The sequence below is a fragment of the Dipodomys ordii genome, unplaced genomic scaffold (genome assembly GCF_000151885.1).
Source record: "Dipodomys ordii isolate 6190 unplaced genomic scaffold, Dord_2.0 Scaffold202, whole genome shotgun sequence".
Lineage (NCBI taxonomy): Eukaryota > Metazoa > Chordata > Mammalia > Rodentia > Heteromyidae > Dipodomys > Dipodomys ordii.
Window position 1 is genome coordinate 19,065 of NW_012267418.1, and position 69,175 is coordinate 88,239.

Genomic DNA, 69,175 nt, shown 5'->3' on the forward strand with positions numbered 1-69,175 from the left:
CCCATCTCCAGTGTCCTCTGGAGCTTGCTACCCACGCTCAGTGCTCGCTCATGGAATTCAATGTTGATTCTTGGCAGTTCATTTTCCCTACTCAGCCAGCACAAGCGCTCCTGCAGGGATGGGCTGTGCCTCCCTCATTAGTGCGCACATTGGCACATTGCGCACACCCACACCGGAGCCTAGCACAGAGCCGACCACTGGGTACGTTAACTACCCATCAATGAGTTAGTTCCATGGCTACAGCTTTTGCCCACCAGCTGGAACAAAATAGAGTCTGCTCTTGCCCAGTACCCACTTCCTCATCATCTAGAAAGAACAATAAAACTCATGATCCCTGTGAATCTGTCTGTATTTGACACAAAGCCTATCTGACCATTCGCCTCTGTGTTTTCAGGACCTAAAGAGGATTCTAGTGCATTCCTTCATGTTCAAACTCTGAGTTTGTTTCTCACTCCTAAGCGAGCCGGAAAATGTCTAATCTACTAAGATGACGTTAACCCTTTTCACATCAAATGAAATTCTCAGGCAGGTAATCTTCCTGTCACAAGCTGACTGCCTTGATGTCACTTGGAAGTGAGAGGGATACTCAGCTTTCTTTCATTTTCCATCCTCCTTAGCAAAATCCTAAACCAGTCGGATTCAGGTTTGATGGGAGCTGTTCTTACAGTTTATGCTTCCTTGTCCCTTGGGGGGCTTACACGTGTCTATTTTAAACAAATTCCCCCTTTTTTCTCTCCTTTTTTTTTTCTTACAAAGAACAACTGCAAATCTGTGAGGAGAGCTTTTCTTTGGGATGGAATTCAGTTCTGACAGTCAAACTTTCAGGAGATGAGGCCCTGGTGAATAATGATTAAATGAATTATCTCTCTGTGATGGATCTTACCTGAGAGCGGGGAGGCACTTGCAAAGTCGTGCAGTGAATTGGGGGCAGTTTCCCTATCATTTGGTTGCTGTTTCAAGAAAAAAATCTTATTCTAAGATGTGGGGAAAACAAAGGGATGGATGTTGCCCACGGAGGGAAGAGTGAACTCCCAGGTCCCGGCTGCAGAATGCCTGGGACAGCTCTCTCTTGTTTCAGATCTAGGTAGAAGCAAAGCCATCCCACCTGCATCCTGTCCTATGCAGACAGGGCCATGTCTCTGCTTCCCTTCTGTCATCCCTGAGAATTTGGATCTCTCCTACACAAGCTTAGTTGAATATGACATATGAACACCTACAGGATCTGGGATAGAGGTACTACTAGTTTATGGTGGCAGACTAGGTGTTACTCAGCCTGATGCCTGAGAAGGGTAGGGACCTGGGCACCCCAGGGAACTGGAGCTGTAAATGTTGTCCCCACCTCCACCCCCAGTTCCCCTAGCAGTAGGCCTGACCAGCAAACAATTCCCATTCAATCCCTGGATGAGGTTACCTCCTTCACCAGCCTTCTACATCTCCTCAGATCTCAGTCAGCCACTCAGCCTGGACCACACAGGAGACAGGATCCTCCCCCTTTCCTTGTCACTGGCTCTGTGTGACTGCCACCCACCACCCTTGTCAACAGCAGAGGCTGCATGGGGCCTGCTGTTTCCATTTGCAGCTGCTGGCAGTGCCCCAGATCCTAAAACCATCAGCCCAGCAGATATGGAGAAGTGAACGAGTGAAGTTTTCTGATGCAATGAAAAGAGAAAAAGGTTGGACAGCTAGAGCCTTTTACCAGAATCTTCCCTAGATTAGGCTGACATTTGAAGCAATCTTGGCTCACAGCCACGTGGAGTAAAACCTCTACCAAGACTTCTTTCCTTCTTAAACATGAAAGTGCAAACTTTTCTCGACCATGGGCTTCCTTAATCATTTATGAAAACGTGTCAGCTGTCACTGCCTTCTTGTTCTAGCGCCTGGTGCCCTAGATCAGGGAGGCGGGGAGCTGCCTGTCCCAAAAGGGGTTGAAGAGAAAGGAGAGGCACTGGTTTATGAGAAGCCAACCTTTGCTTATAATTAATGCGTCACTTCCAGAGCCATCTGCTTTGTCTTCAAACACATCCATCATCTCCATAAGAATATAGATACATAGATTTAAAAATCAATTGAAAAAAGACTGGGTAAAGCTGGGCACCAGTGGCTCATGCCTATAATCCTAGCTACTCAGGAAGCTGAGCTCTGAGGATCAAGGTTCGAAGCCAGCCCAGGCAGAAATGTCTACAAAACTCTTATCTCCAGTTAACCAGCAAAAAGTTGAAATTGGAGATGTGGTTCAAGTGTCAGCCTTGAGCCAAAAAGCCAAGCAGGAGCATGAGGCCCCGAGTTCAAACCCCAGTACCAACACACATATAAAAGGAAAAAAAAAAAAGCTGTTTCAAATCAATTCACAGAAAGAACAGGGGGGGGGGGAGGAAACTCCCCAGACTTTCAGCCCATAGACCTTTTACATACCCTCTGTCCCTGGAAGAAAAGTTATGTCCTTTCTCTTGAAGTTTTTTATAGCATCCACTGTCATGATAAGCCCCCATAAATAGAAAAGGAACCCAGAAGCAAGTTGGGGACTGAGACATTTCTAGGAGTATTTTAACCACTCGGAGAAATATTGACCAGGAAGTCAGCAGGGATGCTATTGTAAAACTGGGCTGAGTCCTCAGGTTTGTGCACACTATCAATAGTCTGTGAGGCTGAACCAAAAAGGAATACATTTTATCGGATTGTGTGGGGTGCAGTCTGTCTATTTGCATTGAGTGGACTCCACAGGAAATCGGAGATGCAGGAATGTTAATTCCAGCAGCAGATGTAACACACAAACAAGCAGCAATCCCAAATTGGAAATTAATGCTGGTGGACCCTCTCTGTACCTGCGTTTTTCTCTCTGTTTGCTTGAGGTCCAAATCCTGGGGTTCTAGGGGTGCAGTTTCCACTGTGTATCACTTCCCAACAAATCATTTATAAGTTCCTAAAAAAGAAAAAAACGAAAAGACCCTGAGCCATGGAAGGAAAAGAATAAAAATATCCCACAGGTCACCAAAGCCTGTGTCCCCTGGAGCCCAGTTATTGCCCAAAATATATCTCTCAGTGCTTTGTTTGACCTAGTTTTAAATGTCATCCTCACCATCATCAACTCTTGTTTTTGCTCATGAGTGGCTTGCACACTTCCAGGTCTAGGAAAGACATCAAGGGCTTTAAGCACACAGCTTAGCATGGACTCTCCTTCCTCCCCCTACCCTTCTCCACTTGCTGAGATCTTTGCCTTTCCTTGGCCTTTGCTTGACATGAGCATGCACATTTAATCCTTACAATGTTCTGAGCAAGCCAACCTTTTGAAACCTCTCATTTTTCATTTTTATACCTTCAGCTTTGGCACTCCCAGAAATCCCTGGGTTATTTTGGCTCCTCTGAACTCTGCCCTCCTCTAACCACTGTCCTCCACCTCTCTGACAGAACCATCTGGAAAACAAGGCATTGTCTAAACTGTCTCCCTCCCCACCCCCTGATGCCCCAGGAACTGCTTTCCTTCTTTGCTGGTACCCCCATCCACCATCCCAACCCTTTGTCCCTGGTGCCTTGGTGACATACATTCTGAAGCTCACCGGGCATTTACTGCTCATAATTCTAACCTCCTGATGTCTCCTTGTATAGGCTTTTACACCCCTCCCCCAATTTAGTATCATCCTCAAATTCAATTAACATACTGTTGCCTCCTCGTTCCAGGCCATTAATGAAGATGCTACAGCAGTACCTGGCAAACCATATTTCAAGGTCATGAGGAGAGGAACACTGAACTGCTAATCTATCTACCTGATGTGGGGGAAGAGGCCATCAAGTGCCCACATGTGGTTTGAGCCATTTCCTCTGAGTTTTGTGAACTTCCCGTTCCCAAGCTTGAGTTGGGTTTTTACGCCTCCCCTCCCTCCACTTCAGAAACTGTAGATGGGTGGCAGTTCCCATTTGGAAAATGAAGAACATAGATTATGCCTTCCTTTTATTTTCATCCAGTTTCTTGCAGGGGAAACAGTCACTAATTGAGCATTTGTACAGACAGCCCATGTACCTGGTAAAGACAAAGTAGCCATTATTAGGCTTGTTATCCAGACTTCTCTCCATTTCAAAGGCAGAAACCATGACGGTAGAAAATATCTAGGCAATGAGGCCCAAGGCTTTTGGTAAAGGCAGGGGAGGCTGAAGTCATATCCCCCTGTGAGCCAGTTTCTAGATGGCTGAGCCATGAGATGTCAGCCCTGCAGGGTAGGAGGGCAGGCTGCTTCACCCCACCAGCTGTGCTGCTAGCACAGTGTCCTAGAAAGCAACCCAGGCCCCCACTGACCTACAAGCCTTGCCTTCTTCACAATGATGAGCTCCTCATGAACCCCAGCTTTCCTGCCTTCTGCACCAAATTGCTGGTATCATATTGTAATGCTGTAGATTACTTGGATCAAAAATACTGAATCACCTGGCACTGGTGACTCTTGCCTGTAACTCTAGCTCCTCAGGAGGCTGAGATCTGAGGATCCAGGTTCGAAACTAACCCCAGGCAGGAAAGTCCATTAGACTGTTATCTCTAATCAACCACACAAAAGCAGGAGGATCAAGTGATAGAATGCTAGATTTGAGCAAAACAAAACAACACTAAAGGGGAGCATCCAGAAGATTGACACTGTTTTATCAATTTTTTCCAGTTTGTCCCTGCTCCCCTATCCTTCACTGCAGGCCTGTCTCCAGCTCCTATTCATTTCTTACAGTATCTGGAAGGCATCGCTAGATGGGCCCAGTAGAGGCAAAGCCCTGATATAAGAGATCTCAAAGACAGTCCCAGCCCTGGGCTCCATGGACAGGCTTGGCTGACTAAATTTTTTTGTTTGCTTAGTATTAGGTTTAACTCTGGTCCTTACTCGAGCCACCCACCCAGCCCTTTTTACTTCAACTTATTTTTCAGATAGGGTCTTGCAATTTTCCCTAGGGCCAACCTCAGACAGAGATCTTCCTCTGCCTCTGCTAGAATTATAAACATGCACCACCACACCACACCCCTTTGATTACTTTCTTTTCTGAGAGGATTTATGGGGGAGATGGAACAGAAGGTATCCCTCTAATGCAGTGCTCTGGCAGACAGTCTGAGAACCCATCATGGGAAGAGTTGGCCTGGAGATACTCAGCAACATCATATATTGAAGAAACAAGAAAGAAAAGACCGGGCTGGGAAGGTGGCTCACTGGTAGAGCGCTTGCCTTGCATGCATGAGGCCCTGGGTTCGATTCCTCAGCACCACATAAGCAAAAGGAAAAAAGCCAGAAGTGGTGCTGTGGCTCAAGTGGTATAGTGCTAGCCTTGAGCTGAGGGACAGCGCCCAGGCCCAGAGTTCAGGCCCCATGACCGGAACCCCCCCCAAAAAAAAGAAAGAAAGAAAGGACCATCATTAAAATGATTGTTGGAGCAGCACTGAATTTGAAAGTGTTCTGCAAAGGGCAGGGCTGGCTTTCCCCAAGTCCTGTCTGTCGCTCACAGAAGAGACCTTATAGGACAGGCCTGGCAGCTCTGGCATTGCTGCCCTGCCCATGGTTTCCACGTGCCTTAAGAATCCAGGCTCCCCACCCACAGCCCCCAAAGGTGTGACTAAAGGTTAATGGGTCCCAAGGAGGAAGGGAAGTATATAAGGGCCAGGGGAGGACAATCAGACAGCATCCTCTTGGCCCGCTCAGACCAGAGGCTCACAGCTCATGTAAGTAGTTGCCTGAAGGGCAGGGGACAGATGGACTGCTCAGCGTGTACCCTAAGGCAGTGCAGGATTCCAGCTGAAACTAGCCCTGTCCAGAGCCCTCTGGGGACGCCAGCCATCCCTGCCACTCTGCTCCTTCCACCCCCCAGCTGGGCCACAGACCAGGAGCCCTGAGAAGATTCCTGGGGGATGGGGGGCGGTAATTATGTGTGTGCATGAGAGGCAGGAGAGAAGCAGGTGGGTGCTATTCCGGGGAGAGCAGGGGCTGTTTGGAGGTGATCAGCACATCTCCAGCAGGCCAGGAGCCCCACTTGGCATGGTGGCTGAGTTTCAGAGTCATGCATAAACTGGTCATAAGGGAAGGGAGGTCCTTGCCCCCAAACCTGGCACCTCTGCTGGAGTGGGAGGGCACAAGGGCCCTCATCCGGAGCTGGGCACTCGAGTCCCCGGTGGTAGAGCCAGCACCTCATTGTGCTAAGCTCCCACTCCTAGCTTCGCCAGAACACAGCGAATGCAGTGACATGCCGACTGCCAGTTGGATCAAGAAAATGAGCAGCAATTGGATTTTGCCTTTTTTATTTAAAGTTTTTATTGATTCTTATGGAGCGAATTAAACTCGAACATTGGAAAGGAAAGGGATCTAAGCCATCTCTGTGAAGGAAATGGGACGCCATAAATGTGACACATTTGTCACCGCTAGGAGGGAGAACAGGGCTCAGGGACTTTATAGGGGAAGAGAAAAGCAGGAAGAGGGAGAAACAGGATGGGGCCTGTGTACTCTCCCCCTGCACAGTTCGCACTCCTGGGGCTCTGTTCTCACTCCAGTCTCCTCTGGGTGACCTTTGAGTGTCTGGTGGCCCTTTCAGTCACCTGAGCGTTGCATGTAGTTGGAATGAAGACTGGCTGTACCCAATCTCATGTTCTGGATCCTGGAATTTGAGCAAACTGGAGAAAGTAAGCAGAAGGAGGGAAGGAAGAGAGGGAGGGAAGAGAGAGAGAGAAAAGCAGAGCAAGAAGTGTAGGGAGTCCAGCTTGGATGCTGAGTTTTCCATGTCTGAGGGGACAGGTGTCGGCGGGGAGGCAGGATGCAAGTCAGACCCTCTCCAAAAGTAATCTAAGGTGGAAAGACAAGCTTGGAGGCCAGCCTATCCAGAGCAGGCCCTCTTTACCCGTGGAATCCAAGCTGGATTCACCCCCTCACCCACCACACCATGGCTAACCTGCCTTGGGCTCCCTTCCCTACTCCGGAGGCTACATCCCTGCCCTCAGCAGTGCATTGAGTACAGAGAGGTGGTACTCAGGTTGTATTCAATTTAGTCTCATCCCATGACACCTCATCCCTTCTCTGTGGGCAGAGGAACTCCTCCCTCCCCCTCCCCAGATCCCTGCAGCCATCATATGTTCCCTGCTCCTATCCTCCTGCCCTTCCACACATGCCCACTTCCTGACATAGGAGAGACCCGCCAGGACTCACAATGTCCTCGGGTGTCACCGAGTCCTGGAGCCTGCAGGAGAAGGCCCCGGCCCTGTTATTTCTGGATGGTAGCCAACCAATAGCTGAACACATTGGAGCTGGGAAGGTGCTCATCCAGTAGGGTGGGAGCCCTACTTTTGACTCTTGGATGCAAGGTTTTTACCACCTGGCTCTTCTCCCCCCACCCCAACCCTCCCCCCCCCAAACGATTCTCAGCCTTTTCCTCTTCAGATCAGAGGGCTGGGCTCCAGAGAGAGGGGGTGAGTGTTTGTGAGTCTATTCTTTTTGTCATCCAAACCAGCAACACCAGGAAAAGGAGAAGGGCTACCTGGCTTCTGCTGATAATCTAGGAGTTCTTTCTCTGGGCAGTGAAGTCTCTCCTGCTTCCTGAGGGGCCTTGCTAGTACCAGAAGACCTTACATAACAAAGAGCAGGGCCATCAAGCAGAATGACTCTTGTATGTTGTGGTAGAGGCTGGGTACCCTTTACCAAGAGCTTGGTCAGCTGCCACTGCTCTGGGACAGACCAAGTGTTGGAAGCTCGTCAGAAAACCCTGATATAGCTGGGCACCGGCTTACGCCTGTAATCCTAGCTACTCAGGAGGTTGAGATCTGAGGATTGCAGGTCAAAGCCAGCCCGGGCAGGAAAGTCATTGAGACTCTTTTTTTTTGGGTGGGGGGTCGGTCGTGGGGCTTGAACTCTGAGCTTGGGCACTGTCCTGCGCTCTTCAGCTCAAGGTGAGCACTCTACCGTTTGAGCCACAGCGCCACTTCCGGCTTTCTAGTGGTTTATTGGAGATAAGAGTTTCATGGACTTTCCTGCTTGGGCTGGCTTTGAACCACGATCCTCAGATTTCAGCCTCCTGAGTAGCTAGGATTACATGCGTGAGCTACCAGCGCCCAGCAGTCATTGAGACTCTTATTTTCAATAAGCCACTGGAAAACCAGAAGTGGCGCTGTGGCTCAAGCGGTAGAGCACTAGTCTTGAGCATTAAAGCTAAGGAACAATGCCAAGGCATTGATTTCAAGCCCCAGAACTGGCACAAAAAGAAAACGCTGTTTCAAATCCCCAGTGCACAGAAGCCAAGCCTTTGCTCACTCGGGATCACAAGCTGCAGGTAGGGCATGGATGGACCACATCGTGGGGCCCACCTTCCATGTAGGAATCTGTCACAGTGTCTTAAACTTGGTGACAGGAGCCCCTGGTTATTCTCCAGTTCCAGGATGGTGTCCTGCAAGGCCATGGCCATTCTGCTAGTGGTGCACACAGCCACCATGCTGGCTTCTCAAACGGAAGCCTTTGTTCCCATCTTCACCTACAGCGAACTCCAGAAAATGCAGGTAAGAAACCCTGCTGCCTACCTGGCTACATGGCTGCTACCTGGCCTGAAGATGGCTGGTCTCTTCGAAGCACAAGCTGTGTGTGTGTGTGTGTGTGTGTGTGTGTGTGTGTGTGTGTGTGTGTGTACTAGGGCTTAAACTCAGGGCTTGGGCACCATCCCTTAGCTTTTTTACTCAAGATTGACCCTTTACTACTTGAGCCACACCTCTGCCTCTGGCTTTCTGTTGCACTTTCCCTTCCTGGCTGGTTTTGAACCAGGATCCTCAGATCTCAGCTCCCGAATAGCTAGAATTACAGGCGTGAGCCACCGCCACTGGCACCCAGCTAGAAGCCTTTCTTTGGTAGACTCCTGTGTGATGACCGTGCCAGGGCCACCTGTAGGAAAGTGCCCAGAAAGTGCCAGCTGTCCACCCTATCCCTGCCAGCATCACCAAGAGATGTCAGTGGCTCACAGGAGTGACATCTTTTCCCACCCTGCTCATCTTTCTGGGGAAGTTTTCAATCAATAAGCTGATAAATATTTACTGGGCTTCTCTGTGGTGCCAAGCTCCTGTCTTTAAGGAGCTGACTAGAAGCTCCAGCACCAACATATGAAAAATTAACTAATAATCGAAGACAAAAGAGAGATGTCACAAGGCAGGACATGATTAATTGTCCCATAAGGGATGCTAGTGCTAAGTGATGGGGTTCAGAAGAGGGAGAAATCCCTGTGGCTGCCAGGGAGGGTGAGGTAAGAGCCAGAGCAGAGCCTTCCCAGCTAAGGATGGGCATGAGCCACCGTCCAGAGGTGGGAGCAAAGCCTGCTATCCACGTGGGGGTAGCATACCCTTCCGCGTGGACCCTAGAGAAAACAAGGCCGCCCCAAATGGGACTGAGGTAGCAGAAACTAAGGAAAACTGCCTTTTAGCTGAGTGCCAGTGGCTCATGCCTGTAATCCTAGCTACTCAGGAGGCTGATATTGGAGAATCACGATTTGAGGCCAACCCAGGCAGGAAAGTCCATGAGACTCTGAGACTCCTATCTCCAATTAATCACCAAAAGGCCAAAAGTGGAGCTGTGGCTCAACTGGCAAGGGCCAGACTTGAGCAATAAAGCTAAAAGACAGCCCCCAGAGGCGGAATTCAAGCCCCAGTACCAGCACAAAAGAAAAAAAAATGGTTTCTCAATATCTTAGACTTCTGAGGATTCTGTTGGCTGTGCAGACATTTGGGCCCCTTTAAGCAAGGAGAGGAAGATAGGGAACTTCTATATCCCACCCAGCCTGAGACTCCACAGGAACCGGCACGTGAGTTCCCGGTCCTGTGCCTCTGTGGCACAGCTGGTCCTTGTCTCCACTTAGTATAGGACAGATCTCCATGCTCCCTGCTGAGTGCAGAAAGTCCTCCAGGACACATGCACATGTATGTGCACACACACACACACGGGCAGGCACACACCTGCACGCACACACGTACCTTCCTCCCACTGATTGTTCTAAATTCACATCATCACACCTCAAGGGAGTCCCACAGCAGGATTCTAGGCCTGCCATTAGAGACACCAACACAGCAGGGTACGCCTGAGCGCAGGGCTGACAAGCCAGTGTGCAGCATGCCAGGTAAGATTTGGAGCCGGACAAAAAGGGTCAAACTCAGATTGAGCACAAGCCAGCAAAAGACAACCCAAAGACACGTTGCATTAATCTGCGCTGTGGTTTTCTTCCCGGTAATTGCCAGGAGCCAGGATTTTTATGAAGAAGCTCCAAGCTCCTTCCTCCATAACTCATCTCCCTGTCTCTCCTCTTATAAATCACCTCCCAGGGACTCTGAGTTGCAGGCCACCCCGTGGTGCCCTCTCGGGTGGGGCTGTCTCACGTTATCTTTTTTTATAGGCTCTCTGCTAAGAGAGCTACATTTTCACACTTAATATGCATGAAGGACAGCCATTATTCTCAGCGTTTTAACTTAATTAACAGTAACAATCTGGGTGCAAATTTTTAAGCACAAATAAATGAGCTCTTCTTCATAATGGTCTGTTGAAGGGTGACTCCAAGATCATCCTCAAGCCACTGGGCACCTGAGACTCTCTTGTTGCAGTGGGGGGTTGGGAGAGATACCTGGGGAAGAGAGATTTCTTGATTCTGGGGAGCCAGGGAGCACCCAGGCAGTTTGAGACAGGAGAGGACTCTGAGCTGACTGAAGAAGGCAGTGTGTGTGTGTGTGTGTGTGTGTGTGTGTGTGTGTGTGTGTGTATGCGCGCGCGCTCGCATGCGCATGCACATGAGCACACATGCCAGTACTGAGGCTTGAACTCAGGGCCTGTGTGCTGTCCCTGAGCTTTTGTGCTTGAGGCTAGCACTCTACCACTTGAGCCTCAGCTCCACTTCCTACTAGGTGGTCAATTAGAACGAAGAGTCTCATGGACTTTCCTGTCTGAGCTGGGTTAGAACTGTGATCCTCAGATCTCAGCCTCCTGAATAGCCAGGATTACAGCCACTGATGCCTGGCTAGGTGCCAGTTTTGTGCAACACAGTGCTCTGATCCTAGGAAAGGGAACGGAGCAAAGGGCAAAAGAAATCCCTGAACCTCCAGCAAAGGTCTGAGGAAGAAGAGGCCAGTGAGGAAGAAGAAAACTTCACAATCCAGGTGAGTTGGGGTGATGGAAAGAACCTTAGCATGGACATGGTTCCCTAACCTGAGGAGAAGGGAGGGCATAGAATGTTCCAGAATAGAGCAGTGAGCAAGGCATACAGCAAGAGGGCCATCCTGGGAGGGGATGGACTCCAGCAATGAAAGCAAACACTTGTTTTAAGCACCAAAGAAGTGAAGAAGGTAGAGTGACTAGAGTGGTCTGGGCACTGCTTGTCCAGGGAAGCCAGGGAAAGGCTTCCTGGAGGAGGCAGCACCTGAACGGAGTGAAGCCTAGGAGCCTCCAGGCATTGCTGCTGTTCCCCAGAGAACAGCTAAAGCAAAAATACCTGCCCAGGAGCCCCAGGAACAGGCCTGGTAGGGATGCTGAGAGAGGACTAGAGGCCGGCAGGGCCTGGTGTGCCAGGCTTGATGTCTGGGAGGACACAGAAGCTTCAAAGCCAGTGAGTCACCTGATGTGACTTGGAAAGATCTAGGGCAGCACAAACAGAGGCAGGAGATAGTCAGGAAGCAGCTGTGAGGGCCAAGGCACTAGGGTCTCCCTCTCCTGGGCAGGAACCCTGCATGGCTATGGCTCTCAGCACTGAGTTAGGATGTACAGATTGCCTACCGGGAGAGAGCTTGGATCCTGGGCTGCTTCTAGCTTCACCAACTCCTTCGCTCCTGCAGTGAATGACCCAGTCTCTATAGGTGTGAGGTACTGGGGACAGAGTAGGGAACAAAACAGACAAAAATCCAGATACACACACACTAAGGAGAGGCAGAAACAAGATACAGGAAGGACCTGGAACAAACAAGGAAAATGATCAAACCCTACAGCATGGCAAATAGGGATGGGTGTCATGGAGGAAAATTAAGCAAGGCAAGATGAGGCAGGTTTGATCTAAAATAGGGGAAACATCACACGTTTCATGAATAGATGGCATTAAGAGCAAAGACCTGAAGAGAGCAAGGGAGTAAATCATAGCAGTTTCTGGGAAGAGAAGTCCAGGCAGAAGTAATAGCCCATGCAAAGTCCCTGAGGCAGCCTCCCAATGGTCTTCTTAATTCTACCTTTAACCTTTCAGTCCGTTCTTGACCTGGCAACACCTATCCTCTGGAGAGGCTGGAGAGAGACTAGAGGTGTCTATGGGGGTGGGGGAAGGGAGACAGACACAGAGACAGAGAGGCATTTAGCCTAGAGTGATCATAGTTGAGGCAGGGCAAAGTGATTGGATTTTGAAAATAGTTTGGAGATAAACACCCGCAGGATTTTCTAGAAGAATGGATATAGTATGTGAAGAAAGAAAAATATAAAAATCTGACTTCAAAGCTTATGGCCAGAGCATCTGGCAGGGCAAATATGCCACCAACTAACAGTGACACCTAGGTTGGCTGCTCAGGGGCTACAGGACCAGCAGGAGATCAGGCAGGCTGTGGGACCTGCGTGAAGCTGTTAGCATCCAGGCAGAGAGAAAGGACAAAGCCAAGTGGAAATCTGAGTATGCAGTTCAAGGCTAGGACGTGAATGGAGAATTGAGGACAGGCCTGGGTGTGTTCCCAGTAGCTAGCTGGGCAGAGGAGAGGAGAGGCCCCAGTATGAGTTGGGCACTTCCACATTAAGGCGTGGGAGGTGATACCCAGGGACAGCAAAGGTCTTGCCAAAGCCACTCAGCAGTCAGGGCAGAAGCAAGCCCCACTCCTCATTTCCTGCCTCCTGCTGGACTCTCGGGCTGATGTCTCTTCAGTTCTGTCAGGTGTAGCCCCAAGAGTGGCCAAACTGTCACCACACTCAGTGGAATGGGGCTCTTTCCCTCACACCTTGCCTGAGAGAGAGCTGGAGGTGAGTCTGCCTCTCAGTCCAGCCTGATCTTCACCTGGAACAGCACTGGCAGTCAGGGGGCACACAGCCGCAGGTTCTTTCTGGAGAGGTCAGGGGGTAGAGGCTTTGTGTCCCTTTGCATTTCCTTATTATGATTGGACAGGACTGGGAGGTCCTCCCTGGACTAATCTCCAGCCCCCTCACTTTAGAGTGGGGACACTGAGACCTGAGAGAGGCAGAGCCATAGCCAGGCCACGGGGATGGCACAGGCAGGACTCAAATGAGCCCCACAGAGACCTCCTTCAGGCACCTCAGGCCACCCTGAGGCAGAGACAGTATGTCCAGACATTCTCACACCAAGCACCTGGTGTTAAGTGCGGGGGGCGGGGGGCAGGCTCTGGGGAGAGCAGGGAACTCCTTCCCCACCAGAACAGGTGCATGCAGTAAGACCTTTGACCCAGGACAAGCTGGTGTGAGGGTAAGGTGGGTAAGCACCCTCCAAGACCCCAAACATCCCTCTTGGTCGACAGCCATCAATTTCTATAGGTCTCCTGTATCACCATATATGAAAGGATCGTGATGGGTCTTGGGCCCCACATATGAAAAGACAGATATATATTGGCCCCAGACCCCTGGAGCCAGGCCTCTGCATGTAACTATTCTTCCTGGGTTGTTTACTACTCGTGAACAAGTTGGTCAGCTTCCTTTTGCTCAGTTTCCACACTGAAGCTCTTGCCACATAGGTAAGAAGTTTAATGTAGACCAGGCACTCAGAACACATGGACACGTGGTGGGGACCCAGGAAGTTAGCGATCGTTGTGGGGGGGGGGTGAGAATTCCTGCACCCAGGAGAAGTCTACTAGGTTCCTGGGCACTCTCTTGGTGTCAGAACTCCCAGCAGAGCCCTAGAGGCCCAGAGGAGGAGGGAGGGAGAGAGCTGAGGAGGAAGGAAAGGAGGAGGATAGAGAAGGGGAGAGGAAGGGAAAGACCAGGGAGGAAAGGGAAGGGCAGGGGAGGAAGAAGAAGGGGAAGGGGCATGGGAGGAAGGAAAGGGGGCAGGGGGAGTGTGGGGCTGCTGTTCGCAGACTCCCATCCACCTGTAGGGCACCCAGGGGTTAAGGCCCTCTCTGCACCTCTCCCTTCGGTTAACTCTGCCTTATTTCACAGCTGACTGCTCCTGTGGAAATTGGAATGAGGATGAACTCCAGGCAGCTGGAAAAGTACCGAACGGCCCTGGAAGGGCTGTGGAGGGAGGCGCTGCCGCCCACCCAGCCCAGTAAGCTCCGCACCCGCCCCTCGCTGCTGGGGGAGGGCATCTCCATGGCTCAGGCCTCTGTCCACCCTGGTGTTAATATTCTAAGAAGCATCTGAGCAGGATTTGAGTCAGGTGGTTTTTTTTGTTTTGTTTTTATGGGGTTTTTTTGGGGCTTTGTACTCAGAACCTTCGGTTTCCGCTGCTGGCCTGAGCACAGAGGGGGCAGGGCTGGGGCTCTGAAGTCTACTGCATTGTCTTTGCCTTCCTCTCCTCAAAGTCCTTCCAGTTTATCAGCCCCCTAGAGACCCCTGCTCCTTCCCAGATAATACAAGAGGCTGGGGAAGAAAACCCCTTGCTTCAGCTTTTTTACTTTTTTTTTTTCATTGTGTATTTCTGCAGCCTTTTTGGGCTTGCCCAGTTCAAGGTCTGCCCAAGTTGCTTGAGCAAAGCTAGATCTTGTCTGACAAACAGCCGCTAATTACCTCTCCCAGTCCCTCCAGGAGCAGCAGAGATGGAGGAGGTGGTGTTAGAGTTGGAGAAACTAGGAGGTTAAATGACTTGCCCCTGGCAAAACTCAGCCCAGCTCCCTCCTCCCCTCATCAGCAAGCAGGTTTAGAAGGCCATTTCCTAAGCAGATCTGCCAGCACCAGATCTGCAAAAACTCGTGGTGTTTTTCCTCCAGCAGGGGAGTGAAGAAGGCTCCAGAGATAAGGTGGACTCTCCCTGGGAACCCTGCCCACCTGAGCCTGGCCTTCCAGACCCCTGTAACCATCAGCTGCTCTGGGACGCAGAACCCCTCTCCAAAGCAGATCCCTTCTCCAGCAAATAAAGCATGACCTATACAGGGACGCCTCTTTTATTTAATATTCTAGTTTCTAAAAGGCCAACTCAGATCACAAGGAAGCAGAGGGGAAGCTCAGAGGGGCGTGGCCACACATTAGCAAAAGTGCCCAGTGCAAGAATCAGGTTAGGTCTGGGGCAGGAGAGGAAGCACCTTTCCATTTCAGAAGAGGAAACTGAGGCACAGAGAGACCGCATTTTTGGGAGAGAGACTGGAATCCTGGTCTGAATCCTACTCCATTTTTCTATTTACTGATGAGCTCGAGGTCTAATGGTCTACAGGATTTTAAGGCCTCTGCATTCAACCCCTTGCTGAGTAACTTCTAACCAGCCCTTTAGCCTCAATGAGCCTTTGCAAAAGCAAGGTGGTGATATCTGCCTTGAGAGCGGAGGGCAGAGGCGCCACCAAAGAGCAAATGACTGTTATTATTACCACCTTGTGGCTGCAAGCTCTAGCATCCGCAGCAAAATTGCACAGCCAACCCACTTATTTCTGCCTTCTAAACAAAACTGGATGGGAAGTTTCTCTTTAATTTAATTTCCCATTAATGAATGTTCATTTATTTATAAACTTGGGCCATATAGAAATCACTGCTCCCTCCATCCATAGGTTACCGGGAATTGGACACCATGTACCCTCTGTATCCTCTGTATTGCTACCTGCCCACCTGCTGTGAGAGAGGGCTTACACACCAAGAGTAGTCACCAATTGGAAGGACCCCAACTGCCAAAAAGCATTCCTGTTTGGAGTGCTCTGAAATCCCCAAAGGCCACTCAAGCCTTTCATAGGACCAGCCAGAGCCCTGCTACATTCCCACACATTTCTGGTTCACACTCTGACCAACCCCAGAGGTATAGCAAGTTCCTAGACAATACCACCACTAGTCGGGAGGCAGAAGGTCAGGCAGGGCAAAATGAAGCCAGCACTGCAGGTACACATGGAAGAGATGCATCTAGACTCCTGAACACCCTTCCCAGCTCCCCCAGACACAGCTCCCCTATTACCTGGCACATATTCTGTGAAGCAGAAAAACAAGAGGGAAACAGTTTTTGTTTTTGTGTTTCCCTAACTTTTAAAGTTATCTTTAAGTGCTTGTACAAAGGAGTTTCAATTCAACATGTCAGTTTATGAGTACATCTTGGTCATTGTCACTGAAGAGGGACATTGCTTCTATCCTTCCTTCATTCCTGATGAGATCATCTTCCCTCATCACCGAGAATGACCATTTCTGGGGTACTGAGCTGCTACCCTTTGGGGAATTTTTTTAAGATCCCAGGGGTTGGAGGACAGGGTTGGAATAGGTGGTAACAAGAGAAATAGGATTCCCTAAGTGACTTCACCCCAACAGGTCTACGTCCATCTGTCTGTCTGTCCATCTGTCCATCCACTTGTCCTTCTGTACATCCATCCATACATCCAACTATCCAGCCAGCCATCCAGTCAGTACTAGGGTTTGAATTCAGGTCCTCCAGCCTGCTAGATAGGTGCTCTACCACTTGAGCCATTTTTGCTTTATATTTTTCAGGTAGAATCTTGCTTTTTCCCAGGTTAGTCTTGGATGGCAATAGTTTTTCCCATGCCTTTTGTGTAGCTGGGATTATAGAAGCAAGCCACCATGCCTGGTTAGTTCACATTTTTTAACTAGGAATAGGTTTTTCAAGCACAACCCTTGGGAAAGGTATAGTGAACTGTCTTTCCTGCAGAAAAACACTGTTCAGTGCTCAGTGCTGCAGCCCAGCTGTCCCAACCCTCACCCTATGACCTCCGATATGCTTCTGTGTAATGAGCTGCAACAGGGACCCAGCTACCACATCTGTATTCACAGTGCCCACCACCGGCGCTTAGAAGTGTCGGCTCCTTTCTTCTCTGGTTTTCCTTTCCTGCCACTGTTTGATTGCTACCATCAGCTCGAATAATTCTGTTTTGCCAAGGAGTGCCTCTAGTTTCCAGGACAGCAGACTTGATTGCTTACAGGACATGCTCAGCGCTAGAAGAAATTAAAATTAGTGGGAGATGGGAGGGAAGTAGGATTCTGTGAGCTGAACCAAGAGAAAATGACCATGTTTTCACAAAACAAGGAAGAGGGTCTTGGTTAAAGCTATAGAATATATGAGCCACAAATCAGCCAGGGTCAGAGACAGGAGAGTACCCAGGTCAACCAGCAGAACAGAGCACCACCTTTCCTGTCCCCCATCCCTTCCTCTGTTTGTTTCCCAGAGGTTTACCCAGAATAATATGCTAGAACATCTGTGAGAGTGGAGAGGTAGAGATGGGCCCTGGGATGATCTGGAATATGCTTTTCATTTAGCAGTAACAGGGCAACCTGACGCTAACTTCATGAGATGGAGACGAGGAGGTATTTTCTCAGTAACCACATTGGTGTGATTCCATAATTACTGAACTACATGGATTTGCCATGAAATTGAATAGTTAAAAGCAGAGTAATTGCCTGATATCTGTACTCTGTAATTTAGTATAATCTAATCATGGACAAAGCCCAAAAGAAAATGTTCTGAAAGCATTGCATTTTTCTTCATACACAATTTGTTATTGACATTGGGTAATGTATTCCATGCCTCTAAAGGAACTCTTACCCAAAGGGCAAGCTTGGCCAAAAAGCGTTTCCTTTCATTTTCAACAGGCTGTTAGAAGGAGATGGCAGAACTGCCCATCAAACCTGATCTAGCACTTTTTTGTGACTCTATTTCCCCCTCATCACCCACCCCTAGACACAGCAAAACCAGATGAGAAGACAAAAATCTGAGACTTAAGTAACACCCACTTTTCAACCTCAAGGTCCAGTGTCCCCCAGGAAGATGTCATGGCACTGTGGTTAGAAACAAGGCCAGAACAGCTGAGGATCAAGGACGAATTTGCAATCCCCAGGCATCTTGGAGACCTGATAAATGTATGCAGGGCTTTCTGCAGGATGAAGGAGAATGATACCCACTAAAATATTTATGGTCCCTATTATTTTGGGGCTCTGCTGGGGCAAAGAGAGGTCAGTAGGAGAGGAGGTGGTGTGGTGGCCTCAGAGAATTCAGAGGGTGCTCCATGCAACTCCTGCCTTTGCTAAATGTGTGGATGTGGTTACTAAGTACATGTAGATGCTGTGGCTTGTCTTTCCTGGTTGCATTTAATAAATCAGGAAGACCAACCACAGCCTGAGCTGGCCACCTTTAAAAAAACCACACAAAGTAATGGGAAGAAGGCCTCTCAGGGCAGCTGACAACCTCACAGTATTTCCCTTTTCTTAAAAAAGATGCCTTCCATTCCTGACAGGCCCTGAAGCAGAGCCACTGGGAGACACAGAGGCAGATTACCACCGAGAAGCCACACAGCCTAGGCGGCAGCTCCTGACAAGATGGGGGACAGTGGTGACCGAGCAGCGCTAAGTGGCTGCCACAGACTCACCACACTGAACTGGGTAAAAGGGTGTTGAGGGCAGAGAATGTCAGGGACTAAATCCAGAGGCTGAATATGAGCAAGTATTGAAGTTCAAAGCCCACCCAGGCAGGAAGGTCTGTGAGACTCTTACCTCCAATCAACATCTAAAAGACAGAAGTCAAGCTGTGGCTCAAGTGGTACAGCACTAGTCTTCCTTTGCTGAAAAGCTAAGGAACAGCATTCAGTCCCAGTATCAGCACAAAAGTAAACAAACAAACAAATACTGGGAAGGAGCAGGAAGGGAGCCAGTAATTTAGGACAGAAAGTGGGAAGACTGAGAGGGAGAGACCACAGTGGGACCTGAGAAGAGTCGGAGGGGAGCTCATAAGCAGACCCAGTATGAGGAGTGGTTGGGAACTGGATATCCACAGATGCTGATCAAGGCTGTTAGACCCAGAAGACAACAAGGCCACTAGCTGCCAGAAGTCCATGTGGAAAGGAAGGGTGGCCCTGGGTTGCAAAGAGCCACTACCACCAACATACTGGGTCTTAGACTGGAGATTTTCAAGAAAGTTCAGGGAAGGTCTGAGGGCTAGCTGACCCTGGGTGTACAGGTAGCAGCAGCAGTGTCCTCCACACTGGAAGGCTGATAGAGCTCCCAATGAGTACCACTGTTGCACTAAGTTCCACTGCTGGGGGTGGCTCTAGTTCCCTCCATATTTTTCAAGTGCCCTGAGATCCATTGTGATGAAATAGACTATCCGTCTGCAGAACATTGCACCGTTCACTTCATTTAAGCATCCGTTTCAAGCCCTCTTAGAATATACCGGGCTGGTATTGATGCCGAAAGACTCATTCTTTATATATTGAACTGCACAGCTGCAAGGAGTTGCACAAATGTTACCAACTCATTTGTCATGCAAACAGTGCTTCAGAAAGAAATAAAATACTATTATGTGGTATATGTGTTAGGCAATCACTATATCAAATCCATGGCATTCGATGCAAACACAGGCAGAGAAAAGGAAAACAACACTTGGTGAGAGAAATCACACCACATGGGAGCAGCTAAGTCAGGGAGAAGGCGAGGCTGACAATGGAAGCCTGATCGAGCAGAGGCTGTAATTTTCCCAGCAATGAGGCCAGCATTGGATACCCCTGAGGTAGAGCAAGTGGCAGGAATGCAAAACTCTGACAGCGGAATATGGCCCAGGGTTCCCAGAGAGGGGAGAGACAGATGTGGAGGTCAGCAATGGGACTTCTAGGTAAAACTACAGGGAAGAGGGGGCTCTGAGAGAAGGAGGACTTAAGGAGGGCTGTGATAGAAATACTAGGTTGGTAATAAATGTTTCAAAAAGGGAGTTGATGAAGGATGTGAAAGGAATAGAAGAGGTAAAGCAATAATCTACAACTCTATTTCCGTTTGCTACAGCTCCCCTTGCTTCCCTTAGGGGGTTCCTGCTAGGAGCCTTCATGTAACCAAATCACCTACCCAATGGGAGGCTCTGCACCAGCACTGGTAGCAAAGATTTGAGTTAAGTATAAACAGAGATGAGCATGCACCAGGCACTGTTCTAAACACCTTACAGGAAATTAACTCTTCTCACCCTCCCAGCAGCCCAACCAGGATTTTTGGCAAACAGACTAGGGATGTTAATTGGACATAATCGCAGATCTAATAGTTGTGGAACTGGGAGTGGAAATCAAACTCGCTCTGGACCCCATAACCTAAACCACAGTGAGAGAGGCCAGACGGGGCCTCAGGGGTGTCCCCCTACCCATCTCTTTAATGTAATGTCCATGCCCATGCCAAACAGGCTCCTCTGAACCCCCTCATCTGCCCACTGGAGCACAAGACTTTTTCCGCGGTGGAAGCTGCGTGGGCCTCAGGCTGGAGCTCACTGAGGGGCAGAGTCTATCCTGGGCCAGGGCTGCACACAGTCCGTGCTCAGTTGGCCAGTTGTATGTCCAAGGCTGGCCTGCAAGCAGCCCAACGTCAGGACAGGGTCTTGGAACATTCCTGAAGTCTACTCCACCACCCAAATAAAATCCGATCACACATTGTTGCCAAATCATCAAGTCTCCAAATCTTGGCAGGGGGTTGGTTGTCTTTAACCAGTAAGCAATACATCCATTCGATCCACGGTTTATTGGATGCCTGTCACGGCGTGCTGCGGCGTAGGGGGCAGAGGACCGGTGTAAACATGGCTAGAGATAAAGGCCTGGAGAAAGGGAGAGAGTGGAGCAAGTTCTGAAACCAGAAAATAAAGAAATAAAGAAATCCTGTCCGACCTTCCCAACATGGCGGCCCCAACACCCATCCCGACCTCCTCAGTATGGCCGACCTCGCGGCCAGAAGCGACCTCCCCAACATGGCGTCCAAGGCTGACCTTCCCATCATGGCGGGCGGCCCCGCCCGCTCCGCCGCGGCTGCCGGCGGGAGCAGTTCCGGGTGCGGTGCGCGCCAGGGGCGGGCGGGGGGCGGCGTCCTGGCCATGGCCGGCCCGTCGGACCTGGAGCTGCGGCGTGAGCTGCAGGCCTTGGGCTTCCAGCCAGGACCCATCACCGACACCACTCGGGACGTCTACCGCAACAAGCTGCGCCGCCTGCGTGGCGAGGCCCGGCTGCGCGACGAGGAGCGGCTGCGGGACGAGGCCCGGCTGCGCGACGAGGAGCGGCTGCGGGACGAGGCCCGACCGCGGATCCAGGAGCGGCTGCGGGACGAGGCCCGGCTACGCGAGGAGGCGCCGCTGCGCGCCCGGCCCGCCGCGGCCCCCGTGCGGGCTGAGCCCTGGCTCTCCCCGCCGGTCTCGGGCCCAGCCTACAAGACCTCCGGGCCCTATGGCGACTTCGGGGCCTCCGCCGCTTCCTGGGCCGGAAGCCGCGGCCTCGCTCATCCCGCTCGCCCTGCGCCGCTCCGGCGTCGCGCCTCCGTCCGAGGCAGCTCCGAAGAGGATGAGGACGCCCGGATGCCCGACAAGGCCTCCCTGGGCCCGGCCCGACGCTGGTGGGGCGCGTCCCCGGCCTCGGCGCGGCCGCCCTCCGCCCTTCTCAACCCGGACCCACGTCCCGGCCTGCGGGCCACGCGAGCGAGCTCGGCGGGCACGGCGCGGGCCCGACCCGAGGTGGGGCGGCGGCTGGAGCGCTGTCTGTCTCGGCTCCTGCTCTGGGCCAGCCTGGGGCTGCTGTTGGTCTTCCTGGGCATCCTCTGGGTGAAGATGGGCAAGCCCTCGGCGCCGCAGGAGGCGGAGGACAACAGTACGTCCCGGGCCGGCGCAGGGGAGGGCCCGGGGGGCGCGGGTGACCGCCCAGCGCAGGCTGCACAGCCCCGCGCCTCTTAGCCGCCCCCAACTGTCTCCCCATTTCCAAGTCCTCGCTTTCCGTCTTCTCAGCATCTGCAATACTTTCTGCCTTCGCTGTCTCCTTTCCTGCCCTGACCCTCCATTCTGATGTTTCCCTTTTCACCACATGCTGGGAGCAAGTTCTACTCCAACCTCTTATTTTCTTTTTAGAGACAAAGCCACACCTCCTTTAGAGATAGGCCATCCCCACCTGGCTTTGCTGCTTCCCTTTTGATCACTCACAATCCAGTACCCTTTTGAAGAACCCTCCCCCCAAATATCACTGCCCCACAGGTAGGATTTGGCTGTGGTCCCATCTTTCTAAACAAAAAAGACCATTCACTCTACTTCAGAACAAGGGGCGTTCATTCTCAAAAGGACACCAAGCCCCACCTGTGGATCAGGTGTAGGAGAACCTTTAAGAAAGTTAAAGTGCTCTAAATGGGGGGAGAGGGAGGTTGCCATTGTGGCACTCTGCAGAGTGAGCTAGGAGAGGGCCTGTGATTCAAGATGCTGTCATTGCCCTTCTGTCCACACTTAATTACACAACTAGACACACCAGTGAGAAGTGTGTAGCATGCAGTACATATCCTGCATAGCTGAGGATCGGTGTTTCCCCCAAAGGAACGTTGCCTGTCTGTTAACTGTAGGCTCTAACAAGAGATCATAGAGATCGTTTCATTATAAATTCAAGACTGACACCTTAATTTGCAAACTTTTAATATTCTTCCCAAAGTCTGAGTGTGATTAATACCGTTCCCAACCTGGAGTCCAGGTTACGTCCTTTCATTCTAGCCCGAACAGCTGAAGTCCAAGAAAAAAGCTAAATTATGCCTCTACTGTTGTGGCAAATAGATGTTTGAGTGGGCCTGGGATCACAGACTTAGGTGGATTTTCAAATGATTCTTCACTGAGAGCATAGTCAGTGAACTTTGGAAATCCCTATGAAACTGCTAGAGAAATGAAGCAGACTGATAGCACCAGGCAGAGGATATCACAGTATCGAGTTGGTACTCACTGCTGAGATACTTTTAAGATGAGAGTCCTGGGATTCTGTATAGGGCTTTACCTGGGATTCCCTTCTTGTGATGGTATTAATCCCTGCTTAACATTGTTTATAGTTCAGAAAGCTTCTGGATATTGTTTGGGCCTAACTCCAAGTGTTAAGCAGGGAAGGCCCATGCAACCCCCATCTTAAGGATGAGGAAGTAGATTCTAAGTGATTAGTTGCCTAAGAACTAGTGGCTGCTCATTTTTAGCTGGAAAAGGACCCAACTATCTAACTTCCTAGCCCAGGAGGGGGAAATTCTCAACATCTTGTATGTGCCCTTTAAAAGTGCCACATTGAGATGCCATCTTTCCAGTGCCCTCCCTCGTATCAGCAATATTTTGCTTCCCCTAGAGTTTGAGAGAAGTCTTTTCTTTTCCTCAACCCACACTGTTTTTAACTGTTTCTTTTCTTGGTCTCAGTGAAGTTATTACCAGTGGACTGCGAGAGAAAAACGGATGAGGTGAGTCTGAGTTTTGCTTTTACTGTTCCTCCTGAGGATGTTAACCTCCATTAGGAGGTAAACTTCCCCAGAAGAAGATCCTAATAGGCTCATTTTGGGGGAGCACTTCCTGTAATGTACCAGAATCCCATCGGGTTCTGTGATGTTTGTGTCACACTCAATTGTGGCTGTGAAGCAGTACTTGAAATATAGACTGAGCTACCAGATCCACCCCTGGGCTTGTTGTGGAAGCACTCCCATCAATTGCAACATCAGGGACTTTGATCTTCTGCCTAAGTTGATCCTGGGAGATAGATGCAGTAGGTTGCTGAAGGACCTCTCAAGCACTCTGGTGCAGGGAGGAAAGGCTGGCAGTTTCTAAGCCTCAGCTCTCAATTTCACAGCCTCCTCTCTGGTGGACATCTGAAGCTCTAAAAATGTGCTTCTGATTTGACACCTTGGAGGGGTGAGCTTGAAATGAGTGGCCAGTGGAATTAGCCCTCTTATCTTAGACTATGTTTCCATTTGTTTTATGAAGCCCTAATGCTCCCTAGCAATAACATTTGGGAAAGGGAGCAATCCCCTGCATTTATGAATCATGCAAGCAGCTGATTCTGGCAGTAGTCTGGAAAAGATACAAAGCAGTAAATTTTCAGGTCATAAATCTTACCGGAAAAGTCGTGTGCTGCCAGAGGGCATGACTTAGTAGTCTAATTATTAAGTGTGCAGTGCTGGGCCTACACAGCCCCAGGGCCAAGAAAGAAATGACGTGTGGTCATCAAGACGCCCCTGCACTGACGCTTGCCCATGTTAATGAAGGGCATCCTGCTGCAGAGAACCAGGTTTCATTTGTCCTTGGTTTCTGATGCGTCATATTTTGGGGGTGTTTTATGACACTCATTTATCGAACTCATCCACCAAAGGTCTTTGCTTTCCAATTGTTTTGCCCAAACAGATTAGTAATAAGTTTAATTTGCCATCTATCACAAAAGCTGTGGTTGATGATAAAAGGAAGCAGCCTAGAAACATAGGTGGTCAAAGGGAAAGCTTGACTTGTAAAGACTGAAAGGAAAACCAGGAAAAAGTAACTTTTCTGGAAAACTCATCTTGTCTCCTGATGGTAGTTTGGTTTGCCTTTTGCATTAGAAAAGTGTTTGCTGGTTTAGATTTGTACGCCCTAAATCTGACACCTCTCTAAATGTGTCAGACCCCAACTAAATGGCACATTTGCTCCCTGGCCCTCTTCGGAGCTGGACAGACATGCTGTACTTGAATGAGCCCAGACAAGCCCCTTTAGGTCCCTGCCAGACATGCTCGGTGAGCAGATGGCTTCTGGCCTCTGTTAGACAGTTCAGACTCCAAATACTCCTTGTTTGTAAGCCAGCCTGCCTTTGAGCACACAGCTGAGCCTGGGAAATAGCCACACTGGCTTATTGGGCTAACTTCATGGAGCGTAGTCCCCAGATCAGGCCGGGAACATGGTTCTTGGGTTTAGCGGAGCCCTGGCTGAAAGTGTCCTTGGGGTAGCCTCTCACCCAGAGCCAAGACGGGCATTTGAGCATTCGCTAAGTGTTCTTTCCTTCACCATGACTGTTAGGCTTTTTCTTTCTCACCTTGTACTTCTGAGAGTGTGGGGACAGGCTGGGATGGGTTGTCTTAATCAGGCCATCTGGTCATCTGGTGCCTTGGTCCTGTGTCCTTGAGGAGGTGTCAGCCCGTGCAGAGTGGTTCGTATGGAAATTCACCAGATCCTCACCACTGTCCTTTCTCAGATGAGGCCTGGCTCCCCTTCTCCACCCAGGGTCCCCATAAAGGGGTAGGAGTGGGCCTGACAAGCCCGCAGTCCCTAACATTCTGCCCTGACCAATGAGCTCTGCAAGGCCCCGCCGCCATGGCTCTTTCCTCCGAGGAAGCTGGGGGGCTGCACTCATTGGCCCCTCACACTGGTCTCTACTCAAATGGTACTGTGCAGGCCCAGAGCCCCCAGATGGGTCTCCTTAGTCACTGTGTCTACCTGTGATTGCCTGCACCGTCACGGTGTCCTTCTCAGTCATTTAGCCTGATATTTATCACCTATCTCCCTGGGCCCAAGCTCTGCAGAACTTGCTTTTTTTAAAATTAGATGTTCCTGGCTGTCACAATGGAGAGGAAAAGCTGACTGCTTGTCCTGTGCCTTTTCAGTTCTGCCAGGCCAAGCAGAAGGCAGCCTTGCTGGAGCTGCTGCATGAACTCTACAACTTCCTGGCCATCCAAGCTGGTGAGTAGCGCCAAGCCACTGATTAGTTGTGCTGTGACCACCATGACTGTCCCCAGAAGACAGATTCAGAATCCAGGCCTCACTCCCACCTCCACCCTCATCCCTTTTTGAGCTTTCTCTTGGGACATTACATGTCTGGCCTTACTTCTCTTTAAGGGCCACAGGGGCCTGAGGAGCGCAAGATATACTCCATTCTGTGGGATGCCAGCAGTTTGTGTGGGTGTCAGAAAAGGTCCAGGCTGTGAGTCTTCTCAGAGCTTGTGTTCTCCTGTGGACAACAGAAGTGAATGTCCATGCTTGGGCCTAACTTACTGGTCTTGACCCAGGCAGATCAGTTCAGCCTAAGAAATGTCATGGGAGATGTCATGGGAGACATCTGAGGATGAGCTGAGGACTATGGAGTCTCATTGGGCAGCCAAGGTTGAGTGATTTGAACTAGGTCCTCCTCAGGGTCCTTATCCCTAAGGTCAGTCTTACAAGGCCTCACTCTGCCAGCTTCTCCTTCCTGATACGAGGAGCCTGGAGATGGTTGGGGAGCAAAGGCCTTGGGCTCCTGCCCATGTTCACAGTCATCCTAGTGTTCCTCTCTGGTGTTCTCCCCTCGAGATGTCAGGTACAGGTGACATCTCTAGCCTCAAGTCCCACTCAGGTTGACTAAGCATCTGAAGCTTTGTGTCTTGGCTGTGGTCCAAGCATCATCACATTCTACTGGAAATGTAGCTTCATTCAGATCTAATCCTAGCCTTTGGAGTTGGTAAAGTCCCAGGGGATCTGTGTGCACCCTGAGGTCAGAAAGCTCTGCTTTATGAGGGAGCAGCAGTAGCAGTTTCTCATCTTACCCTCCATATGTGGTCCTGGCCTGTGCCACTGAGGGCCCTGGTACCTGCTGCCCTCAGGTCAGAGGCAGCTGGGAGGACATAGCTTTCATTGAGATAGATGGAAGGGAAATGTGGCCCTGCCTCCTCCTCCTGTTGGACATCAGCTGTGGCCTGGGCTCTGTGCTAGCCACGTAGGGTCTGAGGTGACTTACCCAGAGTTCTTTTGTGATGCAATGAAGAGAAAGACACCTACTGCGCTGGCCACTGGATGATAAAAGATTTGATTGGACAAGAACTAAGAGGCCACACATTGCAGGAGACATGCTGCCTTTTATCTGGAGCATTCAGGAACGTATCACAGGGAAGAGAACCTCTGTGCCAGCTAGCTGGGACTGCTTGTGTGGATGTGGAGAGGGAAAGGCCAAAGAGGCAGGCAAATACTAAAAGGGGACAGGGATGGGGAGCCTAGCTAACTACAGGGGAAGAGAAAAAAGGAACGAAGTTGGCCAATACTGGTTGGGTCCCAATGTGGATAGTCATGGGTACCAGGCCCTTGGAGCTTGATCTGATAGGCGCGAAGAACCAGGGCATCTTAGAGCAGATGCCAGAAAGACAAATGCAGCAGTAGCTTGAATGGCACAGTATCATTTAAGCAGGCTCATTTTAAAGCTTTATTGACAAAACACGTGAACTGGAAGAGGACAGGGGCCTCTGCACCGGTGGGTGCAGAATGATGGGAGAAACCACCTTAACCTGGGGAAAAGGGTGAAGAGATCCACACAGTGTCAAACCAACTTTGAAGTGGAGGATGTGGCTGTGTTGGGGGACAGGCCTGAGTTCATTCTCAGGGAAGAACTGAATAATACCTTCTACTACTTTCTCCTCCAACCCACAGATGCTCATATTGGCCAGTCCCCCTATTCAGGTAGAACAGGTGAAGGATAGGGAGGCCGTATGTAAGTGTCGGGGATCTTGTATGTGCCTCACCCTGTGCTGTCCCTGCTCTCAAGGAATCTAGTTGACCCACAGGATGCAGCGCATGGCAGTAAACCATAGCCATGCAAAGGAGGGCCAAGGGCTATGGCAAGCTACCAACTCTGCCCCAAGTTAGCTAAGTGAGGGGTCTCCATGAGCTGAGGGCTTGTGCTGGGCCTGGAAGCCTGGGCAGGGGAGGCTCCATGCTAGGTGGAAACTGGTCTCTTAGGGTGCTCAGCACTACTCTGGGCCTACTAGCCTAGGCCTTACCACCCAGCACAGCTGCCTGCTTCCTGTGTCTGTTCTGGACATCTTTCCCCCAGGGCCCCTGGAGACAATGGGCCAGGCATTTCAGGTTGCCAGCCTGTGTCATGATCAGAGTCCCTGTGGTGCCCCTGGCCTCCCTGCTGTATCTTTTCCCAGGCTGTGTTTATTTATAGTGCTGTTCCCGTCCCTTCCTGAGCTGTCTGTCTGATCCTTTTAGGGATCAATTGCAAACAGACCTTGGTATTGGGCAGCTTTTTAGTCATTTAATGCAAATCGCCGCACTGCTTTGCAGGTCAGGTTTTAATGATCTGGAATCGATCCAAGCTAAGTGGCTTTTGATCTTGCTGTGGAGTGAAGATGCCCCACAGAAGCTGGGGAGCACTGGGCCACATGCTCCTGATTAGAGCTGATGGCTTGATTCTTGCTGCATTTTTAGTCCATTTCCGAGTAATTTCTTTTTAACCTCTTCTCAGTATTTGAATGTGACTTTTTCTCTTCCAGGCAATTTTGAGTGTGGCAATCCAGAGAAGCTAAAAAGCAAATGCATTCCTGTTCTGGAAGCCCAGGAATACCTCGAAGTAAGTAGGTTGTGGCTTCTGCATTCCTGAGAGGGTGGTTGCCTTCCTATTGATCCTTTCAGCCTTGTGGGTTTTTTCTTTTTGTTTTCTATTTGTTTTGTGCCTGCCTGCCTGCCTACTTACCTGCCTGTCATTCCTCTTTCTTCCCTTCTTTCTTTCCTTTTACACTCAGTGGAGCCATAGGGAAAGAGGAGGTCAAACTATCCCTATTAGCAGATGACATGATCTTACATCTAAAGGACCCAGGCTTCTAGAGCTGATCAATAAACTAAGTGGAGCCTTAGTACTTAGCACAGAGGGGACTGTGCCCCAGAGCCGGGAGCAGATGGCACTGTCCTGACCCCCACAGCCCCTTCCTTCAGCCAAGCGGTCACTGCAGGTGGCCCTTGCTGAGAGACCCACTTCCCCGCTTCCTTTGTTCACTCTTCGCCCTTCCCAGCAGCTTTTTTTTTTGGTCCTGAGGCTTGAGCACTGTCTCTAAGCTTTTCTGCTCAAGGCTAGTGTTCTACCACTTTGAATCACAGCTCTACTTCCAGTTTTCTGGTGGTTAATCAGAGATTAGAATCCTAAGGACTTTCCTTTCTTGGCTGGCTTTGAATGCTGATCCTCAGATCTCTGCCTCCTGAGTAGCTAGGATTACAGATGTAAGCCATCAGGTTCTAGCCCCAGCAGCTTTTAAGGAGACACAGTTAATCTGTTTATTCCCCCCCCCACTCCCCCCACCCTCCCACCCCCGCTCCCTGCCACTGCCCATGTAACTCCCTTCAGATTCTTGGGTTCTGTTAGATTTTCTGCACGGCCTCTAGGTGGTAGAAATATGGCACTCTGAAACTGGCAGGAACCTCGGGGATCATGTAGTTCAATTTTCTTTGTATAGATAAGAAAAACAAGACTTACAGAGGGTCAGGGGCATTGGAGGCCACACAGCTGGAACTGGCTGTCAGCCTCCACCCCATCCTGATGCTCTTTTGCATTTTACGTGAAGATGGACTGCAGCTCTCTGGCCTTGGGCTTCAGACTTGGAGATGATGCTATTCAGGCCACCTCAGACCTGCACTGTTTTCCTGGGGATGCTTCTGCATCACCTCCTCTAGCCGAGCCTCTTCCTGCCTCTCCTCACCCAAATTGTCTTCTTGCCAGTTTGCTGTGTATCTAGTGGAATGAGGCCTTAGAGTCTGTGGAGAGGGAGGGCTTCCTTAATCCAGCATGGAATGATCTCTGGTTATATCGCCAGAGGCAAAACTAATCTCTTCTCCTATCCCTAGAATGTGACCAGCAGCTCTTCCGCCAAGTTTGAAGCCGCCCTGACCTGGATCCTGAGCAGCAACAAGGATGTGGGCATCTGGTGAGTGTGGGCGGGCATCATGGGTGGCATGGTAGCAGCAGCCTCACGCCTGCACCGATGTCCTCTCCCATCAGTTGCCTCCTGTGCTCAGCAGAGGGTCTCAGGTGTGAGTTTCAAGCCTCACCGAGCCAGTTTGTGAGCTAGGTTGGGAGCCAGGCTGAAGAGTAGGGAGCAATGGGATGCTATAGCCTAGTATCCCAGCTAATCCTGCCTCAGGTAACTGGCTGCAGTTTGCTGGAGGAGGAGCTTCTCTGTACTTCCTCTCCTGGGGTTCAAGTTTTCATTTGCAGATGAAATGATTCTGCATGTTGGTTTTACCCAGTATGGAAATTGCTTGGGAAATACTGGTTTTATTCTGACCAAGCAGCTTTTGCCCTACTTTTTTTTTTTTTTTAAATCTTTGGCCAGAGCTGTTGGTAGAGATAACAGCCCTTTCAGGAGAGTGAAAGGCCTAGTGCAGCTGCTCCGTGGGGGAGGGGCATCCCAGCCCACAGCCAGGCAGCCCTGGGGTCCCTGCCCTAGCAGAGCTGCAGCCCCTTGCCTCTGCCCAGCTCCACTGCTGATAGAACACATGCTCTAGGGTTTTGTTTATTCCTCTCTAATCCACCCAAATTACTAATTCCATCAGCAGTGCATCCAGTGGAACCCCTCAGACAGCTCAGCCTAAAGCGTGGTAACTGGATGCAAGGCACGGTTAAGATTCAGAGGCTTAAAATACAGCTGCCCTGAGTGCTGAGCTCATTTCCCTGTGTTGGAAGAGGAGAGGGGAATAGGGACTGTCGGGTCCGCAATGCGCCAGGGCTAACCCAGAACCACAACACTCACCTCGTGCTGCAGAAGGCAGCCAGAAGGTGGCTGGGCCAAAGGGCCAGTGCTGAAAGTGGATCTTGAGAAATCAGGCCACCAGATCCCAGCCATTCCAGAGCACAGTATCGTGTCCCTGAATCACGGGGCTGGAAGAGGTCTCCAGCGTGAGTGTTACCCAGCTTTTGGTGCCTTTTGACACCATGGCATAGGTGTCGTGGCAGGGACCTGGCCTCCAATGGCCTGGTGGTTCCCGTTCAGTATGAACCTCTCTGGAGCCCCATGATCTTTACACTTGCACAGCTCATGTGCCAGCTCATCACGGAGGAAAAGCACAACCTCCCAGAGCCTGTCTTTCAGTTCTTGCCTTGCCATTGCGAAGCTAGAGATTCAGTAAACATTTCCATTGCGCTATGCTGGGAGGTGGGAATCCAATTTACAGTTTAATCTTCTGCACGCTGAGAGAGGCTGTCAAAGACCCGACAGAGGGGGACGTCACTTTAACGGTAGGGGTTCAAGATTGCTGCCGTCTTTAAAGCTTTCTTCTTTCTAAGTAGCCAATGTGGGAAATTTCTGGAAAGAGCACAACCAGGATACCAAGCCTATTCTGTAATCTGGTGGAGGTCTCTGGTCCCTCCTTCCTTTGCCTTTTTCCCCTCCTGGTTAGTGTGGGGCTTATACTCCAACTCCTGTGGGACATGTTGGGAGCCCTATGACCTATTTCAGGTTGAAAGGAGAAGACCCATCTGAGTTGGTGACAACTGTGGACAAGGTGGTCTGCCTGGAGTCGGCCCGGCCCCGGATGGGCGTCGGCTGCCGCCTGAGCCGCGCCCTGCTCACTGCCGTCACCCACGTGCTCATCTTCTTCTGGTGTAAGTCCTGGCCACCGCCCTGTGCCCCCTCATCCGGAGCCCAGCTCAGTGCCTACCTGGGTATGAGGGATGGCTTCTTCCCAGCCAGAGGGTTCATTTCTGTCTGCTGAACCTGAGGTCTGTCTAATAAAACAGAGCAGATGAACAAGTCAGCCTCTGCCCCGGGCTGTCTTTACCTTTGGAGATTAGTGGCGGGAGCATCAGGATAACTAGAAATGTCCTTGATGTGGGGCAGGGGAGACTGTCTACTTCTCTGAGAGGGAGTGGTCCGGGCAAGCGCCAGGCCATGCTGCTTCTGATGGGTCTTCCAGAATCCCAGCATATAGACCAGCTCCAGGCAGGTGCGCAGCAGGACCATGGCCTAATTTTCCTCAGTGAAACATCTCCTGGAGAGCTCCAGATACCTTCCAAAAGCAGAGAGGACATGGGGTGCTGGGCCGAGCGGGATAGCAGGTCTTATCTCCCAGCATCGAAGCCGCCTTTGAACAGAGACCTCAGGACCTCAGAGACAAAGGGCCAGGGCAGAGCCCTGGGACCTCAGAGATAGCCGGTGCTGCACACCACAGGCCTCTGCGCACACCGTGCTCTCCCACACCACCAGGCAGGGAATCATTATCGGCAGTCGTTTCAGAACACAAAAGGCCCAGTGTGTATACATATATGAAACGCTGTTTCATGTTCACAAGGGAGTAGATGAAAGATCTGGATGAGGATGGGAGGGGCCAGGACCCAGATGGCTGAGGATGCCTCTGGTGACAGCAGCCAGAGGAAGGGGATTGCTTTATAGCCTAGCCTCTCCCTGTCACGTCCTTCCCTGCATCTGACCCCACAGTGCTCAGGCACTCGCCCTCCCCACAGCACCCCCTGCAGGGCGCTGAGCCTCTGAGTGGCCAGGAGTTAATGGTGTTCCGTTCCCTCGAAGGCTTGGCCTTTCTGTGGGGACTCCTAATCTTCCTGAAGTACCGATGGCGGAAGCTGGAAGAGGAGGAGCAGGCCATGTATGAGATGGTGAAGAAGATTATAGGTGCGTGGGCCCCTGGGGAAGGGACTTCCCATGTCACCAGGCCTCGCACTAAGCACTGTGCTCTCTTCTGCAGACGTGGTCCAGGACCACTATGTGGACTGGGAGCAGGATATGGAGCGCTACCCCTATGTGGGCATCCTGCACGTGCGTGATACCCTCATCCCTCCTCAGAGCCGGTGAGTGCTCCCCGGGGTGCTGTAGCCGGGTGAGGCTGTGAGGGCCTGGTTCCACTAATCCCCACAGAAGGAAGCCAGAGCCTGGACCCATGAGGCTCAGTTCCTCCCAGAGTCCTGAGAAGCAGTGTCTTCGCTACCTGCCACTCCTGGAGTGGGCTCAGCTCTTTAGCAGAATGAGACGTGCTGCAGCATCAGGGCTCCCACGGACACCCTCAGTATTAATGCCAGCTGCCATGCTATGGGCTGTGGGTCTCTCAGGTCTTCCGCTATGGAGGGTCTCATTGATCCTACAAATAGGAGTTCAGAGCGAGGGGTAGGGGGGTCTGGACAGAGAGTAGCCAGCTCTGTGGGCCCACTTTCTGTGATACACGTCCCCTGTGGATGTTGCCAGCAGGCTGGTTCCGCATGGTTACAGGATAGGAGCTGCCAGAGTAACATGTGCCTCGACACTGTGGCTTTCCTGCACACTAGAGAAACCTCAGTGGTCTCAGTGGCCCCCTTGGGGTGCCACAGGCCAGTCAGTTTCTTGTCTCTATGAGTCAGTCACTGGCAAGGAAGGCCCAGAGTGAGAAATACCTGTTCCCTACAGTATTGTGGCCTGGTTCCTGCACATGCATGGACATACATGTGCACATACATGCAGTTGGAGGCAGTCTTACATAAGACCAGCGTGCATAGGACGTTGCTTTTCTGACGTGCATGAGTCCCAGGGTTTCATTCCCTGCACCACCAAAAATAAATATATGTAAAAGTTTCCTAACATGGGATGCTTCACACCTGCCATGCTCCCCCACAAAAAGTGGCCAGTAGGAAGCTTGGCGAGAGCCACTGTCAGCCAGTGCTGCCCTGAGAGGTGCTTGCTGTTGGTCCCCAGCTCTCAGGGGAGCCACTCCATGTACCTGAGCTCCTTCCTGATTCCTGCCCCTGCTGGGAGTCATTGCGGGACCACAGACAGTTCTCTCCCCCCTCTTGAGCTGTGTTGTCCTTATTATAAAACAGCTATTCTGCTGCCTTGCAGAGGACCACAGTGAAGTGGGGCCGCCCTATGCCTTTGATACCACAAATTGCCTACTGTGCACCATAGGCTGACTTGGGGACACAGCAGCCAGTGGAGGAAGCAACATCTCTGTCCTCCTGGTGCATTTGTTCTAGAGGGAGTCAGATAAGCATAAGGAAAGGGGGGTATTGGGCAGTGATAAGTCCTAATTGACAGGAGACGGGTGCTGAGGAGGTGGCTGACCTGGCTCAGTCCATGTCTAGCACAAGTACACTCTGAGTGCGGATCCCACACGTGTTCCCCTGAATAAGAACAGGATGGCATGGTGACCTGTGTAGCCAGAACCAGCCCGGGCCCTGTGGTTGAGCGCAGATGTCAAGAGCTGCTGGCCAGGCACATGGCTGCCCACATCTGAGCCTGTCCCGTACCCCTGTTGGCTCTCAGCACCCCCATCCATCTCCCAGACCAGGCCACCCAGGCCAAGTTCTCAGCACAGAAGGATCGCCAGCTGGGTGGTAGGCTCTGGCCAGTGAGGGAAGGCCTGTCTTGGAAAGTTGAGGGAGATGGGAAGCTGGTCGGTGAGGCAAAGGGGGAGCCAACGAAGCAGCTGGCAGCCTGTTTGTCACCTGTGAATGGGCCGTGAGGTGCGGTGTAGCCCGCTCTGTGATGGTGGCCTCCTCCTGGACCCTTAGGAGGGGTGGGCATCCTCCCAGCTCAGTCTCTAGGGCAGTGTGGCCTTGTCTAGGCCAGCCAGCTGCACCCCCTGCACCCCCAACCTGTCCCCTGACTGTCCTCTCCAAGTGACCCTGCCGCTCCCCGCCACATGCACTCCCACACATGGGGCCTGCATCCCGGCTGCAAGGGAGAAGGGAAAGAAGCTGTCCTAGGGGAGGCAGGAGCCCAGAACAGTGGCAGGGCCCTCCCTGGAGCTCTGCTTCCCACCCCTCATTACAGGAGGCGCATGAAACACGTCTGGGACCGCGCCGTGGAGTTCCTGGCCTCCAATGAATCCCGGATCCAGACAGAGTCCCACCGAGTGGCTGGGGAGGACATGCTGGTATGGAGGTGGACCAAGCCCTCCTCCTTCTCTGACTCAGAGCGGTAGGCCCCACGGGGCCTGTGCCAGCCAGCCTGGCCTGCTGCCAGCCCAGGCGAGGGGCGGGCACGGACCTCTGGTGCTGCGTTGTTCACACTTGCCTTGACTGTTCACCCCTGCCCCATTCCGGAGACCTCTCAGAGGAAATGTGGGCCCTGTAGAGATGGCAGGGAGAAGCTGGGGTGAGACCCAGCCCCTCTGCCTGTCTTGCTAGCAGGATGGGGGAGAAGGGCTGGTTTTCCAAGAGCAGCAAGTAGAAGGCAGGCAAGCTGGAGCCTGCCTGCCCGCCAGCGGGTTCCTCAGCTTGGAAGGTGGGTTGGGAGCAGGGCATAGGGGAATGCTGGGTCCATGTGCCTTCGCGGGTGTTAGCTCAATGGTGAGGGGAGAAAGCTGTCCCCTAGGTGGATGGGCTACTTATGTCCTAGAGGGAAGATGCTAGAAATTAGAACGGGTGACCATAGGGCCCTCAGGTTGGAGGCATGGCCTCCCTAGCCGGGATCTCAGTGGAGTCCTGTGCTGGCTGAGAACCGGCCTGTCTTGTAGCCACCAGCTCCTCCGTGGTGCTTCTCACAGAAGTGAATTCAGGCCGGACCTGCAGCCACATGTTGCATCGAGCCTAGAATGCCCGTTCCAGGGCCCTTAGAGCCCCAGCTCCCCACCTGTGTGGAGCACTTGTTTTACTGTGATGGCCTCCCTTCCTGTCCAGGGCTGTTTAAGGGAAACGTAGAGCCTGGTGACTTGTTGGCAGTGGCCACACATTGCCCCCTGCTGGCTGCACAGAACACTGCTGCCTGCTAGTCCGCTCCACCTGCTGGGGAACCCACTCCAGAACACCTGGTTGGGGGGGGCCTTATTAGTGCTGAGAGTCTCCGGCTCCTCTCATCCCACATGGCCTCTGAGGCAGGCTGGAGAGGGGAGTAGCCAGAGGAGATGCACAGCTGCTTCCAGAAGACCCTGGGCACCCCTTTCTGGACTTCCTGGCATTCGTGTTTCTTTAATAAAGCTCCAGTCTCCTCATTTGAGCAATACTCTTCATTTCCTCTGATGTCTGGACACTCAGCTGAGCTGGAATCCACTCTGCCTGTGGTGAGGCCCTGTTCTCATAATCAGGCTCCAGCCAGAAGGAAACACATAGCAACAGACTTCAAAATCAGGGCGGAAACTTGAATAAATAACTATTTATTAAAAACAGCTGTTTTTCTCATCTATGATGTGTCTCCCCCTTCCTTCCCCACCCCCCTAAAAACAAACATCACTGAACACTGGCTACAGAAGAGCTGCAGAGCCTGGCTGGAAGTTCGGGCTGGGCAGGCAAAGGTTTACAGCATGAAGCAGAGTGGACCACCACCCTGCGAGGTTTGCAAGAGTCTTTGGGTGGCCAGGGGTGAGAGCCGCTTCCTTCAGCTCCACTTCTGCCTCAACACCCCTGAGGCACCCTCGGTGCTGGCACCTGGGAGGTCAGCTTCCCAGAAGTTGGTGATGTACCTAGGAACAGGCTTCTCACCTCCAGGCTCAGCACTGGGAGGCCCCACATGGCTGGTCTGGTTGGTGCCAGGGCCCCTGGTGTGTGGGAGAGGTGGGGGGAGGTGAGCTGCAGGCATTTGTATTTTGGCACCAAGATGCAGATGGGGCCTTCGTGTGGGACCCCAAAGCCAGTCACCCCAAGAAGAGAAAGCAGTCCCTGAGCTGTGCCACAGGGGACTCTCCTATCCACACCAGTCCCTCTGTGGGTGGGTGGCTCCTGATGCCTGACACTAGCCTGCCAATGCCGCCAGTCCACTGGAAGCCTGGGGAATACAATACCAGGGCCCAGCACACAAGTAAAAACCCATCTTTCCCTCTCGTTTTTGAGTGGAAGATTTTCCCCAGCCATATTTTGTTTGGAACTGAGAGGGAGCTAATGGAAGGCTATTGCTGGGAGCTGTTAGCAAAGCCTGAGCCAGATCAAAATAAAATAACAAAGGCCCACACCCCTGCTCCCTCATTAGTTGGTAGAGCTGCAGACATTTCTGACCGGCTTCACAGCCCCCTTAGCTGGGGTGGGGGAGGGGCATGCCTTGCCTTTAAGCGGCTCTTGGCAGACAGCACAAGGCAGTGGGGTCTCTGTCCAGAAGATGGGGGCCAAGGGCATCTTAGGACTAGCGCTGTGGCTGAGAAGTTTCCATAGCATAGTCCAAGGCTCTTGGACAATGTTCCAAATGTTCCCAGGGCTGCAGACCTGTCTTTCTTTGGTGACAAATGGTCCCCCTGGACAGACACCAATGCAGGGCCGTGTGGAGGAGGAGAAAGAGGCTGAACCCCACAAATCTCAGTGTGGACGTCCACCCAGGAGCTCAGGCCACCTTCAGGCTCTACCCAAAAAGATGATAAACACGGTCATTCGTCACTGGCTTCTAAGTGTGGTGGTAGCAGCTGTTCCCTTTAATTAATGCACCATTGACTTTGAGCCTCCAAAACTCCCATCACTGGGGCAGGCTTGTGGACCCAAATCCATTATCCTGTTGGCCACCCCCAAGTGGAAGGGGCATGGGGGCAATTATGTCTCCCAAATGTCCCTAAATAGCCCTCCCCAGGAAAGCCTGCTCCCCCATCTGGTCCCCAGAGAAAACTAGAAGGGAGGAAGCATCTCAAAATGCACCAGGGACAATGGGGGACGAGGGCTCAGTGGGCACCAGGTCACCTGGCACATCTACATTTCCCCTCAGCTGACACTGAACCCCAAGCAAGGAACAGGGCTCAGCAACCTTGGGGTTGTCTTTGCCTATCCTCTGCCTCGGCAAATCTCTCCACATCTACCAGAAGAGGAGTTATGAAGATAGAATGGCCCAGCACTGGTGGCTAGCACCTGTAATCCTAGCTACCCAGACCTGAGGATCGCAGTTCACAGCCAGCCTGGGCAGAGAAACCCATGAGACAACCGCCAGAAAGCCAGAAGTGGTGCTATGGCTCAAAATGGTAGAGGGCTAGCCTTGAGTGAGAAAGCTCTGGGATAGCACCCAGGCCCTGAATTCAAGGTACATGATTGACCTTCCCTCCCCACCTCCCCACGCAAAAAAAAAGATGACATTCAACTGCACACGGCAGCATTACGGAAGTGAGTGGAAGCTCACTGGGCCCTCACGGAAGGCCATGTGGTAGGTACTGGGCAGGCCATCATGGGAAAGGCCACAAAGTGGATTGGTCTATGAACCAAACATCCTGGTTCCACTTCTTCACAGGAAGGAGGAACCTCTCCTGTTATGTATTTGCCAGAACCCCAAGAAAGCTTCCTTCCAGAAGAGGAGCTAGGATCTCTCAGTGGCTCCTTCAGGCTCAGTGATCTGCCCCTACCCTAGGACTCACCTGGCCTTTTCTTCTCCTGCTCCCTGTACTCCATACAGGCCCCACCTCTTTGCTTCCCTGGCCTTCACCAGTACTAGGCTGTCCTGATCTGGGTAGGTGAGCAATAACAGCACTGCCAAGCTGGTCCTGAGAAAGAGAAATAGTGGGATGGCAGGGAAAAGGAGGTAACACTGCGATTACACAGCCCAGCTTTAGAGCTGCTTGTTTCGGAAGGAGACAGGGGAAAGTACAGTAATTTTCTTCAATGAAAACAGGCAACAGAATTCCCTTCGCCTCGTTCCCCTTGCAATTAAGCCCTTCTCTGCAAATGAAATGATTTGGTTTTCATGGGGACTAATTTAAGCACACTGGAAGGACCGCTGAACTTTTTGATTGCAAACACTAGCATATGCAAAACAGAACCCAGCAGTGATGCCAGGCTGATGAACCAGCCCTGCCCATGGAGACAGGGCTTTGGCAGGGAGCCCTGCTTGGCCCCTCCGTTGGTCCCTCCGTGTGGCTGGCCCTCAGCCCTCATTCCAGTGGTGGGTTAAAGACGCCACTCACGCTTTGCCACTCTCTTTTCTAAGGTCTGATTGAGTTCTTCTGTCTAGAACCTGGCTGTCCCTTGACTGCTTTCATTGTGACTAGAGCCAGGAAGACACTGGCTGGTCCCTTTCCAAAACCTCAAGAGACCTTGGCTCTTTCTCTTTTGCCCTCTTGGATCTCTGCCACCATGGAGAGTGGCCTGGCTGTCCTGTAGGACAGACCTTTTGGGTAACGTTACCAACCAGCCTGCCTGTCAGCCCAAGCTGACCTTGAATTCTTCATTCTCTTGCCTCTACTTCACCAGCTCTGGGATCACAAGCATGAACTACTGTGCCCATCTGGCAACTTTTCAATTTGAAACAGTTTAGGACTTGGAGAATATGCAAATAGCACAGTTGCCCCCCAAAAACCTGGGTTTTAGGGGCATGACTCATGTTGTAGAACGCCCAGCAAGCTGAGTGATTATATGTCCTTGAGTTCAAATCTCAGTACTGAAAAAAATAATCAGACTTCCCCAATCTTTGAAATTGGACATAGCTTTATGATGCTGTAAAAGCCAATGTAATAGAATGGCACTTCAAGGCGGAAACATTATTCACTTATACATGATCTGCTCTTTTTTTTTTCTTTTCATGTTACAGCTAGGGTTAAGGCAGCCCCTCTGCTTGAATCCCAAAGCAGTGACAACATGGTACAGAATCCCCATCTGTCCCTTAAGGTAGTAATGTGAGCAGAAGCCCAACCTGTTGCCACAAATGCAGTCCTGTTTGTTACTGCAGCACTCGCTAACCCATGCTGACTCTTCAGCTAACTAGTGATTACCAAAATCTTCCCAACAGAAGGAAAAATGGCTTGAGTTGAAATGGGGGTGGCACAGGAACTTACCTGAGTCTTCTACACTCCATACCAGTGCCTGGAGGCTGAACTGAAAGAGCCCAGAATGTCTATCTAGGCCTGAATTCTTTGCCGCTGCTAAGCTTTGGTGCAAAGTCCAGGACAGTGTCTGGCAGGCTCTACAGTGATGAGCTGCCGCAGGAGCTCCCCGAGCCAGCTCCCCTTGCTGTGCAATTACCAACAAGACAGGATTCCCTGAAGAGAAGCATCAGAGAAGCAGCACCCAGCAGGAGTATGGACAAGAAGGAGGCCTCATCCTGTGCAGCTCACCGCGGAGCAGCCACAAGCTGTGCAAGCACCAAGTCTTACCTGCTTAGCAGGGAAGTGGGGCTACCCTGCCGTCTCAGTCTTGGAGCCAAGGCTCAAGTGTCCATTGGTTGTTCTGGCCCCCAATTTAGTTGTCGGAAGAAGCTAGCAGAGCCTGGCCAGGTCAAAGGTTATCAAAATAGCCTCATTCCTCATTGTGAGATGATGTGGATATTCCCAGAGCATCCCACTCTCCCACACCCCAAGACATGAGTGGCAGGCCCCTGCTGAAGCACATACCAAGATCCCTACTGGGATCTTGATGGACGCTGGCCAGGAGAGAAGAGCCAGGACAGAGGAAAGGAGGGAGGGAGGAGCAGTCCCTGTGTACAGGCATGCGCGTGCCTGTGGGCCCGTCTCTCCTAAGAAGAGCTTCCTCTGAGCTGAACATGTTCCATGTACTTTATCAAATTTTCAGATGCCACACAGCTGGAGGGGTGTGGGGGGGGGATGGCAAATCCACCAGATGACAGAGCTGGGATCTAAAGAGAAGTTGACAGGCCGGAGCGATGGGGTGAATCTAACGAGATGAAACTTAACAGGGACAAACGTGTTTATTTCGTCTTATGTATTTGTTCCTTGCCTCAGTGTGCAGGGGAAAGGGAGGGACTGACTGCGGCTCATAGGAGAAAGTGAAAAGCGCTCTCTCTCTCACCCTCCCTCCCTCCTTCTCTCTCTCTCTCCCTCCCTCTCTCTCTCCCTCCCTCCCTCTCCCTCCCTCTCTCTCTTCTCTCTCTCTCCCTCACTCTCTCTCCCTCCCTCCCTGCCTCCCTCTCTGTCCTCTCTCTCTCTCCCTCCCTCCCTGCCTCCCTCTCTCTCTTCTCTCTCTCTCCCCCTCCCTCCTTCTTTCTCTCTCCCTCTCTCTCTCCCTCCCTCCCTCACTCTCTCTCCCTCCCTCCCTGCCTCCCTCTCTGTCCTCTCTCTCTCTCCCTCCCTCCCTGCCTCCCTCTCTCTCTTCTCTCTCTCTCCCCCTCCCTCCTTCTCTCTCTCTCCCTCTCTCTCTCCCTCCCTCCCTGCCTCCCTCCCTCTCTTCTCTCTCTCTCCCCCTCCCTCCTTCTCTCTCTCTCCCTCTCTCTCTCTCTCTCTCTCTCCCTCCCTCTCTCTCTCCCTCCCTCCCTCTCTCTCTCTCTCTCTCTCTCAGCACTGCTGAGATGCCTCCAGAATCTGGTGCCCACTGGCAGTTGAGGCCACAGCTGACAGGAAAGCCTCACCCTATTGCCCCAGGTAACTCCTACCCTGCCAAGAGTCAGACGAGGCCTGTCAGGTCCTGGCCAACCCCTGATGTAGGGGGGAAGGGGCAAGACCCTGTGGGTCCATGCACATACTTGGGGAGGAGAGGTGGCTTCTCCCCAGCCTCGGCTGTTCCTAAACACTTCCTAGAGGAGGGGTTGGATGGGTTGCAGGGGATGGAGAGGCCGGTGTATCTGTGGGGCCACAGGGCCTGGTGGGGAAGGTAGAACTCACCTGCCATGGGACACCCGTCCCGTGACTCCCTGACTTCCCAGCTGTGTGACATTTGGTGACACACTTCTCTTAGCCTTGCATTTCCCGTCTGAAGAATGGGACCTGATGGGTGCCAACTTCACAATAGCTAGAAAGATCTAATGAGCCAGGTGTGGAGGCATAGGCCTGTAATCCCAGAACCCTGGAGGCTGAGTCAGGACAACAGAGGGTTCGAGGCCAGCCTGGGCCCTGCTGCCCCACAGATTTCATTCACTTAATTATTTATATTTTTTTGTTGGTCGTGGGGCTTGAACTCTAGGCCTGGGCGCTGTCCCTCAGCTCTTCAACTCAGGGCAAGCACTCTACCACCATAGTGCCATAGTGCCACTTCTGGTGTTTGGGTCGTTTATTGGAGATAAAAGTCTCATAGACTTTCCTGCCTGGGCTGACTTTGAACTGTGATCCTCAGATCTCAGCCTCCTGAGTAGCTAAGATTACAGCCATGAGCCACCGATGCCCAGCTTGCAGACCCAACTTTGAAGGCAGCAACTTGATTCATCCCCAGAACACAAGCCTTGGAGTCAGCTTCCCAAGGAGGGATGAGGGGCTCCTTCCAGGTGACCCTGAAATTCTACCTTAAAGATCCATTCCTTTAGCCCTTTGTCTTTTTTTAAAAAAAGTGCAAGCCTATCAGAATGTCACCTGCAAGAAGGTTTATGGCAGGAGAGGAGAGATGACACAAGGCCCTGGGTAAAGAGGTGCCTGGGATTTCCTCTGAGGCCACTTGGCTTTGACCACAGCTCGGCTACTTCAGGAGATGAAGGCTCAGGGTCTCTCATTGGAGCCCAGAGTGAGACTGGACAAGCCACAGTCACGCCCCTCCCCCTGAAGGTACCATTCACCCAGGTGCATGACCCTGCGTGCATATAAACGTGTGTGCACACCTATGTGAGGAGCTAAGCAGCCCTCCCCTCCAGGTCACGCACTGGGCATGGAGTCTGGTAATCTGGGCCTGGAGAGGCCCTGAGGGTAGGGAGGAGCACAATCCCCACCCATGGCCAGCACCTCTCCTCTCTCCTCTCCTTGGTGGCGGGTAGCTGTGCCCCATCCTCTCTCCCTTTCTGACTTGGGGCAGCAGCCTGCAGCCAGTGCGCATTCATGGAGTGTCTGCAGGAAGCTGATGAAGAGCCCTTGTGATTGTGGAGAGGCAAGCCATTAACCCATTAGCGGGATTGGCTTCTCACATTAACATCTGCGCTGACCTCCTGCAGGCCTGGCTCTGTGTCCTCAGCCGGCCCACCTGCAATCCACCTGCTCACAGGCATGAGGAGCCGCAGACACCTGTCTGTGGGCCTCAGGAAAGTGGGGGTGGGTGGGACCGATACACTGGGAGACCTCTTCCTTTTCTCTCCCTCCCTCCCTCTTTTCCCTCCGTCTTGTTTTTCTTCTTCTCTTACTAGGGCTTGAACTCAGGACCTGGACACTGTCCCTTAGCTTCTTTGCTCAAGACTAGGGCTCTACCTGAGCTTTTCTGCCCAGGTTGACTTTGAACCATGATCCTCAGATCTCAGCCTCCTTCGTAGCTAAGATTACAGATGTGAGCCAGGAGTGCCCGGCTTCCCTGGGATTTTTATGTACAGGTTAATCTCTGCATAGACCTTAGGCCTCCTCTCAGTGACCACAACCTGAGATCGGACCACTCAGATTCCCAGGCCTACTAGACCCCCATCCTTCACCCTCCAGGGCTGCTTCCCACCATGGGGACCTCTTGCTTGGTTTACTTGATCATCCTCTAAGAGCCTTCTCAGACGAGGGGATTAGGAGTGCCACCATCTGACAACTTAGTGGTAAATTGTAAAAGAACCCATTCTCCCTCCTTTGTGGCTGTTGAGGGTGGCTGCCCAGCTGGGGTAGGTCTTCACCTTCCTCTGGTGTTAAGTGGGGTGGGCAGGGGATAAGAACTAGTTCATGGGGTTCACATGAAAGTGATGGCTTCAGGTTTAGCCTTAGGTGCTGAGCTGCCTCCTATACTCCTTTTCCTCTTCTGCCTATGGGAGTTAAGATAAGGCTCCAGCGTGTCCCTGCATCTAGAAAAATAGTGTTGCAGCTGCCAGACCTCCAGTGTGAGAACTTTTCCTTCCCTCCTTCCTTCCTTCCTTCCTTCCTTCCTTCCTTCCTTCCTTCCTTCCTTCCTTCCTTCCTTCCTTCCTTCTTGTAATACTAGGATTTGAATTCAAGGCCTCCCACTTGCTAGCAGGCACTCTGCAACTGAGTCATACCTCCTTTATGTTTTAGATCTTTTTCAGATAGGGTCTTGAGCTTTTCCCTGGCCAGTCTGGACCATAGTCATCCTACCTCTTCCTCCTGTGTAGCTGGGATTACAGGTGTATACTATCAGGTGCAGCCCTAGCCTTTTTCTAGTTTATACTGAATCCCATGACAACCAGTCCTTCCCAAAGCAGAAAAATGTTACCACTCCTCTATCCCTTTAATCTCCCAGAGGTGGACACACACCTATTTATTCTTCATTGTTGTTTTTTGTTTGTTTTATTTTTTTCTCCAGTTGTGGGGCTTGAATTCAAGGGCTTGGTCTCTGCCTCTGAGCCTCGTTGTGCTCAAGGCTAGTGCTCTACCACTTGAGCCACAGCACCACTTCCAGTTTTTAGTGGTTTATTGGAAATAAGGCTTATGGGAACTTTTCTGCCCGGGCCAGCTTCAAACTTCGAGCCCCAGATCTCAGACGTCTTAGCAGCTAGGATTACAGGTCTGAGCCACCAGTAACTGGCATCCCTTTCTTTTTCGTCAGGTTCTTGGACAGTGTTTCATCCATCATGGGGATTAGCTGCAAGCACATGATTTAATAAATCTCACAAGACCCAGCACAGTGTCTAGAACACCGACTCTGTATTATGAAAGGAGGAATGAATGAATGAATGAATGAATGAACAGCAGAGATATGACCCAGACATGCAGTCCCCTTCCTTACTCCTATGCCTGGGCCTTTGCTCTTTCTGTGCCTCTTCCTGTCAGCCTCTCCCCAATATTTACACACCAGCAATCTCATCTCCACTTTGAAGACACCTCAGTGAAGTCTTCCCTGATCCTCATTTTTCAAACTGAAACCCCAGTCTACCCCACCCAGTCCCTGCTCTATTTTTGTCTCACCCCCTCACTACCATCTGCCCTCTACTTGTTTTACTTATTTTGTCTGCTGTCTGCCTCCCAGACAACATCCAGGAGTTTTGTCAGTTTGGGTCCCGCTCAGCCCCCACCACCCAGATCTGCACCTGGCACGGAGAGGGGGCTGGGTTGCCAGGTTAGGGAAGCGTGACTGACTGATTGACTAAATCATACCCATCCCATGGGTCCTGGTGAATCTTCACAAACAAATGACAGGTGCCCAGGACCTGGCCGGCGCACAAGGTGAAGCAGATGGTCACCATGGGGCACGTGGTCAACACTGCAGAAGACAGGCAGAAAACTGAGGTCTGGGGCCACATACACACTGTCCCTCATTGCCACCCTCCCCCTCCCCTCTCCCTCCCATTCCCCAACTCCCCAACCCCCACCCCCCACAGCCAGAGGATGTGCTTATACAAGAGCATTTGATGCTATCTGAAAGACAAATGCAACAAGGATCTGATATTTTGCTTTCTGGACACTTTAACTGTAGAGACTCTTCCTGGGGGCACCTGGCATCCTAGACCTAGCACCCATCCCTGGCCCTCCCTGTTGGCATCTGATTGCCCTTGCTGGCATCGGTACTAGGACAGTGGCCTGTCCCAGTCCAGGAAAGTGACCTGGCTTCATGCATTCCAGGACTAAGTTGATCCCTCCTCGCAAGGGTGCTTTGGAAACCCAGCTAGCCAGACCCTGTGAGCTGCCTCCTCCTGCCTCTGAACTTGAGGCCTGTGTTTTATTCCCTGACCTTGCCCCCACACAGCTAGGTTGAAATCAGGCCACAGGGAGAAGGAAAAAGCCAGAGAGAGGCCTTCGAGGGTCTCTAAGGATCTGGAGGGACGCTCACGGCCATGTCAATGCCTCACCCGGATCGAGTCTGCGGCCCCTCATCTCTCCCTTCCCACCCCAGAATCTCAGGGCCTCCTAGGAGCTTCTGAGAACAGTTTGCAGACCCAGGATCCTGGGCCTTGTGTTTCCCACCTGTGAACTGTGGGTAGCAACCCTTCCCTTGAGGCTATTGGACTTGGCAGAAACAACAGTGCCCAGTACCCAGGGGAGGCTTTGCGGCGTCTTCCAGTGTCCTCCTTACAAATGTCATGATGGCATGCCAGATGCTGTGGCTCACGCCTGCAATCCTAGCTACTCAGGAGGCTGAGATCTGAAGAGCGCAGTTTGAAACCAGCCCAGGCAGGAGAGTCCATGAGACTCTCATCTCCAATTAATTACCAAAAATCCCAAAGTGGAGCAGTGGCTCAAGTGATGGAATGCTACCCTTGAGCAACAAAGCTAGGGGACAGTGCCCAGACCCTGAGTTCAAGCCCCCAGCACTGGTGCACACACAAAAAAGTAAGTCATGAGTTGAACCTCTGCTCTTGCCACTGAGCCCCAGCAGCCCCTGTACTTCTGGGAAGTGGGGTACCACTTCCCTCTGTAAGCTACAGCAGCAGCCTCAAGGGCCTTCTTGGGGTAAAGAGGGGGGGCTCCCTGATGATGTGAACAAATCCCCTGACCACTAATCTGTGCAGACCTGGGGACAGTGCCCAGGACAGGGTGGGCACAGATGGATGGATGGCCATGCAGCCCCACTTGGCCAGCTCAGCAGAAACCCGGGCTGGCGGTAATGGGCTGGCGGCCCCCAGCTGCAACCAACTTCATTTTCTGCCACAATTAAATGATCGCCCGCCTTTGCTCATGCTCACTTATTCAATTACCTTAGCGGCCCTGAAGGACTCTCAAAGAAACAGCCATAAATAACCCGCCCCTGCCACCCCCCAAGCTGTCACCGCAGCCATCTCTCCCAGCCTCAGCCCCAGCCCTCTTCCAGCAGGGGGGTTCTGCCCAGTGCACCCAATTCCCCAGGAATCCTCACTGCTTCTGCCACTTGCACCTGACAGTCTAACTCCCCAGCCGAGAGACTCTGGGGCCACCCAGCCCTGTGAAATGAGCCTGTTCAAGGAGCCATGGTCCTGGTACCACCACTGACATATGGCCACCCCCAGAAATGGGGGGAGGATACACCCTCCTTCCACCTGTACCCCAATCTGGCCACCTGTCACGTTCCAGAAACACCTTGATCTTCTATGTCTTGGTGTTTACTTCTTGTCTGGGAACTCCTACACACCCTCAAAGCCCAGCTTGTATAACGCCTCTCCAGGCAGGCCTAAACCCTTTTCCTTATGGCAAGCAGATCTGGCTCTCCCAAGACAACTGACTTGAGTAGTAATCCAAAATTCAAACTATTCTGGGCTGGAAGCTGTGGCTTACACCTGTAATTCCAGCTATTCTGGGGGTAGAGATCAGGAAGATTGGGGCTCAAGGCCAAATAGGAACAGAAGTTATCCAGACCCTATCTCAGCAAAACAAGCCAGGTGTGGTGCCCTACACAGCTATTTGGGAGACTGTATTTGGTCCAGGCTGTTCCCAAATTAAAAAATATATATATAAATACATATATATATATATAATATCCCCCCAAAATTAAAAAAAGGCTGTGTGACTCAACTGGTGGACCAAGTATGAGGCCCTGGTGGCTCAAACATCTATAAGCCTAGCTACTCAGAAGGCTGAGGATCAAAGTTTGAAGCCAGGTGGGGCAGACAGATCCTTGAGACTCTGATCTCCAATTAACCAGCAGCAAAAAGGTAAAGCTGGAGGCATGGCTCAAGTGGCTCAAGCTGTGACCAGAAAAAGCCAAACAAGAGTGTGAGAGGCCCTGAGTTCAAGAGTCAGTACCGGCCCACACAAGAAGGCTGGAATGGTGGGTTCTCTCTCCAGGGAGCTGCCCTGAGTAGGCCCCTTCCTGACCTTCCACGTACCTGGGAGGGAAGGTGTAGCCCGCTCTCCCGGGGCAGGCGTCCACGGCAGAGAAAGGCAGCAAGTGCTCTACGCGTCTGCAGCAGGGCAGGGTAGGGCCGGGCAGGTCCCTGCCAGCTCTGTTCCTCTAAGGCCTCTTAATCACTACTTGTGGCTTGTTGAAGGAGCAGGGGAGACACACTGCAATATCAATGGTGTGTAATTGGGTCCTCGGTGCCACATATTGGCTCTTTCATGGATTAAAAATCCATAAACCCGCCTTCCTGAGAGCTGTCTTGGGTTGGGAGGTTGCAGGCCCGGGCCGTACCTCCCTTGCGTGGTTCTCTACTGTCCTTTTCTCTGTGCCTCTGCCCGATGTGAGCTGGGGGAGGGGTTTGTCACCAACCCAGGCCCGGTGCCCAGCCACACCTCCCCTCCTGCCAGTCTTACCAGGCCCCAAGGTGGCTGGGTTGGGCTGAGGAAGTGGAGGGGTGACCCCATGGGCCTCCTCAGCGGTGGCATGATGTATGATGGGGGTTCCCCAAGAGCTGGATGGAGCTGGAGGGTGAGGCCCAGCTCCACCCCGAGGAGCGGTGTGAGGAGTTCTCTAGGCCGGGGCTATAAGTTGAAGGGGTGGCAGCCCCACCTCTGGGGGCTGAAGGAGAGTCAGTGAGGTCCTGTGTGTGAATCCTTGAGAGCAGACCCCCTTGCAGGCCAGCTATACCCACAAATGATGGGGGGTGGGGGAGACATAGTTCCCTTGGGGCCCCTCCCTCTCCTTGTCAGCCCTCCCCCCTCCACTGCACACCTGGCTTGCTGGGCAGGTGCTCTCACATCACCTGGCCCCAGGACCTGAGTAGTGGCACCCTGCTAATGGTACCTGGGACAGGTGGAGGAGAGCAGAGCTGGGAGCAGCTGAGCCATCAAGGACCCAGAGGCCTTAGTTCTGCAGCTACGTGGGAGCCCAGCAGGAACCCTGGCAGGCCCTGGTGCAGAGCCCTGGACAGGATCCAATACTCAGGCTCCAAAGTCCCGGATGGGGCCTGCCACCAGGGCCAGGCTAGGCCTTCCTGGAGGCAACGCAGGGGGTGTGGTAAGCTGCTGGCTCCAGGCTCCCCCCCTCTGTGGAGGCTCAGTGTGCTCCCTCCTGGCTTCCTAGGGAGTGGGGCAGGGGGAGGTGGGGAGGGAAGGGGGAGGTGTGCCAGGCTGGGGAAGGTCAGTTGTATCTGTGGCAGCCACCCATGCTTCCGTGGAGGGTGGGGGGTGATGACAGGTTGTTGTTGCCTTAGAGCTGGAACACTGGGTTATGGGAGCGAGGGCAGGACAGCCATGAGAGAGGGACACCACATGCCCGCGGTGACCTAGCCCCAGGCCTCCAGTCTTCTTCCCAGGGAGACAAAAGGAGTCTCCATTGTGCAGAGCACACATTGAGAGGCTGGTTTGAGAGTATGAGTCCATCCGTCCATCTGTCCACCAATTTCCCACTGGCGAGCTGGTGCTGAGGTGCTGAGAACACTGTTGAACAAAATGAGCCAAGTCACCATCCCTGAGGACAGGCAGGGGGGACAGTGACTCAGGTAAAGCAGTCACCACGTCTGCCCAAGTACCAAGGCACATGTGGCAGGCTGTGGCAGAGAACTCAAAGAGGGCTTCCCAGAGGAGGTGACGCTTCAGCCTGACTCTGAAGCGTGAAAAGGAGTTGGCCAAGAGAAGGGAGGAGGGCATCCAGGCAGGAAGGAACAGTGAGGGGGCTGCTGCTAAGGTGGGCAGGGCTGAGCTCCAGGGAGGATCTGGAGTTTATTCTAAGGACAGGGGAGGCACTGAAGAGTGTTGAGCTAAAACCTCACCTTGAGAAGAACAGAACATAGCAGCAGGATTGAAGAGGGGAGGGAAGGCCCTGAGAAGTGAGAGGATGCTATGGTGAACTAGGGTGAGCTTCAGGATGGAGGAAAAAGAAAACAATTACAGAAATGTAATTGGGACCTGGTGGATCCAGGCTGAGGAAGGCACCCATGAAGAAGCTGGAGAGAAGAAAGGAAAGCTGGTAAAGGAGGGACTCGTATGTACCTGAAAGTGAACACCCCAAAATCTGTGTGAGCCCCACCTTTCAATGAATAGTGGCATCAAGAAGCCAGGGATGGACACTCTGGTCCACCAAAAAGCAAGAGCAGGACTGGCTTCCCAGTGCAGGGGAGTTAGAAGTCAGGCCGGAGGGTGGGCAGGAGTGGGGGTGGGCAGAGGTGGGGGTCCCAGACGTGGCTGTGGAGAGAAGTTTAGCAACTGGCTTCTTGAAAGTGAAGCTGGGCTGGGAAAGATGTCATGATGACAGCGTGGCCCAGGGACAGAAATAAAGCTCCTGGATGATTTAGTAAGGGGAGGCTCCGGCGTGTTTGGTTACTGCTGTGTGTCTCAAAACTGTTGTGAAATAAGCAGATGAGAAAGAGGCCAGATAGAAGAAGGCTCTTTATTATAAACAAAAACAGGAAATAACGGGAAGGAGACACTGCCTGTGCTCTCCCAGAGACCTGGGTTCTAGTCCAGGCTGGGCCACAAGTGGCTTCCCTTCCCTTCCAGGACCCCCAAGGGACTCTCTCTCAGCCCTGGATGGCTCCCAAGTTCTGAAACCAGGCCTCTGAGTCCAGCCAAATGGGGGTGGGGTGAGCAGGCAGGGGAAAGCAGGCCACCCCCCCCCACTTCCAGGTCAGGTCACTGGAGCCCATGAAGGCTCCTAACCAGTCTGCCTGAGCATTTGCCTGTCCTGCTGAATGCGGCTGGCATCTGAGCTGAGAACAGGGAGGGGGCATGCGTAGGAGCTCAGCTCACTTTCAACCAGGGAATTCCTGTCATGGGACAGGCAGTGCCCTCCTGGGTGTGGGGAGGCCTGTGTCAGTTCACAGCAGAGAAGTCTGCTTCTTGTGGAGACAGAAATTAGGTGGGGTGCAGGTGGACCCCACATTTGTGGCATTCAGCTTCCCTGCACACCTGAGCTCACATCTGTTGAACAGCTCCTGCCAGGCAAGGCCCAGGTGGCATTCACTGAGTAGACAATGCCCCTGGCAAAGGCCAGGAGATCTGGATTCTCATCCTGCCACTGCTGCCATTCGTCCTGGCAGGGCAGTGATGGAGAGGAGGCCATATGGAGTGACTGCCCTGTGGGCATGTGCAGAAGTGAGCAAGGGCAAGCTGGTGCTGCATCTGCAGCTCTGGGGGACAGGATCCTGGAGACTAAGTCTGGGAGCAAGCGAGGCCTGTGACAGCTGGGCAGAAGCTCTGCCCCAGGAGAGGCTGAACCCAGGGGCTGTGACTGAGCCTTGGAGACCATGAAGGGACAGGTGTGGCACCAGCCCGGTGCTCAGAGGAACTTTGGATACAGGTCTGGGGTTCTTGAGCCAGCCCAAAAGTAGACACTAATACCGGTTGAGGGTTACCTAGACCTGAAGCCAGGCCTACCCTCAGCCCATCAGTCTTGGCTCTCCTTGTCACCATACTTCATCAAGCTTGTCTGAACGTCTCAGGGGCCCATCACCCTCTCCCCACCAGATAGGGCCCACCTGGAAGATATCACCCCCCACCTTTGATCTGTCCTCATTTGCTCTCTTCACAGCAGAGCCAACCTCCAAACACACCTGAGCCTGACCTCCTGACATCAGGTGAGAAAGTAGGAAAGGCTGCCCGGGGCTACTTCCTGCCCACCTCTCATTTCCCCCAGTCACCCAGCTTCCACCCCCCACTCCCACCCCTGGGCATGTGCTCTTCCCTTGGCTAGAGCCCTCTCACCACTCCCCACCAGCCTTGTGACCCCATTTCTACAGAGCTCTCTGATGGCCACTTACTCCAGGTTGCCTTCCTTGCTTGTCCCAGGTTAGGTGAGAGGCCCTTCCTGAGTCCTATGTTCTGGAATTGCCATTAGCTGCGTCCCCCAAGCGGAACCCCTGACAGCAGGAAATTATCTATTGGTTCCTCATCACCCCTAGCAAACGGTCTTGACCCCTACAAAAGTCTCCAATAGTGCTTGTGGACAGACTGACTGCTGATGAACTATCTGCCCATTGAAGGTCTTGCTGCATGAGCTTCCTTCTCTCTGGCAGCCATACCTTGAGACAAACTAAAGTGAGCTAGTTGGGTATGGGATAGGGGGAGGAGGGAGGGCACTAAGCCTCTCCAGGACAAAGTCCCCACCCCAGCCTTGACCACCTTTCCTGCAGAACAAGGATCAACATATAACCATGAAGAGCTGGGACTCAGGGGGGTAAGTGCTTGGCAGGCCCAGGCCCTGTGTTTTAGCCCCAGGCCCAAGCAAGTAAATAAATAAAGAGGGGGCTTGTGGCAATTGGTCCTTGTGGCAACCCAACTAGCCCAGCTGAGCTGAACTCTCCTCTTCTGCAGACTCCTCCTTCTCCCTCTCCTTCTCCTCCCTCCCAGACCCCTGGCCCTGCCCCAGAGCAGTGGAACACCCAGCTGACAGCTAGACAAGCCAACCCCAGTCAGTCCTTCTCCAGAGGGTCATCTGACCTTCCCTCTCTAGGCCACTGGCAGCCCAGACCTCCTGGACAGACCTCTCCACCCAGGCTCCAGTAGACAGAGTGCTCTGAGCTGGGACAGCCAGACCACAGACACTAAAGGACAAGATTCCTTTCTTCCTGCTCCCTACACCCCCACTGGAAGGAGGCCTTGGTGAGTGCTGCTGGGGGTAAGGGTGGAGAGATGGGCAGAGGCAAACTTGCTGAGCCCTTGCGGTGCCGGAGTAAGGGAGAAAGGTGTCCTTGACACAGGCCTGCTCCTTCCATGAAGTCTCACCTCCCTGCAGGACTGGCTGGGAGCATGGGAATTACTGTGGAGGGGCTGGGGTCTCTGCATGTCTGCATATATTTGGGGGGGGCACCTGGAGGGCCGGACAGTTCAACAATATGGTAACTCTAGCATTATCTCCCCTTTCCCTTAGGGTAATTCCCCCATCTTGCCTCTTATGACATCCTGGAGCTCTCTGCCTGGCCCCTACAGGGAGGCAGGGAGGCTGAGTAAGCCAGGACTGCAAGGAGGCTGTAGGCAACAGGTGCAGGGACGTGGAGCCAACCATTTCTGCTCCACACTGAGTTAACCCTTCCCAGAGGCAGGCATCCAGGAAAAGTCCCAGCACCCTCTGAGTCTCAGGATCAGCATGTCCAGTCCAGGCAGCCCCACCCTTCCCCCCCATAGGAATGGTATGGTGGGAGGATGGGATGACATCAATACCTGTGGACAGTACCCTGAGGCCTGGGAGCAGGGTATTCCCCAGGGCAGGGCCTTCCCAGGAGAAGACGGTGGTGGCAATGCTCGGACCTCAAAGGCACAGTCACCACCGAGCCTGGTGGCTTTTACTGTCCTGGACCGTGTCTGGGTCTTGTGTTGATAGGGAGCTTCTCATGGTTTTCTAGGCCTTGCAGTGAACCTGAAGCCTGAACCTGAACCAGCCCTGGGGACCCTTGAGATCCTTGAGATCAGAGAACCACCTAGCTGGGCCCCTTCCCCAGAGACTGGAGGCCCATGGAGTGAGAGCTAGGCTTTCCTACTTTAATTTTAATTTTTATAGATACTAGTTGTTTAACCTTTTTATTATGAAAAAACCCTGCAGGGAAAAATAGAAAAGAGGATGTCATAAACACTGGCTCAGCCTGCACCTGGACCTAAATGGCTGTCTTGAGTCTTGCTGTATTTGCTTCATCAAATACCCTTGGGCTAAAGGATTTTGCAGTGATTTATGGACATCAGAACATTCTCTCCTCGAACCATTGTCACACTAACAAAATAAGCAACTCCCCCAAGGGGCATCCAGCCCATCTTCTTATTTGCCTAATTCATGCTTTGTTAGACCAAAACCCAATCAAGATTTGATTGGTCAGCATGTCTCTTAAGTCTCTTCCAATCTGAAGAAAACTTGGTAAAAGACCTTCATATCACACACTCATTCCCCCACCACCCTGACTTTGACAGTGTCTCCCTCCTGCTTTGAGCTAGGCACTTGAATAAATCCATCCCAGGCAGAAATCCGTACGGTTGCTGTCTTGTTCACTAGCAGCCGCCGGGAACAGCAATAAACTTTATGAGCATCAGTTGTTTGGGGCAAGGAAACCTGTGTACTGGCTGGAAGAGCTGAGGAATGGGAGACCTAGCAGGGCAGGCAGAGCGCCAAGGATGGGGGCTGCAGGGGTGCCATGTTTGCTAGCTTTCCTTATACGCGCTACTCTTCCTCATTGGGGTGGAAAAGGCTTGGCTGGCAGCAGAATACAGTGTAGGCTTTGAAACTGGCTAGTGTGGGGCCTGAGTGGGGCTCACTTAAACCAATCTTCCTTCCTTCCTTCCTTCCTTCCTTCCTTCCTTCCTTCCTTCCTTCCTTTCTTTCTTTTCTTTCTTTCTTTCCCTTCGTGCTCATCCCTGAGCTTTTCTGCTCAAGGCTAGTGCTCTACTACTTGAGCCATAGTGCCACTTCTGATTTTTGTCTTTTTGGTGGTTAATTAATTGGCTTCAAATGACACTCATCAGATCTCAGTGTCCTGAGTAGCTAGGATTACAGGTATGAGCCACGTGCACCCAGTCATTTCTGCTTGCTCACATGTGGTTCAGTGCTTACAGCAGGAATGTGAGGAGTGGTAAGAGCAGATAGAGCATAGGTTGCGATGGAAAGAGAATTCAAGTTTGATCTGACTTTGGAGCTTTTAAGACATCGGCCTAGTAGGGGCAAGAACACCTTGGCTGGCGTCTGTGAGCTCAGGGCAGAGCTGGACAGTTGTGAGAACGTGTCCCCTGGTGGCTGAGCATGGTGGTGGCTTTAGTTTTTCAGATGGTGTTAATCCCTCATGGGGCATCCCTAGCCTCTGTGTGTCTGCGGCTGCCCTCTGCTGGGGAGAGGCCTTGCTGAGTTCTCCCTGAGACTGGTTCTTGAGATTGGCCAACACAGGGTTCTGGGGTGAAGAAGCCCATGCCCTCCCACCCCCGCCGCCGCCCCATTCCTCCACCCATCCCACTCTCCACCCCACTATTATACGCTGATCTTAAAAAGCCATCTGATGACCATACAATTGCCATGCTCACCCGTGGCAAAATTCATGTCTCTGGCTTACAAGTATCTTGCACAAGGCAGAGAAAGGTGGCAGGCTTGGAGAGCGGGGTCGGAGGCTGGAAGATGTGCAGGTAGATCTGGGTATTTAGCGAACATCCAAGATTCTGGCTGTAACTTCAGACCTGCCAACAAAGTCTGCTGGGAGGGTATCACTGTCCATTCCCCAGGACCCGGGGCTGCCCAGGGGCCAGGATACACAGCAGGGCAGGAGGGAAGCAGCCCTCTACCTGGGCTTCTCTCAGAAAAATCCTTCTAAGGCACTTGGCTTCTGGATCATCTTTCTGTCATGTTTCTCCTGCCTTGACAGCACAGTCAGAACATTGCTAGTGCTGCTAAGTACATTTGTCAGTGGCTGAAGGGCTTCTAAACTAATCATTGCTGTATTAAAATCGTATTTGGTCTTCAAGCTGGAGAAACGTTGGGAGATTTTAAATGTTAAGAGAAAGGTACGGGGGAAAAATCTTCTTTCAAAGGATAAAATCAGCTCTGAAATAAGTTTCTATGACGGAGGATTATGAAGTATTGCTCTGTGATTCTGGGGCTCCTGCCTTCCCTAGGAAATAGACTGTCTCGGAAGGCACATACTTCATCCATAGCCAGCAAGGTAATGTGTGAGGTTCCTCCCCTCTCCCCCGCCCACCCCCCCCGTGCTCCTGTATTGATCCCACAAAGCAGAGGAGCCATGCAGGGAAGACCACTCAGTCCTATGGCCCTTGAATTGTTTTTACAGTTGATTTTTAAATGCCATTTTTCCCTCTTCTGGAAAAATAAGCCTGGGCTTTCCCAGCCTGGATGGTCCCAGATGATGTACAGCCCTCCAGCCACGTGAGAAACTCCAAAATTCCCTTACCCATTACAACCTAAGCGGTTTTAAATGGTTTTCGGGCTCTTTCATCTCTAATAGATTAAAAACGGTTCCCTTGGGCAATCACAAGGACATTGAACGGTACTTGTCCCGAACCTCTGGCTCAGAGAGCCCTGTGAAATGTGCGGGAGAATTTCAGAGGCGAGAGGGCAGGCCATAAAGCATGCTGCTTTTGAGTTGCGCAACCTGCCACGATTCCTACTGCAGTCTTCTACCGCTACAAGCTCTTTCTTAATTAGCTTATTCCCAGCATGTCTGCCCTCTGTCACCTAAGATTTATCAGGGTGTAGTTAAAAATGGGGATATAGTTTTGATACTTTGGTGAATATCAGGGAATCATCTCCACCCTCCTCCCCCCCTCGCCCAGGCTGAGCAGGGGTCCAGAGTGTGTCCTCTCCCTTTATGGCCCCTTCCATGGCCTGCTGCAACTACCTGTAGCAGGTGTGAAGCTAGGCAAATCCAGCCCCCCTCCACATACACCCCCACTCACCCTTCCCTGCTCTGTCCTGCCTGCTTCTATCACTTCTTATGCATGTGCATTCTTGAAAGGGGCCTTCCCCACATTTTCCAAGGTTGAACCACTTGTTCCTTGCTCCTGAACCCTTTCCTGACCAGTATGTATTATTAATACACACTGATTTACAGACTAGGGGTTAGAATTCATTGTGATATTTTCATACCTCCATGTAGCATGCATTCATTATATCTACCTTCTTCTACCCTTGCCTCACTTGGTCCCCTCTTCTAGAGAATATTTGGTTTTGGTTTTGTGTTGATACTTGGGTTTGAACTCAAGGCCTGGGCTCTGTCCTTTTGCTTTTTCCCTCAAAGTTGGTGTTCTACCACTTGAGCCACAACTCTACCTCCAGCTTTTGCTGGTTAATTGAAAATAAGCGTCACATGGACATTTTTGCCCACGCTGGCTTTGAACTGGAATCCCCAGATCTCAGCCTCCTGAGTAGCTAGGATTTTAGGTGTGAGCCACTGGTGTCCGTCTGTTTTCCTTTGCCAAAAGTTTGTTTGCCGTGCAGCCTTGTACATATTAGGCAAGCGCAAGCTCCCCCCCCCCCAGCCCCAAGGACTCATTTTTCAACACAGTCTTCTCTCATTATACTTGGAGTGTCTGTTGATTAAGAAAATAGATGATGACAAAAACCTCTAGGAATTCAATAACGCCTTTAAAATGAATTTATATTTGGAAATCACCAGAATACATACCTACACCCGAGAAATCGTCATGCTCCTTGGGAGTTGTATTTCTTGTCTGTAGATCATGTTGTGCTGGTGTAGATTTGAGTTGAGTCCTGGTCAGGCCATAGTTGGGACCCCTCAGCCGTGGCCCTGTGGACCTACACTGCAATCTGACTCCTGGGGTGGAGTTCTTGCTGTCTGCCAGAGCACCTGTGGAAGGTCCCATCCCTGACACGAGTCTCAGAGGCACATGGCAGCAAGAAGGACCTTGACATGAGAGTCTGACTTGAGTCTCAGCAGAGTAGCCTGGCAGGCAGAGGACTGAATGGCAGGACATCAAACTTCAGGATGATGAACCTGTGTCTGAACCTCAGTTTGGGCTCTTCCAAATTTTGGACCCTGGGAAGATCATCAATGATGCTGTTTCTCCTGAAAATGATTACTTCAAACAGATGTGATCCTAAAACAATCAGTCCACAGCTGATGCCTAATAGGGGTGGTTGTTATATAAGATAAATTTGTAGGCTTGGAATGTGGCTTAGTGGTAGAGTGCTTGCCTAGCATGCATGAAGCCCTGGGTTCGATTCCTTAGTACACATAAACAGAAAAAGCTGGAAGTGTCACTGTGGCTCAAGTGGTAGAGTGCTAGCTTTGAACAAAAGAAGCTCAGGGAGAGTGCCCAGGCCCTGAGTTTAAGCCCCATGACTGGCAAAAAAAAGAGATAAATTTGTGCAATTAAATATGTGAGGACCTGAACCTTCATGGTAGAGGGACTCTCATACTGGGTACTGGTTGTAAGCTGGTGAATTAACCAGGATGAACTCCAGGTTTTGCTAGAGAAAGAAACATCCCCAAGTGTTAGTGGCTCAATATAGCAGAGGTTTCCTTTCCTTGTCATGTTATGGCTCTGATATGTGTAGTTGCTCAGAGATCCATGGGCAGATCCGCATGCTCCCAAAGTTACTGTGGTCAGAGAAAGAGAATGTGAGGAAATGGTCTTCAGTCTTTCACCGAGAACTGCTACGTGGCACTCTCCCCCATGTTCTGTTGGCCAACGCGTATCACATGACCACAATTCCCCTCAATAATGTCATCAAGTCACCTGTCCACAGAGTACACCAGAGCATCCATGAACAGCCCTAACAGTGACCAGGGCCAGCTAATTATTTCCAGCTTCCTTCCATATGACATAGTCCGTGCTCAGCTTGTTCCAAGTTTGAGTCCTTAAATGTGTGGTTTGAGGTTTTATATGCCACCTTGTCACTGTCAACAAGCTCATGCTTGGTATGTGGGTAGGGGTCAAGCCAGAGGCTCCTAGATGCACTCCCCCCCCCATACCCCAGCTTAGTGAATGGATCCTGAGACCTTACATCTAGCCATTTGTCCTTGTGCTGAAACCAAGTACAGCTGTGCCCAGGGAACATGGTGCAATCTGGTGGCTCTTGGGCCCCATGGGACTACAGGGCAGAGCTTGTTGGCACAGCCGGCCCCAGGCCTTGCTCAACAGTCCCCGAGTCTCCTGGAGTGAGACCCAGAGTTGTCACATTTAGGGCATAAGCCAATGAGAAAGCAGGAGGACACTGGGACCTGCCCACTTCCTGAGGGTGAGGACCAACCCTTAGCTGAGCTCTTCTTCTAGCTAGAGGCATCTCCTCATTTCCCTCTGTCTTATCCTAGCTCCCTCTCAGGCCTACCCCCAAGGAAGGGTGCTAGGGGTCCAGTTGGTGAGGCTGTGGGGAGAGGCGTGGGCTGGAGTGAGGGACATTTGTCTCCCCTTGAAGCAGTAAAGGGAGCTCAGGGTTTTTAGCAAGTGTGTCAGAACGGGGGTGGAGGCCCTCCTCGGGCAGGCGCCCCACCTGCTTTCCCAGCACCCCCGCTGACTCACAGTCCTCCTGAGAAGAACCCACGCAGTGACAACCCTGAGTGGTAAAGATGCATAAAAAGAGGGCTCCACAAAGGAGGCCTGTGCGTCCTGTCATCTGAGTCTCATGACGAGGCCGTGGCAGTGGGCGGACACCAGGGTGGAGCGGCCACCTGGCTCCTCCCGGTTCTCAGGGAGCTTGAGATCCTTGTTCCCCCTCCACCCCCCCTGCAAGTGGGAAACAGCAGGGCCAGGAGACACGGGTCCAATGCCTATGGCAGAAGGGCTGCAGAGCGCAAGGAAGCTCTGGGCTGAGAAAGAGCCTGTCAGCCAGAGTCCTGACTTGGGGGTTCCAGAAGAGGAATGGGAAGGGTGGAGGCTGCCCTGGCCCAGCCTGACAGAGTTGAAGGCAGAAACAGAGAGCAAGCTTGAGACTTCCTTGTGAACCCAAGGTCAGCGTTAGACAACCTGGATCCTGCCCAACCGGATCCTGCTTCTTTCCCTCTCCCATTCCTCCCTCCGGACTGTGCCAGAACTGCAGGCCACAGAACTCAGGAGCGGGAGGACCTGAGACACTACCCTAAGGTGACCTGCAACAGCAAGGGCCTCAGTTTCCCCAGCTGTAAAGTACAGGCTGGCCACCTGTAGACACCAATCACTGCCCCCTACCTGGGCACAGGGAAGGGAAGTTTGCCCTGCCAGGCAGGGGTGGGTCTTCCTGGCACAGCTGGGACCCTGTTAGCCAGTGCCCACCTCGGAGGATAGGAAAGCATGACAGAGTCATGGCAAGAACCAAGCTAGTGTCAGGCACTGACGATTTGCACAGTAATCCTAGCTGAAATCTGAGGGTTGCTGTTTGAAGCCAGATCAGGCAAGAAAGTTCACGAGACTCTTGTTTCCAATTAACCACCAAAAAGCTGAACTAGAGCTATGGCTTCAGTGACAGAATCTTGAGTGAAAAAGCTAAGAGAAAATGTCCAGCCCTGAGTTCAAGCTCCAGTACTTGCACACGCGCGCGCACACACACACACACACACACACACACACAGAACAATAGTGCTAACCCTTTTTTGGTTCTGGCTGGCTAACCTGGCCAGAAAGTTCTAGAGGGGTGCCCCATGTGATGGCCTCTCCCCTCTCTATCCCATGCTTACCAGGATATGCACTTAATGTCATGTGGTGGGGTGAGGAACAGGCTCAGGGACAAGACAGTCTGTCCTGGAACTGCTAGTGGCTTGCTGGTGGCTTTGATTGAATCTCTTTAGGACTCGGATTCCTGATTTGGAGTAAATGGATCATAACCCTCAGCCCTGTGCCTCAGGGTTGGTGAGTGTGCCTGGCTAGCCAATGGACCTGAGTTCAAATTCTCTCTCTCTCCCCTAGCTGGGTGTACAGCCTGCGTCTCTGTTTCCTCGTGTGGAAAATGTGCTGGCAGGATAGTGGGAGTGCCTTCCATGGGTGAAGGCTCACAGACCCCCTGGAACACTGTGTGACAGGCAGCAAGCGCTGTGAGCATGACCCTCTAGGCTTCCATTTCCTCCCTGGGCCGCCGCAGCAGCTTGATGACCATGGGGGGGGAGGGGAAGCAGTAGTCTGCCCAGTGTGGAGGCACAAGGGCCTTCGTGGGGCATGGCTGGAACACAGTGGCAGGCCTGCATGGCATCCGAGGCCAGGCCAGGGTTGTGCAGGGCTGGATCCCCAGGGACAGGGGCTTTGGCTCCTTCTAGGAGTTGCTATAAATGGATGTTTCTGACTGGCTGTGGCGTCCCTCTAGTTACCAGAAATGCGTCTGCCTGGGAACAGGTCATTTGGCAAAGGCCAACAATGCCCAAGAGTCCTTGAGGGGTGGATCTCAGCTTCTACCCAGCCCACCGCCCCCTACCCCCAGGGCTGAGGGGACTGGGCACTGTCCCTTGGGATTTTGCTCAAGGCTGACACTCTACCACGTGAATCACATCGCCACTTCTGGCTTTTCACTGGTTAACTGAAGTTAAGATTCTCATAGACTTTCCTGCCTAGGTTGGCTTTGAAGTGCAATCCTCAGATCTCATTTTCCTGAGTAACTGGGATTCCAGGCATGAGCCACTGGTGCCTGGCTTTTCTCTTCTCCCTTTCCTGCTTTCTCCAAATTTACAAGTAGGCTCACGTGTGCCATGCAATTGTGTGGGAGGGTAGTCAGACAGAAGTCATGCCTGGCTGTGGGCTGTGAGACCCCTCCCCTCCTTCTCTTCAGCCCCCAAACCCCTCCCCTCTCTATCTATAGCCTCCTCAGTTTCTCTTAGCTTCTGGAACAGCCTCTGTGGCTGGCTTTGGGACTCCTTAGGGCAGAGCTGTGGGAAGGCCTCTGAGGTCCCCAGCCTCCCTCCTCTCCTCAGCCTCAAGCCTCAGGCCTCCCCTCTCCCCCAGCCTCCCCCCAGCCATGCCAGTCTGCACCATGTAAGCTCTGTATGGGACAGCAGATGTACAGGCAGACCCCCGCCCCCTACAGGGCACTTCCGGGACCTGCTGCAAGACAGGAGGTGATAAGAAGCCCCGTGTGGGAAAATGAATGGGCCAGGCTGAAGCTTTCAAAGTCAGGCGGCTGGCTGAGCCAGGGGCCTGCGCAAATAGATAGAGCCAGCCAACCATGGCCGGGGCCGGGACTGAGGGTCAATTAGAGGGTTAATCATGCCCAGCGCTGCCCAGCCTGGCACATCGTGGTCAGGAGTCCAGCAGAGGGAGAGGGTATTAATAACTTGGTGGTGATGGCACCGCTGTGAGAATGCCCTCTCAGGACAAACAAAGAGGCGAGAGCCTCCCCTCGCAGCAGCCTCTCCTTGGCTCTTCCCTGAGACAAAGTCACGACAACTTTAGGGCTGCACCCCTCCCCCACCCCAGTGTTCCAGCATTTGTCTAAGATAAGGGAAGCCCACCTTTTGGTGGGGGGGGGGGTAAAGGAACAGCAGAAGGGGGACAGGCCCACTTTTCAAGTAACAATAAAACCTGGCTTTCTCACAAACCAGAGCTGTAGAGGAAGTGTAACACTAGACAATGGAGCAATATATTTACCAAGGGCTTTGCTCTGGGCGCAGGGTCAACTTCTCACAGCTCTTATCTCAATTCTGCTCCTGACTCCATGAGATGGGCATCATTATCATCCTGCTCTACAGATGGGGAAGTTGAGACCCAGAGAGGTTTAGTAACTTGCTCAAGGTCACACAGCAAGCATGCAATGGAGTTAGGATGGGAACAAGATGGTGTACCCCAACATATAAATGTAAGATCCTGTAAGACGAGTGCCTCCAACAGTAGAGGTTCCACTGGCTTCTTGGGATTGGTGTGCCAAGAAGAGAGAAGTTAGAACACAGGCTCTGAACCCTAGACACATAGGGTTATGTGTGTATGTATTGAAAATATTTTAATATTTAAATCCAAAGAATAAAAAACTATTTAAATTCTTCCTCTTGCTCCTGCTCCGTGGAGACAAATCCTGTAGCCAGTTTCTCATGACAGATTATTCCAGAAGAAATCGATGCACATTTATGGTCCTGTTTCAGGTCCAGTTGGGGCTGGAGACTGTGAATCTTCGGAACGAAGACTCCATAACACCCCTTCCTTACTCTTTCTTTGAAAAAAAAAAGTTTATGGTATTACTGGAGTTAAAACTCAGAGCCTCAAATGTGCTAGCTAGTTTTTGCTTTTAGTCTACTTTCAGGTAGTCTCTTGATTTTTGCCCCAGCTGCCCTGGAGCTGAGACCCTCCCATTTCTGCCTCTCATTGTAGCTGGGATTACAGGCATGCATCACCATGCCCTGCACGGTAGCCCTTCTTCCTCACATAATTTTTTCCTCCACTTTCCAGAGAGCCAGCCTCCAGGAGACACCTGTGCTGTGACAATAGTGAAGACCAAGAAGGAGAAGACAGAATACCAGCCAGCCTGCGTTGCCTGGCTGCAGCCGCTTCCAACCCTCTCCTTCCACTCGAGGGCTCAGAAGCACCATGGTCTTACAGGACAGCGTGGATGCTGGGGACACCAGGGTGGGTGTGCAGCTGGAGCCATTTCTGCACCAGGTCGGGGGGCACATGAGCTTGATGAAGTATGATGAGCACACAGTATGCAAGCCCCTCATCTCCCGGGAGCAGAGGTTCTACGAATCCCTGCCGCTGGCCATGAAGTGCTTCACCCCACAGTACAAGGGTAAGTGGCGGCTGCCCTGCTCTTGGCCCCGCCCCTCCTGTCCTTAGGAAGCGAGAGGGCTGCCATGGAGACAAGGCCCCTCCCAGGTCTGCAGGGTGACTCCACTGGCTTCCCTTCCCAGTGGCTCAAGCCACCAGCCTTCCCCGAAATGACACCCAGTGGCCCTTGGTCTTGAGAGGCCATTCTGGTCTGTGCCTTGGGGGTGGGGGTGGGGGTCCTCATGGCTGGTTGTGTGACTGGTTAAATATAGGCCAGGTTGAAGCCTCCAAACCCCCCTCTTTGGAGGCCCAGGTAGTGTGGGAGGCTTGGGCTGGGATAGGGCATAGAGAAGCTGCATGTGACTTATTTGCATGCCCAGGGGCAGGCTGTCACTGTGGAGCGTATAGCTAGGAAACTTGGCACAGGTATAGTACATCCTGGAGCTGAGCGTGAGCTGGGGTCTGGAGAGAAAGAGGCCTGTGCTGCCCCCTAGGATCACAGGGCCATGTTTGGTCCCCACTGAGCCTTATCGTCAGAGCTGATGGCCGGGCAGCCAGCCCAGCTAGGCAAACACTCAGAAAAGGCCTCCTTACAGGGTCTTTGGTATCATGACTATGGGCTGCCGTACTGCTGTCAAAGGGGGAAAGTTCAGGAGGCAATAATGACACTCACTTGGGAGCCTACTTGCATACCAGTGGCAACCAGTAAAGTAACTGGGAAGTCAGCAGTGGTACCTCACACCTGTCATCCCAGAGGTAGAGATCTGGAGGATGTAGTTCTAGGCCAGGTTAGGCAAAACGCTAGCAAGAACCCCGTCTTAACTAACAAGCACCCATCCACATTAGCATTTCTCCAATCTAGGGTGGACCAGCTTTACCAGGAACACATGGGAGGTGCGCTCCAGGTTCCCAGGCCCACATCAAACATGCAAATCAAGATCCTGGGGTGTCCCAGGGCTGGGGCTCAGGTATCCAATTGAGAAGCAATACCAGGGCTTTGAGACCCAGAATTGCTTCCACGTACCATTTCCCACATTACTACATCCCCAAGGATGTCAGCCGGACGTCTAGAACGTTCTTCAGAGTGAGACAAGCCAGCATCTCACCCTGGGAAACACGGCTGCCTGCGAAGGCCCCCTCTCGCCTGGCCTGGCCTTCCTTGGTATGCCAAGGCCTCAGGCCAGTGTTGCCCGACTGGTTGCGGGTCACTGCTCATCTGCTGAGAGCACTCACTGGAATGAATGTCTGTCCGTTTGCAATCAAACTCAATGAGCAAAGGGGTGGCAGGCCCTGGCACGGGGCAGACTACTGCTAGAAGCATTTCACGCTCGTCTGGCCCAGCTCCAGAGCTGAGGAAGGCCTCCAGCACTGCCACAGGCGAAGTGGGGGAGGGAGAAGGCCACACTAGTGTGCAAAAGACCACACCTGTGCCTCTACCCTATGCCCCAAACAATCCTCTGGTGGGGTGACAGGGCACCCCGGACCATGATCGATCATCGCCTGTCTCTCCCTGGTGTCCCAATTTAGATCGGCCATTCTGGGAATATAACCTTGGGGCTCTGCTAATTCAATAACTTTAGAGGTTCTCCAACTTTAAGAATTCTTAAGTCAAATGCGCTAAATGCCTCTGACACAGCAAGCATCCTAGCCTAGCAAGGCAGTGCACTGTAGCATCTCAATTGTTCACACCCACGCCCTAAGAAGGGGATGGAGCCACATAGCACTAGCCCCAGAAAAGGTCAAAGCAGAAAAGTCAAAGGACACCTGCTGTGTGCTTACTGCTCTCCCACAGCCACAGTGTGGAGAAATCACTAGGCCGCGCAGCCCAGGCGGGGACTGCCTGTACCTTGAGTCTGGAGTCAAAGCCAAATCGACTCAGGTGGTTTCTAAACACATGGGGGAGGGGCCAGGCCCTTGGAGGAGACTGAGGACTGACTGCCCGCTGTGCCTGGGAGTGGCCAGGCGGCTCCCAGGCATGGGGTTTGATGAAGCAAAAATGTTGGTCCCCTTACTCACTGGGACATCACCCATGAAGTCCTGAGGTCCAAGAAGCAAAATGCACACTAGGAGACACTAGAAAAAATGCCCAGAACCAAGCAGCACCCTCTTGTTGGTCCTCCGATGCTGGAGTAGAGTGAGAGGGCCGGGAGCTAAGGACAAGATGAAGATGAGGAAGGTCTCAGGGCTCCCAGGCTCTATGGCTCCTATATGCTTCTCACAAGATCCTCACAAACTTCAGAAGCAGGTTTAGTATCCCTCCTAGATGAGAACCCAAGGCACAGGGAGGCTGGCTGGCTCACCTAGGGACACACAGCACTGAGAGGCATAACTAGAGCCTGAGGTCTGGCTCTCAAAAGTGGACTCTTGACCACAACGGCCCACTATACCTAGCTAGACTGTTCCTAACAGAGTTGAGTCCAAGTGTGGGCTCAGGGGGTCCTCTAGCCTGAGAGAGGGGACACGACTTGTCCAGGGTCACTCAGCCAGTGACCTTGTGTTGGGGGGTCTCAAATGCCCACATAGCTGTTGCAAGAATCACTCATTTCCTCCTTGATATCAACACCCCTCAGAGGGAAGACCGTTTTCTGAAGTGGCTGTTGCCTGCCACTGAGTGCATCCTCTACTTCTCATAGCTGGGCCCCCCAACAGCGATCAGGGAGAGCCTTGGCAGGTGGGTGTCCTGAAGGGCAGCCTCCTGTGTAGACGCTCAGGCTCGGCTGTCTTAGGGCCACATCCCTCATCTCCCCTGCTGCTGTGGGCCTTGGGTGAATGAGGACATACACTCAGGTCCAGTTGGCTGATGGTTTGGCCAGATTAATATTACAGGCAGTGGCGAGTAAATGTTCTCATAAGCTTAAAAATAAACACATGATAGAATATTCACCGAGGCTAAGCCAAATCAAAATTGCTGAGATGCTCTGGGCATGCCAATGGTGGCAGTAAGCGCTCTTGTCTGCCCAGCTGGAGAGGACCCAGGCAGAGGTGTATGGGGAGAGCTGGTAGGCAGGCAGGCAGGCAGGGAGTTCTGCCTGGCCCTGAGAGCTCTTGGTCAGCGGCCGCAGCAGAACCCAGGGAGCCTGTGGGTCTCTGAGGCCTAATCTCCACCGACACACAGGGTGAGCTGAGGCCAGGTGGGCAGGCAGGATCCTGATTGAAAGAACAAGCAACAAGGAGTCTGGGATCTTCTGGTGTGTTCTCTCAAGGGCAGGCAGCTCAGGACTATTTACAAGGGGGCTTTCTGCAGTGGGGTGGCTTTGGAGAGGACTGAGCTGAGCCCTAGAGGGCAGAGGGGTGAGACAGAGGAGGGGAGGGAAGGATGGAAAGAGAAAGGCAGCTAGGAGACGGAAGTGTGCAGCAAGGTGGAGAGGGGAGAGGCTGGGACACAGAGCCAGCAGTGTGGCTCTGACAATATGAGCAATGAAAATGACTTCTGAATTTTATTGGTTTGAGTTGTTTGCACCTCCGCTCATCTCCATTTACGCAGGCACTCAGAACCGATGTGATCAGACAGGAGCTGGGGCCTGCAGCAGCCTGTGAAGGTCACATTTCTTGTCCCTCTTAGGAGGCCTCCCGGGGCCTGAACTCCCCAGGACAGGCAGGCCTGTCACCACAGCCCCTCAAGCGGAAAAGGCCAGCGGGTACCAGATGCCAGCATGAACTTTACAGGACCCCAAAGGGCTCTGCTCTTGACTGGTGCACCTTTCTGCCCCACATGTCCTCCCAGGCAGTTGGAAGGCCCCAAGCACCCCAAGGACAAGAGGCCTCTGTGCCCTTGTCACAAAGGGAGGGATGGGCTCTGGGCACCTAGTGTTGGCTTCAAGAAGGTCAGTTTTCCTGACAACAAGCACCGTGACCTTCCTACCCACAGACACAGCACCTGATGGCTCTGTCCTGGGGGGGAGGGGGGAGGAGTGGAATTGTGACTTCCCTGTCCCTCCTGTGGAACAGAATGACCACAACCAGTGTGACTAGGGACCCCATAGGAGTGGTCCTAGGGACTCATGTGTACCACAGTGTACCAACGTGTGGCCTGCCCAGGGTCACACATGGTAGGCATGATGATTATGCTCACTGGTTTGCTTTGGATTTTGTGCTTGAACTCAGAGCCTGGGCATTGTTCTTTAGCTTTTTTGCTCAAGGCTGGTAGTTAACCACTTGAGCCACAGCTTCACTTCCGGCTTGTTTGCTGGTTAATTAGAGATAAAAGTCTCATGGACTTTTCCTGCCCAGGCTGAATTCAAACCATGATCCTCAGATCTCAGCCTCCTGAGTAACTAAGAGTACAGGTGTGCCTGGGTGTGATCAGTGTTGTGGTGATGTCCCCAGCCTGCCGTCAGCCCCTTGTTCTCATGTACAGAACAAGGGTGGGCTTGGCCCAGGATGAATGCTGGTGTCATGTCAGCTGTACAATGCCTGGCGGCTTTGGAGAAGAATTACTGCTCCTGTCACAATTACTTCACAGGACATAGGAGCCTGGGATGAGCTGAGGAAAAACAGAGAACTGAATGTCCCTCCCAGGCCACAAAATTAGGGCACTGGGAATCCGAGAGGGCAGGCCTGGCCCAGGGAGACCGCTGAGCTAGGCAGACAGCTCTGGATTCAGCATCATGCTGAACTGCAGAGCGGCCCTGGAAGCGAGGGTCTGCATGAAGCAGCCTGGCGACCAGGCAGGGCAATCAACAGCCTTTGCTGCCTGCTTGGCACAAAGCACCACTTACACTGGGAAGGTGGCCAAGTGGCCAGGGGAGGAAATGAAGAGCGAGGAGCACATACCAACACACCGCCCCTCACCCCCCAGTCAGGGTCCCAGCAGTCATGAACAGTTCATTCAAGAGAATTTCTCCAAGGGTCTATTTGCAGAAGTATATACAGGATGAAGCCAACAGCCAGGAACAGCACACTCAGGGAGGACAGCACTAGAAACTGCAGCCCCCCCAGGCCCAGAGGCAGGGAACAGGGTCATGGACCCAGCAGAGAGGAGGCTCTGGGGAAACCCAGAGGCACGTGACACGAGCCCACCATGATGATTTAGGGAGGAAGTGTGGAAAAAGTACCCAGCCTTCCTCTTCCTCCTCCCCTCCCACAAAACAGGCAGGGCTGTTGGTGCAGGGGGCAGACAGAGCTCTGCCTTCCCTACAGGACAGCTGCACCCCCCCTTTAGAACCCATCAGAGAGAGGGCTCCACTGGGGGGAGGACCCCCACAGCATGAGTGTGCTGCCATAACCAAGAGAATACCAAGCAGCATGCGTGTTAAATCTGTTTCCCAGGCTCTTCACCCACATGGCCACAGCTCCTTTGCCTTGATTATCAACTGCAGCGATAGGGGGGAGCCACAAGTTGAGGACACATCCCAAGTCTTAGTTTCCTCAAAGACCCATGACCACCAAAAAGCTTTAAGTGCTGTTGTGTCTAACCAAAGACTGAGGCATCAGTGTGAAAGGCATGGGTGGAGGGGGACAGACAGTCCTGGGCCCAAAAGGCTGCTGGAGGAAGGCCACAGATGAGGACATATGGGAGAGAAAAGGGGAAGGAAGGAAGCTCCCCTTGCCTGCCGCCCCCTGGAGGTGGGGAGGTGCCTTTGCAGAGAACCAGCTCTGATGGGGAAGGTGGGATGGTGTCTATGTGGAGAGGAACTCTAATTTGGGAACAAAAGGCATAGAAGTACATTGTTTAAAGTAGGAAGAAGTAGAGAAATAGGAACAGCCGTAAGTATGGATGAAGATGGATCCAAGGCTCTTCTCTGCACATTCACGAACAGAATGGGGTTCAGCAAAACTGGGCTGGTTCCCTAGCTCTTCCTTGAGGGAGGAGTTGGGGAAAGAGGAAGGTCACTTATGGCCCATGTCCACTGAGAAGACACCGTGTGCTTTCTCCTGTTCACCCTGTGTGTCCTGCAGGTACCATCACAGTCCACCTCCAGAGAGACAACAGGGGCCACCTCAGCCTGGTGGCCCTCCCTCTGAAGGAGAACCAGGAGTCCTTCAAGGTCACCCAGGAGTCCTTCAAGGTCTCCCCGGAGTCAGCAGCAGTGGCCATCTGGCAGACGCTTCAGCAGACCACCAGCAGTGGCAGTGCCCGACCCCTGGCCCAGCTGAGACAGTCCTTCAAAGAGAGGTGAAGACCACTGTGAGGGTGACAGGAAGCTGGGCACCTGGCCCTCAGCAGGGATTAGTGCCATCCCCACCTGTGCCCAAGGTCAACCACTCCACATTAGGGTTGGTGTGGAGAAAATGAGAAACTCAGACAAAGGCACTGCCTGGAATAACCCATGTGGCCAAAGAAAGGAACTCTTCTCTCACAGGCTTCTAGGCGGGGAATACTATGTATTTATCTCAAAAGCTGACGCATACAACTAAGTGCTATACAGAGCAGGTATTTGGTCCTTGTTTAATTAAATACCTGTTTCACGGAGACCAGAAAATGTCTCTGGGGGATAATGTATGGAACAGAAAGCCAAGAATCGTTTTTAGAAAGGAAGCACGGCTAATTTCTCTTCGAAGTCAGCTCCTGCTTAGTGGTACTGAAGAGACAAGGAGAGAGGTCCATGTGGCATTTGGTGGGTCTCTGGAGCTGCAAGAGACCCTGGGTGCCTGAGGTCCTTGGAGAAGTCTCCATAGCCCACCAGAATGGCAGTTGACCTTTCTCAGAGGAAGAGATCTTTAGGGACCTTTAGAGCATTTATGGGAAACCAAAAAGAGCTAAGATGACAATATCATCCTTCCCTAAGGAACACAGGCCTAATTAAGTTCTTGGCTGAGCATTCAACAGTAGCACCCTACTTCCATATGTGTGTGTGTGTGTGTGTGTGTGTGTGTGTGAAAGATGTAGAAAGGGGAGGAAAATGAGGGTAGGTCAAGGATAGGGTAAGTCACCCCACTCCCTGGGGCATTTTGAAAGCTCTGGACATAATGGCAGGGCAGATCTCAGATTCCAGGTTGCCCCCTCCCCCACATTTCATCACTGCAATAGCAGGTTAACAACCCAGATCGTTTACAAGTGTACTTACATCACCCCACTCCTCTGAGGGGTGGCATGCCTAAGGAGTTATCTGGGCTGGGAGAGGGCCACTGTGAAGGC

At 52.2% G+C, this 69,175-nt stretch overlaps 3 protein-coding genes across 5 annotated transcripts in view; all 3 read left to right on the top strand.

The window, feature by feature from the left end:
• The first annotated feature begins 6,563 nt into the window (after window positions 1–6,563).
• On the top strand, window positions 6,564–14,943 carry Mln (motilin). 2 transcript variants are annotated; one of them, XM_013035031.1, is made up of 5 exons: window positions 6,564–6,631; window positions 8,368–8,491; window positions 11,018–11,116; window positions 14,088–14,196; window positions 14,861–14,943. In XM_013035031.1, the coding sequence occupies exons 2-5, from the start codon at window positions 8,375–8,377 to the stop codon at window positions 14,866–14,868; spliced, it is 333 nt and encodes a 110-aa protein (XP_012890485.1). In that variant the 5' UTR covers window positions 6,564–6,631; window positions 8,368–8,374; the 3' UTR covers window positions 14,869–14,943. The 2 variants fall into 2 exon arrangements, with proteins under 2 accessions (XP_012890485.1, XP_012890484.1); XM_013035030.1 differs by having other exon boundaries at window positions 14,858–14,903.
• Window positions 14,944–20,867: 5,924 nt separating this feature from the next.
• Window positions 20,868–35,460, top strand: Lemd2 (LEM domain containing 2). 2 transcript variants are annotated; one of them, XM_013035029.1, is made up of 10 exons: window positions 20,868–21,021; window positions 21,058–21,661; window positions 23,215–23,255; window positions 25,416–25,491; window positions 28,053–28,129; window positions 29,395–29,474; window positions 31,005–31,150; window positions 32,073–32,174; window positions 32,248–32,350; window positions 34,302–35,460. In XM_013035029.1, exons 1-10 carry the CDS (start codon window positions 20,899–20,901, stop codon window positions 34,450–34,452), a joined length of 1,503 nt encoding a protein of 500 aa, XP_012890483.1. In that variant the 5' UTR covers window positions 20,868–20,898; the 3' UTR covers window positions 34,453–35,460. The 2 variants fall into 2 exon arrangements, with proteins under 2 accessions (XP_012890483.1, XP_012890482.1); XM_013035028.1 differs by having other exon boundaries at window positions 20,868–21,661.
• Window positions 35,461–61,920: 26,460 nt separating this feature from the next.
• The window catches only part of Ip6k3 (inositol hexakisphosphate kinase 3), an 11,698-nt gene continuing 4,443 nt past the window's right edge, over window positions 61,921–69,175 (top strand). Inside the window, exons 1-2 of the mRNA XM_013034984.1 lie at window positions 61,921–62,119; window positions 67,996–68,212. Of these exons, the coding sequence (XP_012890438.1) occupies window positions 61,921–62,119; window positions 67,996–68,212 (416 nt within the window). The remainder of the gene's footprint in view (window positions 62,120–67,995; window positions 68,213–69,175) is intronic.

Bases quoted from the DNA above. Each gene is read 5' to 3' on its own strand.
- Mln (XM_013035030.1), top strand. From the start codon at position 8,375: ATGGTGTCCTGCAAGGCCATGGCCATTCTGCTAGTGGTGCACACAGCC. The intron at 8,492-11,017 runs GTAAGAAACCCT...CTCTGATCCTAG, and splicing joins GCGAACTCCAGAAAATGCAG to GAAAGGGAACGGAGCAAAGG. The intron at 11,117-14,087 runs GTGAGTTGGGGT...CTTATTTCACAG, and splicing joins AAGAAAACTTCACAATCCAG to CTGACTGCTCCTGTGGAAAT.
- Lemd2 (XM_013035028.1), top strand. From the start codon at position 20,899: ATGGCCGGCCCGTCGGACCTGGAGCTGCGGCGTGAGCTGCAGGCCTTG. The intron at 21,662-23,214 runs GTACGTCCCGGG...TCTTGGTCTCAG, and splicing joins GCAGGAGGCGGAGGACAACA to TGAAGTTATTACCAGTGGAC. The intron at 29,475-31,004 runs GTGAGTGTGGGC...GACCTATTTCAG, and splicing joins AACAAGGATGTGGGCATCTG to GTTGAAAGGAGAAGACCCAT.